Source organism: Lampetra planeri, chromosome 36 (assembly GCF_965212315.1).
Source record: "Lampetra planeri chromosome 36, kcLamPlan1.2.h2, whole genome shotgun sequence".
NCBI lineage: Eukaryota > Metazoa > Chordata > Hyperoartia > Petromyzontiformes > Petromyzontidae > Lampetra > Lampetra planeri.
Window position 1 is genome coordinate 10,086,823 of NC_136142.1, and position 71,635 is coordinate 10,158,457.

At 49.1% G+C, this 71,635-nt stretch overlaps 4 protein-coding genes across 4 annotated transcripts in view; 2 read left to right on the plus strand and 2 right to left on the minus strand.

Moving 5' to 3' along the window:
- The window catches only part of LOC144730793 (chymotrypsin-like elastase family member 2A), a 7,458-nt gene extending 5,950 nt beyond the window's left edge, over positions 1–1,508 (plus strand). The window contains exons 7-8 of the mRNA XM_078611545.1: positions 1–151; positions 1,306–1,508. The exon at positions 1–151 is cut by the window's left edge and continues 2 nt beyond it. Of these exons, the coding sequence (XP_078467671.1) occupies positions 1–151; positions 1,306–1,362 (208 nt within the window). The 3' untranslated portion in view covers positions 1,363–1,508. The remainder of the gene's footprint in view (positions 152–1,305) is intronic.
- A 19,911-nt stretch (positions 1,509–21,419) lies between these two features.
- Positions 21,420–30,598, plus strand: LOC144730796 (chymotrypsin-like elastase family member 2A). The gene is made up of 8 exons (XM_078611547.1): positions 21,420–21,528; positions 23,040–23,134; positions 24,497–24,594; positions 25,045–25,170; positions 26,018–26,154; positions 28,498–28,643; positions 29,117–29,269; positions 30,332–30,598. Exons 1-8 carry the CDS (start codon positions 21,489–21,491, stop codon positions 30,353–30,355), a joined length of 819 nt encoding a protein of 272 aa, XP_078467673.1. The 5' UTR covers positions 21,420–21,488; the 3' UTR covers positions 30,356–30,598.
- A 1,892-nt stretch (positions 30,599–32,490) lies between these two features.
- Positions 32,491–56,769, minus strand: LOC144730794 (protein RCC2 homolog). The gene is made up of 12 exons (XM_078611546.1): positions 56,254–56,769; positions 50,828–50,921; positions 48,830–48,973; positions 46,832–46,963; positions 45,720–45,808; positions 40,895–41,009; positions 38,684–38,850; positions 37,533–37,713; positions 37,045–37,150; positions 36,598–36,670; positions 35,615–35,692; positions 32,491–34,113 (listed from the first exon to the last, which is right to left on the minus strand). Exons 1-12 carry the CDS (start codon positions 56,620–56,622, stop codon positions 34,009–34,011), a joined length of 1,653 nt encoding a protein of 550 aa, XP_078467672.1. The 5' UTR covers positions 56,623–56,769; the 3' UTR covers positions 32,491–34,008.
- A 12,586-nt stretch (positions 56,770–69,355) lies between these two features.
- Positions 69,356–71,635, minus strand: part of IGSF21 (immunoglobin superfamily member 21) — a 107,920-nt gene continuing 105,640 nt past the window's right edge. The window contains exons 12-13 of the mRNA XM_078611274.1: positions 69,760–69,813; positions 69,356–69,615 (exon numbers count right to left, since the gene is read on the minus strand). Coding sequence (XP_078467400.1) covers positions 69,542–69,615; positions 69,760–69,813 — 128 coding nt within the window. The 3' untranslated portion in view covers positions 69,356–69,541. The remainder of the gene's footprint in view (positions 69,616–69,759; positions 69,814–71,635) is intronic.

Genomic DNA, 71,635 nt, shown 5'->3' on the forward strand with positions numbered 1-71,635 from the left:
CGACTCTGGCGGCCCCCTGAACTGCATCAACTCTGCCGGCATATGGGAGGTGCACGGCATCACTAGCTTCGGGTCTTCTATGGGCTGCAACTACATCCGCAAGCCCAGTGTGTTCACCCGCGTGTCGGCGTTCAACGACTGGATCGCCAACGTGAGTTCAATGGGAGGGTACTGGGAGGACCTGGGCGCCCCCCCCCCCCCATCGCCGACCCCCCCCCCCCACCCAAGTACAGCAGTCGCTCTTAAGATTCGTCGTAAATCCAGCCGCTGTGGTCGTAGTGCGATTAAAAACGAGAAGACGGATCGCGAGTCAAAAGTAAATGGGGGAGTCGTGGTGAGGTCGTGCAACTTCTCATGTTAAGGGTGTTGCTAAAGGGAAACATCATCACTCTCACGGTGTGAACGTTTCTATGAATGTCGATGACTGTGGTGATGTTTGTAATGTTGACATGAGCGTCATTAATGTTATTATCCACCTTGTTGTTGGTCATTGTTACTTTATTATGGGCGCCACGGTGGCGAGATGTTAACTACCTCGCCTGGTATACAGGTCGTGGGTTCGATCCCAACTCTGACCCGTATATTTGGAGTTTGTATGTTCTCCCACTGGTCACGTGAATTCTTCTCCGAATCCACCAGTTTTTCCCTCCACATTTATAAACACGCGTTTAGAGTATTTGGTTGCTATAAATATCTACTTGACGAAAAGCCACTTCGTTGAGCTATAAATTGTGGCCAGGTCGCCTGACCTAATCAAGTTTAAAAAATATATTATTCTTAGTTATTATCGGTTATTGTCGACTTGCGAGTGGTCTTGACCGCTCGTAATATTTTCTCAAAACATTTCAAATACTGTAACTCTTTATTTACTTGGCGTCAAAACTATTGCCGTAAACCAGACTTATGACATTGCAGCGGTGTTGTAATATGTTTCATACAGACCTATAACAATGTTTTGTCATCATCATCCAAATAATCACCACTCATGTTAGCCATCACCAATAATCTTACAGCACAGTGCGCAGTAAAGTCCAGGAGGTCTCAAGACATGTCACGTTGTTTTTCCACTGCAGAAACCGAACCGTGCCGCTGATGTCACATGCAGTGAACTGAGTCAAGATGCGTGTAGATGCAACCGAGCTAAATTCACGTCTTGCCAGGATAGAGTTTAATGGTCTGGTTCTGGCTCAGATCGGCAAACAGTGGAAAACCACGCATACTGTGACGACCCTGCACTGTACACCTGTACTTACCTGATACCCACGCCTCTCTCTCTCTCTCCTCCCGCTCCTCCCCCTCAACTAGGTCATGGAAGTCTATGGTGCCCGTGATGGTCCCGATGCGATGGTCACTTACTACTAAGCAGATCTAATGGATAGACGGAGCACCTTTGTATGCTGGTGCGGAACAAACTGAAGACTCCATTGCTAAACTGTGATTGTTTGATGATGATAATTATCATGAGTGAGATGGAATCGTGGTTCAATAAAGGATTTGTTTTATTGTGATCCGGAGTGATGGGCATTTTTTTTACGAATGAGATTAAAGATTGCTTTTGATTTATCATAATCATATTAATAGTTTCAGCAAATACTCGCTCAGAGATCGAGCCAGTATTTGCTCGATCTCTGAGATAAAGAGGACAACTCAGAGGCGCGAGGAGGAATTATAGACAAGCGGGAAGGGCAGCAGCCATGATCCGGCACCAAATTCCCTCCCCAAGTTCTGCAATCCTCTGCGTATGAAAGTGTTATTGGTCAATTTTTGAGCGTTTACGCGTGGGGCATGATTGGAGCACCTGGATAAACTTCATGCGTGCGAGGGGGCAACATTGTTCACGCTGGCTTGTACCGCCTTCTCCTGGTGAGCCAGGGCAGGGGCACTGCCTTCGACGCCCACAGGAAGGGAGTTTCGCAACATATATGCCATCCACCAACCCTCATTGCCTCCACCAGTGCTGGATTACGGGCCATGTGCATAGCCGCCGTTTGCTGCACCACCACCATATATCCTGGCCACCAGCCCACTCATTGCTACTTTTCAATGATGGAGTCCCCCCCCCACCGTCCCCTCCTCGTACATGTGGATTTTCTCCCGCTCATTAATGTAGGTCAAATATCCCAATATAGGACCACAGAACTTTGGCAATAATTTCCGCCGGTTCTGGATGCCTTCCTGCCTTTGCCATTTCCTACGACTCTGTGCAAAAGCTGCCTGCGTTACAAATTTTACAGCCCTTGCCGTCACAGTGTTGGGTTTACGACAGCGATGGAGAACCTGCAGCTTTACGTATTACGGCTCAGGGTCACAACCGGCCTACACCACAGATTAAAACCGCGAACCCCTACAACAAGCGGCGAACACGCTACAGCTAGGCCACGCAAATGGGTTGTTTTGCCAAATGCGCACGCCAATTGTCAACGATCTATTTCCTTTATTCAGAACAGCCTCAGGCTTGCATCCTCCCAGCACCCTAGATAATAAACAGCTGACTATTGCGGGTTTCCTAGAGACAAAAAAAACATTCCACACGTTTGTCAATCACACTGTGTGTGTGTGTGGCCTTAAAAGGAAAAAAAATATATGAAAGGCAATGTTTGGGGCAATGACCCATTTGCATAGCACACAAAGAGGTCAGTAGAGCGATATCGCGGATAGATTAAGAGTTGGAGTTTTCACTTGTTTACACCATGGCTATACGTCTCCACTGTCTGGCCTCTATCCCTGTGTAATAATACTCTGGAGACGGCTTGTGGAATCGGTCCTTTTATTTACTTTTCTCAGTTCACAAGCACTCCCCGTTGCTGGCAGGCAAAGGGAAGTGGGCAGACAGATCGCAAGAGACGCACCGCCACGTGGCACTCGGAGCCCCGCTCGCGCGTGGCCCCTCTCTGTCTTCGTTCCTTGTCTGACCACGTGTCCCCCGGCTCTTCCCTTATTTAATGCCTGGGTCACGTGGTACGCTCCAGCCAATCCTTAATAGCCTGCGCTGAATGTTCCAGATTCCTCCATCAACTCCCGGGACCAGGCCCCTGACTTGTCTTCCCATTGGCTGAGGCCAAGAGCAGCAGAACCAATCATCCTAACTGATATCCCTCGATCACGCCAGGGCCATGCTCCCAGGTTCTCCCCCCATTGGCTGTAGAGCAGGACCGGCAGAGCCAATCACCACGTGAGCTGGACATAGGCTCTCATCACATCACCCCCCCCCCCCCCGGTGAAAAAGTCAGCCGTCTCGGCTGGGAAAAGGGTGACAAGCCGATCCCATAAAGTTGCTTATTAGGGCGTCTAAGACGCATTCACAAGGAAAAGGGTGAAACAGGCGTCTATGCGCCGAAACAAAATCACCCATGAACAACAGACATACATTAGGGCGCCCCTGCAGCGCAGTAACAACAGGGAAGGGACTGCAAGGCAATCAATGCTATTGAAACGGAAGAGATTTCGACCGCGTACGCGCCGCTGGACCCTCTCTGCTTCCTGCGCATGGTCGCCTTGCCGCCGGATCTGCAGGAAGTGGTTGACGTGAAGAAGAAGGAGAATGTTCGGTTTCAGTCGTATCCGGGGTAGGTCCCGTTGGAGGAGGGACGGCGGGGGTCTCATCAGCCCTCAAAACCTGTTCATCTGCGGGTGGCACAACACAGTCCCGCTGGGGATCAACGGGCGAGGCAAGCGGCATATTCGGCACAGCAGACCCCGGCAGGTCAACAAGTGGAGATGAGGGGTCGGCACGCGGGTCAACGTAGGGTTTGAGTCGCGACGAATGGACGTACCACCGACGTTTTCCGTATTGGACGCGAACACTTTGTGGGTTCCGAATGTCCACCAACGTCACAGGCCCCCGCCAAGGCCTGTGCAGTTTAGGGGATGTGCCCGCTGGCACCTGAGGACAGTGGAGCCATGCCAGATCGCCCACCGACCAGGGCATGTGAGTACGCGATCGACGCACACACCTCTCGTTCCTTGCCTGCGTACGGGCCGTCGCACATCTGGCGGCCTCTCCCGCCTCTGCAACCAGTGCAAGCGAGTCCCGTACGTGATCAGGCAAGGAAAGGGACGGCTGTTTACTCGGCGTACCCAGTTGCACATCAATGGGGGGTGCATTCTCACGACCATACATCAGGAAAAATGGCGAATATCCCGTGGACGCGTGCGGAACCATGCGGTAGGCCGCTAGAACGCCCGGTATGTGCAAGTCCCAATCGGTCTGTTTTTCACTCACCGTGTGACAAAGCATAGCCAAAAGGGTGCGGTTAAATCGTTCCACCATGCCACCCGTTTGCGGATGGTAAGGGGAAGTGCGGATTTTTTTGGTGCCCAGCGCATCACAAACCTCCTTGAGCAATTTGGAGGAGAAGTTACGTCCCTGATCTGTGAGCAGCCTCTCTCTCTCTTTGTTCCTTGTCTGACCACGTGTCCCACGGCTCTTCCCTTATTTAATGCCTGGGTAACGTGGTACGCTCCAACCAATCCTTAATAGCCTGCGCTGAATGTTCCAGATTCCTCCATCAACTCCCGGGACCACGCCCCTGACTTGTCTTCCCATTGGCTGAGGCCAAGAGCAGCAGAACCAATCATCCTAACTGATATCCCTCGATCACGCCAGGGCCATGCTCCCAGGTTCTCCCCCCATTGGCTGTAGAGCAGGACCGGCAGAGCCAATCACCACGTGAGCTGGACATAGGCTCTCATCACATCACCCCCCACCCCCCCCCCCCCCCCCCCCGGTGAAAAAGTCAGCCGTCTCGGCTGGGAAAAGGGTGACAAGTCGATCCCATAAAGTTGCTTATTAGGGCGTCTAAGACGCATTCACAAGGAAAAGGGTGAAACAGGCGTCTATGCGCCGAAACAAAAACAAAATCACCCATGAACAACAGACATACATTAGGGCGCCCCTGCAGCGCAGTAACAACAGGGAAGGGACTGCAAGGCAATCAATGCTATTGAAACGGAAGAGATTTCGACCGCGTACGCGCCGCTGGACCCTCTCTGCTTCCTGCGCATGGTCGCCTTGCCGCCGGATCTGCAGGAAGTGGTTGACGTGAAGAAGAAGGAGAATGTTCGGTTTCAGTCATATCCGGGGTAGGTCCCGTTGGAGGAGGGACGGCGGGGGTCTCATCAGCCCTCAAAACCTGTTCATCTGCGGGTGGCACAACACAGTCCCGCTGGGGATCAACGGGCGAGGCAAGCGGCATATTCGGCACAGCAGACCCCGGCAGGTCAACAAGTGGAGATGAGGGGTCGGCACGCGGGTCAACGTAGGGTTTGAGTCGCGACGAATGGACGTACCACCGACGTTTTCCGTATTGGACGCGAACACTTTGTGGGTTCCGAATGTCCACCAACGTCACAGGCCCCCGCCAAGGCCTGTGCAGTTTAGGGGATGTGCCCGCTGGCACCTGAGGACAGTGGAGCCATGCCAGATCGCCCACCGACCAGGGCATGTGAGTACGCGATCGACGCACACACCTCTCGTTCCTTGCCTGCGTACGGGCCGTCGCACATCTGGCGGCCTCTCCCGCCTCTGCAACCAGTGCAAGCGAGTCCCATACGTGATCAGGCAAGGAAAGGGACGGCTGTTTACTCGGCGTACCCAGTTGCACATCAATGGGGGGTGCATTCTCACGACCATACATCAGGAAAAATGGCGAATATCCCGTGGACGCGTGCGGAACCATGCGGTAGGCCGCTAGAACGCCCGGTATGTGCAAGTCCCAATCGGTCTGTTTTTCACTCACCGTGTGACAAAGCATAGCCAAAAGGGTGCGGTTAAATCGTTCCACCATGCCACCCGTTTGCGGATGGTAAAGGGAAGTGCGGATTTTTTTGGTGCCCAGCGCATCACAAACCTCCTTGAGCAATTTGGAGGAGAAGTTACGTCCCTGATCTGTGAGCAGCCTCTCTCTCTCTTCGTTCCTTGTCTGATCACGTGTTCCTCGGCTCTTCCCTTATTTAATGCCTGGGTCACGTGGTACGCTCCAGCCAATCCTTAATAGCCTGCGCTGAATGTTCCAGATTCCTCCATCAACTCCCGGGACCACGCCCCTGACTTGTCTTCCCATTGGCTGAGGCCAAGAGCAGCAGAACCAATCATCCTAACTGACATCCCTCGATCACGCCAGGGCCATGCTCCCAGGCTCTCCCTCCATTGGCTGTAGAGCAGGACCGGCAGAGCCAATCACCACTTGAGCCGGACATAGGCTCTCATTACACCTGTACTATGAGGAAAGGCCATTGCTCGTAGCATTGCCTGTGATATTTTTTTCCCTTCGAGGTCACAGCTTTGACGATCGCTTTGAGTGTGTTTTGTGAGTTGTGCTTTGTGAACCACAGCCGACGCAGCATCACCGAGGCCGTTTGCCATTATGACTGCAGGTATTGTGGTCTATGTAAACATGACTCCTTGTAAAAAAAGGTGTCAGTTTTGTTGCCAGATAGAAGGGTAAAAAACCAATTATCATATTTTTTACTGGCAAATGAGGTTCCAATGGTGTAAATGCTTACCCCGAGCTCTCATACTCTGATGATGCATTGTCTTTGAGTTGTGCGCCTTTGGCGTCATCTGGTCCAAACCATGTGAGACTAGGCTCTAAGGAAAGCTGTCTCGGGTGTGGACTATCTCGGCCTCGCCATGCGCTGCGTTGCACCGCTAGTCGAGTAGATAACCATGTGTTCAATAAACCCTCGGAGCCAGGATGACCGTCCAACTCCGATCGTCATTTATTGATTGTAACAGGTAAAACTGGTGAGAAAACACAGATACAGCATCTGTTATAATTCGGAAACACCCACACAATGAACACCACAGCATCAGAACATTGTCTCAGATAACAATAGATCCTGGAAGGACCAGGCCCCCACATTACCCCTGAACAACTAGACAAAGGCACAAGCTGGTGTGTTGCATACAGGCACATAGTGTATTCATCCCACTGCACCCCAAATGTACAGCATTACACTTAACACTAAACTGTGGATGAGATACTTCGTCATCACTCTCAGGATCGCAACATAGGCACAAGTCTGACTCGACCTACTAAATCACAAGTAACATCCACAATAAGGAAAGTCACAGGCTTCGTTACTAACTAGGCCTCGTATTTACTACAACAACTTAACGGCACCATAAAGGTATTTACATTGCTATAACGGTCATTCCAACATTACAACAGCATTTCCAATATTATAGGAATATAAACAACTTACAGATAATGCTTCTTAAGCTCCCACAATGGACAAGTGCGGCTGTGGTCTCACTGAGATGCGATGCGTGCCGCCATCTTGACTTATCTCTGTAATGGCCGACGCCCGCGTGGTACAGTGGAAATCTAACATCGTCACTTCCTGGTCACGTGACCAACATTAGCATAAAAAAACAGGAACTTCCTGTGAACACACGCTCCACATCTGCCGTGAGGCAAGACACTCCCCATCTGGTATCTAGGAGATACCACCATTTATTTCCTATCTCATAAACAAGTGTATAACAACTTCAACGGGTCGACTTATTTGTCCATATCTTTGCGAGAGAGAAGTAGTACTATCTCGACTATGGGCCTGATGAAAGTTCTTGCGACACCTTGCTTCGCAATCATAACCTCGACCTTTCGAACTTTTCCATCGGCACTTGGAATCGACTTGAGGATGCGGCCCATTGACCACTCATTCCGTTTGGCTTGGTTGTCCTTCAGTAGGACGAGGTCGCCTTCTTGGATGTCTGGTCTATTAGACTGCCACTTGTTGCGCACTTGGAGTGTCGTAAGGTACTCGTTTTTCCAGCGACGCCAGAACGTGTTCGCGAAGCTCTGCACTTGTCTCCATTGACGTCTGTAGAGGTCTGCAGTGCTGGCCTCCTCGGTAGGTGCTGTGAGCACATCTGTCTTCTGGGTAAAAAGTGTAGCAGGAGTCAAGATGAATGGTGACTCCGGGTCGGTTGAGACGGGGATCAGGGGTCTTGAGTTAATTATGGCTGAGACCTCGGCCATGAGAGTGGTCAAGACCTCGTGAGAGAGCCGTGTGGACCCGACATCACATAGCATGGAGTCGAGAATGCGTCGAGCAATCCCGATCATGCGTTCCCAGGCTCCACCCATGTGTGAAGAGTGGGGAGGATTGAAGATCCATGTGCAGCCTTGGTCACCAAGGTATTTCCTGACAGAATAATCTTCGACATTCTCCGTATTGATCTTAAGCTCTTTACATGCTCCTATGAAATTGGTTCCACAATCAGAACGGAGTTGCTTGGCTGGCCCTCTGATGGCGAAGAATCTCCGGAGTGCATTTATAAAGCTCGAAGAGTCCATGGACTCGATGACTTCGATGTGCACTGCTCGTGTACTCATACAGGTGAACAGCACTGCCCAACGTTTGCTGTTCGCGAGCCCTCCTCTGGTGCGGCGGGAGATGACTGTCCACGGTCCGAACACGTCAATCCCTACAGAGGTGAAGGGAGGTTCCACACTGAGTCGATCGGCTGGGAGGTCTGCCATTTTCTGTTCTTCCTGTTTTCCACGTAGCTTGCGACACCGGATACACTTGTGGATTGTGCTGGCGATGCACCTCTTTGCTCCAACGATCCACAGCCCTGCAGATCGGATTGCTCCTTCTGTGAAGTGCCGACCTTGGTGCTTGACCTTCTCGTGGTAGTGGCGCACGAGTAAGATTGCGATGTGGCTCTTGCTTGGGATTATGAGGGGGTTTCGTTCCTTCTCATCTAATTTTGCATTCCCTAGCTGACCACCGATCCTGAGCAAGTCGTCTTTGTCCATCCCGGGGTTTAGCTTCCTGAGGGTGCTGACCCTAGGAAGGTCTTCTCCCTTGTTGATGGCCTTGATCTCACTTGTATAAGCTGCCTGTTGCGCACAGCGGAAGATTGATTTCCTTTTTCTGGAAAGCTCGTCTTCAGTGCGTGGCACTGTGCAGTAATGCCATCCATTGCAGCTACCAGTGGTGCCTCTCATCGGGCGATGGAAGCAGTCTGCGATATGCGTTAAATGTGCTATCGCTCGCACGAGCGTCGTCCATTTCGAGAAATGTTCAAAATGGTGTGGACTCAGTGGACTTCTTGGTCGCACATTTGTTACGAAAATTGTCACTAGAGGACGAATCTCCTTGTCGGACTCGGGCTCTAAGAGTCCAAAGGTCTCCTTGGTAGTACATGGGCCAACGTCACGTCGTAACAGGAACGCTGGACCCGTCAGCCAGATGGTTTGATTCAGCAGAGATGCAGGGACGGACCTAGTTGCGAGATCTGCTGGATTCTGGTCAGTTGGAACGTAATTCCATTGCTCCGGCTGCGTCGATCTCCTGATGCGCTCCACCCGGTTGCTGATGTAGGTGTAGAACCTTCTGGTTTGGTTGTTTATGTAGCCTAGTACGACCTTACTGTCCGTGTAGAACTTGACCGCGTCCAGTTTGACGTCAAATTCGTCTAAGATCAGTTCCACCACCTCTGTAGCAACAATGGCTCCACACAGCTCGAGCCTTGAGATGGTATGTTCCGGTTGTGGGGCCTTGCCGTGGAACTCTTTTCAGAATTCCCACTCGGACGATAGCTCCGAGTCGAGGAACGGAGAGGCCACGGTCACAGCGACCACCGCCACGACCACCAGCAGAGCGACGAGCAGCGGCTTCACCTTAGTCTTCTTCCCGTCAGTCAGGACTGGCTTGGAGAAACGTGGAGGAACAAACTCCAACGAAGACGGTGGATGCACAAGCGAAGTCATGGTGGTTTCTTCGTAAGTCTGCACGGTACAGCCTTGACTTCTCTCACCGAGTTCCTCTTTCAGCATGAAGTGGTTGGGGCACGGTTTGAAGAGCGACGTGCGTCCATTCGTGAGCACACTCGTTCTGAATGTGCTAATGTGGTCTGGTTTGTGTATTCCCTTCAGACAAACGTCACCTACGATGACCCATCCTAGGTCGAGTCTCTGGGCATAGGGAGCGTCGTGAGGTCCATTGCGTTGGTTACGAACCTTGTGGACTCTCAGCATGTCCCTGCCGAGCAGAAGTAAAATCTGTGCCGCGTGATCCAATGGCGGGATGAACTCTGCTATGGGTTTCAGGTGTGGGTGGTGACGTGCAACTTCGGGCGTGGGAATCTCACTCCTGTCGTCCGGTATCTCGTTGCACTCTGTCACCGTAGGAAGGGCTAGCTTCATGGTGCTATCTATGGTTTCCACCATGAGGCCGCTCGCTCTTCTTCCCGCTGTCTCTATCAGTCCTGAGCATGTTCTGAGCGTGTATGGAAAGGAATTCCCACCTACACTTAGCTGATCAAAGAACTCTGACCTTGCCAAAGACCTGTTGCTCTGGTCGTCCATTATGGCGTACATTCTTACTGCCCTTTCAGGATGTCCTTTGGGATAGACTCGGACGAGGCATATCTTTGAGCAAGATCTTCCTTTGAAGCCTTCTCCACAGACTTCTGTGCATTTGGTTGTGATTGACGAAGTGAGTGCGGCGGTCTCGCCTTGCTCCCCGCCGTGCTCTGCTTCGGGATCGGAAGCCTTAGTGCTACTGGGTTTCGAGTAAAATGTGTGCAGAGCAGTTGCGTGTTTGTCGCTGCCACATTCCTCGCACTTGATATCTGCCTTGCAATTCCTTGCAAGGAGGTTAGTAGAAGCACAGCATTTGAAGCACACTCCAAATTCTTTCAGCATGTTCGTCCGCTCTTCCAATGGCTTCCTCCTGAACTCACGGCATTTCTGGAGGGAGTGAGGTTTATCATGCAATGGGCATTGCTTCTCTGGATCCTCTATCTTTTTCTTTGTGGTGGTTGCCTGGACGGAGTTTGCGAATGTCGCAGGAGAGACCTCAGTCTTGTGTACGGAAATTGGCACTCTCGCTGTTCCTCGTTTCGCCGTTGTCCTTTCCATTTTTGGGAGATCTGGACTGGACATCCCCGTGGTGCCAAACATGAAACTCGGGTCATTTCTAGTCTTAGCCAGGTTGCGGATAAACTTTGAGAAAAAAGAGAATGGGGGGAATGCAACCTGATGCTCTGACTTGTATCTTGAACCCGCTGTTCTCCATTTTTCCTGCACGTCAAATGGCAATTTCTCTACGATGGGTTCACGCCATGGTAGGTATTCAAGAAAATGGGACCTGGTAAGTAGGGATCAGCCTGGGCTGATTCAAGCTCCATCAAAAGATCTCCAAGCTCCCGTAACCTTTTATTGTCTCGACCAGAGATTTTTGGAAAGTTCTGCAACTTCTTTAAGAGAGCCTTCTCAATGGTTTCTGGGCTACCATAGCACTCCTCGAGCCTCTCCCACACCGCATGCAGGCTTGAGGCAGGGTCGTCAATGTTTGCTGACCGGATCCTCTTTGCGTACTCTGCAGATTCATTTCCTAACCATTTCACCAACAGGTCGAGTTCTTCACTTGCAGAGATGTCTGCATTTCGGATTGCATTCCTGAAGGTAGATCTCCAGGCTCGATAGTTCTCAGAGTGGTCATCAAACTTAACGAGTCCTGTGTTGATTAGTTCGCGGTGAGCCAGGTACCTAGCAAAGTCTCCTAGTCCTGCTGATCCAGGGTGTGTCCATACTGGCGCTTGTGAGGCGGCATTATTGGCTGTATTGCCTAGCATGCCGTCACTTGCGATGGCGTTGAACTGTGGGCCCAAAGGGTTTCGATCACTTTGGTTGGATCCCCTTATGTGACTGTCTGGAATGTGGGTCTGACTTGGTGCATCCACGTCTGACCCCACGTGCGCGACGCTGAGTTGGCGACTAACTGCCAGAGCGGGATATGCATTTCCACCATTCCTGCAGACAGCATTCATGTTCATTCGGTGTGGAGATGGCGAAGCCTGAATGTCCACCATTTGTTCAGTAAGGTTTGGTGGAGGAGCATTGATGCATTGTTCAGACCAGTCCAAAATATTTTTTCTGGTGAGTTGATCACGGTCCTTGACAGGTATCTGCGTGCCAAACTCACTCCAATTCTCTTCCTTATCCAAGTTGGCTGCTGCTTCGAGCACCTCTGCCTGGGCCCTTGCAGCAGCTGCTTTCCTTTTGAGTTGTAGGGTGCTTAACTTAGCATCCAGCTCAATTTTCTTCCGTGTGGCAGTAGCCACTAATATACGCTCTTGCTCTTCAAGCTCTGCTTTCTTCCGTGCGGCAGTAGCTGCTAATGTACTCTCTTGCTCTTCAAGCTCTGCTTTCTTCCGTGCGGCGGTAGCTGCTAATGTACTCTCTTCTTCTTGTATGCGAGCCTTTTCAATTAGCATGGCTTCCTCTTCAGCCATGTAGGCAATACGGGCGTTTGCTGCTTCTGCTGCTGCGCGTGCCTGAGCTGCTGCCATACTAGTAGATGATGTCTTTGAGTGTGCTGAGGCTTTAGATCTTGTGGTGGACCTGGATGAGATGGAGTGCTGAGATCCTGTCTCTCTTAAGCCATCCACACGGTCCATTGCATCTTGTATCACTGCCTGCACATTATCATCGATCAGTTCGAGGAAGTGCTCTTGCATGCGCACTCCCTCAATGCCCTCATCTGTTTTCATCTTCGTCAGGAGGGATATGTATTTATTTGCCAGGAGCTTGTAGCTTGAGCTGCTCACCTTCACTCGCTGGATGGCCCGCTGAATTGAGACCACTGTGTCTTAGGCGTTTGAAGCTTCAGATAAATCTGCTTCGACCCGGTCCCATGCCCGTTGTATCCTGGCATCCAGGTCCTGTTTCTCAGCCTCATAGCTTTCCAAGGCCCGTTGCGTCAACCTGACCTACCTCTGGGGCCTTGAACTCCCTTGGTCCTCTTGAGGCAGGATGGGAGATCCTGGATTGCTTGGTTCACCTTCTTCAGCATCTCTCCCTGCTGAACTGTGGCTTTCCATGCTGCGATGTTTGCAGCACGATTTTAATGTAGACTCGTTGCAGAGCTCCTTGCTTGTTGCAGGCTGACTTCAGGGCTGGCTGCAGAGCTGGCTGCAGAGTTGACTGCAGAGCTGGCTGCAGAGTTGACTGCAGGGCTGGCTGCAGAGCTGGCTGCAGGGCTGGCTGCAGAGCTGGCTGCAGGGCTGGCTGCAGAGCTGGCTGCAGAGCTGACTGCAGAGCTGGTTGCAGGGCTGGCTGCAGAGCTGGCTGCAGGGCTGGCTGCAGAGCTGACTGCAGGGCTGGCTGCAGAGCTGGCTGCAGAGCTGGCTGCAGGGCTGGCTGCAGAGCTGGCTGCAGGACTTCTTGGGAGCTTTAAGAAGAGTATCTTTTTACTTGGCTGCAGAGAGCTGGCTGCAGCACTGGTTGGGAGCTTCAGGAAGAATATATTTTTACTATCTCGGCCTCGCCGTGCGCTGCGTTGCACCGCTAGTCGAGTAGATAACCATGTGTTCAATAAACCCTCGGAGCCAGGATGACCGTCCAACTCCGATCGTCATTTATTGATTGTAACAGGTAAAACTGGTGAGAAAACACAGATACAGCATCTGTTATAATTCGGAAACACCCACACAATGAACACCACAGCATCAGAACATTGTCTCAGATAACAATAGATCTTGGAAGGACCAGGCCCCCACATTACCCCTGAACAACTAGACAAAGGCACAAGCTGGTGTGTTGCATACAGGCACATAGTGTATTCATCCCACTGCACCCCAAATGTACAGCATTACACTTAACACTAAACTGTGGATGAGATACTTCGTCATCACTCTCAGGATCGCAACATAGGCACAAGTCTGACTCGACCTACTAAATCACAAGTAACATCCACAATAAGGAAAGTCACAGGCTTCGTTACTAACTAGGCCTCGTATTTACTACAACAACTTAACGGCACCATAAAGGCATTTACATTGCTATAACGGTCATTCCAACATTACAACAGCATTTCCAATATTATAGGAATATAAACAACTTACAGATAATGCTTCTTAAGCTCCCACAATGGACAAGTGCGGCTGTGGTCTCACTGAGATGCGATGCGTGCCGCCATCTTGACTTATCTCTGTAATGGCCGACGCCCGCGTGGTACAGTGGAAATCTAACATCGTCACTTCCTGGTCACGTGACCAACATTAGCATAAAAAAACAGGAACTTCCTGTGAACACACGCTCCACATCTGCCGTGAGGCAAGACATGGACCAATCAACTTCAAGGACAGTGCACATTATCAGAGTTATGTTTTTTGTTTGCATTATGACTGCAGGTATTGTGGTCTATGTAAACATGACTCCTTGTAAAAAAAGGTGTCAGTTTTGTTGCCAGATAGAAGGTTAAAAAAACAATTATCATATGTTTTACTGGAAAATGAGGTTCCAATGGTGTAAATGCTTACCCCGAGCTCTCATACTCTGATGGTGCATTGTCTTTGAGTTGTGCGCCTTTTGGCATCATCTGGTCCAGCCCATGTGAGACTAGGCTCTAAGGAAAGCTGTCTCGGGTGTGGACCAATCAACTTCAAGGACAGTGCACATTATCGTGGTCTATGTAAACATGACTCCTTGTAAAAAAAGTGTCAGTTTTGTGGCCAGATAGAAGGGTGGCAAATGAGGTTCCAATGGTGAGAAACGGGAGTTGTTTGGTGCCTGGGACAAGAGACAGATAGAGGAAGAGACGGAGCAGCAGACAAGAGAGTATAGTATACCGTAGCAGTGGACAATAGAGTATAGTATAGGGTAGCAGTGGACAGAGAGTGATAGTGTACGGTAGCAGTGGACAAAGAGAAGACATAGTAGGGTAGCAGCGGAGTAATGGACCTTGGTGGAGAAGCTACGACGGAGTGAGACGGCAGAGAGAACAAAGAGCGACCGAGATGGAGAGAGAGAGAGAGAGCAGAGAGGGAGGTCGCTGGAGGACAGGAGCAGAGGGAGAGCGAGCGAAGCCAGCGGAGCGAGCGAACGGAGGGACATTGAGTGATGTTGATGGGGAGTTTTTGCGTTGAAGAGAATGGAGGGACATTGTGTGATGCCGACGGAAAAGATGTGAACTATACGTGTTAATAAAGAACCGAGAAAGACAAAGAAGCTGTCGCGTCAGTACGAGTCCTACATAAACGCTCAACAACAATCACCATTCGCCACTAAGTGGCGGTGACGCTTGTGCCAAGCTATGTGCTCTTTTAGGCAACGTGAAGTGTCGAATGTTCGCTGGTAGACCCAGGTGCCAAGGGTTGACTGACCGAGATAACTGCCAGATGCACCACCTGTACCCCCTATTGTGCCAACTTCCTATGTTTTAGCCGCCCGGCACTCAGCTCGTTCTTCTGTGCGTCGCTTCTCTGCCCACTCCCAAACTCGGAAACCGTACTCTCAAAACAAAGATGCTCCGTAGAGCCCAAATAGACTTTTGGGGCAAGTGCTGTTTGAGAGCACCTATGAAGGCCGGCACGGCACACGAGAGGGTCGGTAACCAGCACCATGACCTGCAGGCCACCTTGGTCTCTCTCATGGCGATGTTTACACACCAGACCAAATACTAATTTGAGGCTCAGCCAACCTAGGAAAGGCCCAACACTGTTTCAAATAAACGTTACTGGTGTTGGCCGTGAGCGGGAATTGAACTTGTGTCGCCGGGTTTATCGCGCATTATGCTTATCCACTGTGTCACTGGCTCCCCATGAGCGGTTGCGGTGTACTCTCACACAGCAGAACAGGTGGGGAACGTACACACTGACTCACTCGTACAACAACAGCCACCATTCGCCAGAGGTCACCACCGCTCGGTGGTGATGTCACCACGGCACTTGTGCCAGGCTAAGTACACTTTGAGGCCACGTGAAGTGTCGAAGGATGCTGCTATCAGGAGGTCATGAAACAGACCCAGGTGTTATGAGTGGACTGGCTGAGATGACCGACAGATTAATGCCCTGTGGTCCCTGCTGTGCCATCTTGCTGTGTTAAAGCCGCTCGGCATTCCACTCGTTTTTGTGAGCTTTGCTCCTCTATCCTTCGCTGTTGTTGGAGGGCGACTTCCTAAAACAGTCCAGTAGCGTCCTTCATGTGCCTCCTCCACTGAGGCCAATCTTGACACCGCTGGTACCAGTCTTTGGCAAGTCCACTCAGCTTAATTTCCTCCTGTACTTCATCAGTCCATCTCTTCTGTAGCCTGTGCTGCACCCGTTTATCATCCTCTATCCGGCCAAACAACAGCTGTTTAGGCTTGCGGTGACTGGGCATGTGGGCTACCTGTTGATGGACTGTATCCAGATATTTCAGGGATTTGTGAGTTTCTCACACAATCCAGCCTGGTTAAACTCAGGATGGATCGTTGGCAGGAAAGGCTGGACGTTTCCAACCTGCGCAGATGTTCCATTAGGGAAAATAAGTTCACCATAAACACATGGAGAAGGGAACACATTACTGTGGCCAAGAAGACCCAAAGCTTCGTGTGAAGTGACAGGTAGCTTCCACACAGCAGCGTTACGCAGTCGATGAAAAGATAATGGCGCCCGACTGATTCGAAGTGAGACCTCTGCTGTCAAACCAGAGCTGGTCATAAGTACACTGTCCAGGAATTATTAACTTCTCCCCTTTCTCCGTAACTGCCCCAACAACAATGGCGTATTGAGGGGGTGGAGTGTTTGATGACACAAAATACCCAGGCAGGTGCTTGGCAAGGTGATGTTAAACAATCCTTGCCAGAACATTTCCTGGCACACAGAGGAGGAAGGTGCCCCTGTAGTTGTTACAACCTGTGCGGTCCCCCTTCTCAAAGAGGGTGACCATTAAGTCATCCTTTCAAACCTGCGGAACCGATCCACTGGTCTAGACTGTTGTAATGATGTCATATAGGGCAGCCTGCGCACAAACGCCACCCTCTCTCAGCAGTTCACTTGGGACATCAATTCTGGCCAGCGTTTTTCCAGGTCTACGACTCTAGATCTATACATCCTCAACAGATGGCACCTCAACCAGCCACTGACAGGGTTTGACTACTTCCAATATTTGAGGCACCGCAGCTCCAGAAGGATCATCCTGACCTTGCCTCAGTGTTATCTGAGTGGAGGGATTTCACCTCACCCAAGACCTCAAAGCAACAGTCAGCGAAACTGCAAACTTGTTGCTGGGGTTCAGAGATCGGATCACCTTTCTTTTCCCTACGGATGGTAATCGGTGTGGCACTGCAAGTACATTTTTTGATGGCATTAAAATTATTAATGATAGTCGACTTGATAATTGGTTCTTTACCCTTCTATCTGGCAACAAAACTGACACCTTTTTACAAGGAGTCATGTTTGCATAGACCGCAATACCTGCAGTCATAATACAAACAAAGAACATAACTCTGATAATGTGCACTGTCCTTAAAGTTGATTGATCCACACCCGAGACAGCTTTCCTTAGAGCCTAGTCTCATATGGGTTGGACCAGATGACGCCAAAAGGCGCACAACTCAAAGACAATGCACCATCAGAGTATGAGAGCTCGGGGCAAGCATCTACACTATGGGAACCTCATTTGCCAGTAAAAATATGATAATTGGTTCTTTACCCTTCTATCTGGCAACAAAACTGACACCTTTTTACAAGGAGTCATGTTTGCATAGACCGCAATACCTGCAGTCATAATACAAACAAAGAACATAACTCTGATAATGTGCACTGTCCTTAAAGTTGATTGATCCACACCCGAGACAGCTTTCCTTAGAGCCTAGTCTCATATGGGTTGGACCAGATGACGCCAAAAGGCGCACAACTCAAAGACAATGCACCATCAGAGTATGAGAGCTCGGGGCAAGCATCTACACTATGGGAACCTCATTTGCCAGTAAAAATATGATAATTGGTTCTTTACCCTTCTATCTGGCAACAAAACTGACACCTTTTTACAAGGAGTCATGTTTGCATAGACCGCAATACCTGCAGTCATAATACAAACAAAGAACATAACTCTGATAATGTGCACTGTCCTTAAAGTTGATTGTATTATGACTGCAGGTATTGCGGTCTATGCAAACATGACTCCTTGTAAAAAGGTGTCAGTTTTGTTGCCAGATAGAAGGGTAAAGGACCAATTATCATATTTTTACTGGCAAATGAGGTTCCCATAGTGTAGATGCTTGCCCCGAGCTCTCATACTCTGATGGTGCATTGTCTTTGAGTTGTGCGCCTTTTGGCGTCATCTGGTCCAACCCATATGAGACTAGGCTCTAAGGAAAGCTGTCTCGGGTGTGGATCAATCAACTTTAAGGACAGTGCACATTATCAGAGTTATGTTCTTTGTTTGTATTATGACTGCAGGTATTGCGGTCTATGCAAACATGACTCCTTGTAAAAAGGTGTCAGTTTTGTTGCCATATAGAAGGGTAAAGAACCAATTATCATATTTTTACTGGCAAATGAGGTTCCCATAGGATAGTCGACTTACTGAGGCAGATTCAATCTCCTCAGCAACCCGCATCCACCAATCATCCTTGCAGCGCCACCCAGTTCTTCAGACCTCAGACTGAAGGCTGTGGTAGGCCTCCTCATTCTCTGATATGCCATACGGTTGGCATTCAGAGTGGGCCTGTCGCTTTTTCTCAGTTAGCCGGAATACCCCCTCTGCCAGCCAGCGTCTAGACCACGTACCTAATCCAGCCATTGCACCTGCATGAGCCACAGCCCTGAACCTCACCCATTTCCCCTCGGAATCAGGACGATGCCAACCCCAGTTGCAAACAATGATGAAATTCTCGCTTGCAACTGTCATCAGCTTGCTGATAATATTATCAGACTACTGTGGGTTTGATTGGGATCATAATTAGACACCCACCATCGCAGTGGAAGAATGGTAGGCACATTTTACAGATAACAAGCCGATGGTCAGTGGGCAGATCAGCTCCATGGTAGGTCCTGGTGTCAAGGACATGGGCCTGCATCCATTGGTCCATTACGAACTAGTCCAGCAGATGTTCTTGCTTGGACCAGGGGTGCAAGTAAGATACACTGGAGCAAACTTCTCCACATTAAACAGTCACATTCGCTCATTCGTTTCCACTCAATGAATACTCACTTATTGTTCCATAACTCAACCCACGATCCATTAATCTCCCCCTCATAACCACCACGATTCATGTACCCTCTTTACATTCTCATTTTACGGCTCTCACTCATTCCCCATTCATTGAATCCACTCATCATTGTTTAGGGTCTTCAATTTCGCTTTCAACGAATTCACGCATCATCACCGATTCGCCCCCATTGCTTCCCCTCATCTATTTCATTCACCTCATCTCCACCACTACATTCATACGTTGTGCTATTCTTAATTCTCTGGAAAGCGCCTTGGTTAAAGTGCTATTTAAATCACATTAGTATACAATGTTGTGTGGATGCGCCGATGCTGGAACAGCGCGTTGGCAATTACAAGCCCATTGATTGCACATAAGTCTAGCAGCATCCTGCCGTTGTTATTGAGCTGATCTGGCTCACAGCTCCCGTAACACACACAAACGGAGATATGCACACTTTAGTTAAGGTCGATACACATTGCTTACAAAAATGTGACATTTTTTCCCAGTATCAAAGTATGAAAAAATAACAATAGGTTTTACCCTTTCTGGAAATAAAGCACCAAATATAAACTTTTTGATTCCTGGAAAAAGATTTGTGTTTTGTGTTTGAACATCTGTTTTATTGCCATAAAGGGTACAACCTATTCTTATTTTTTCATACAGATTGCTTTATCACTCATCTCGTTATTGATTGGCACACCTGTGCATGGTACAGGTGTGTGCGGAGGGCACAAAGAGGGAGACCTAAACCCTATTTCTGCCTCCGTTATCATCTCATCCATGGAGAGGTCACGGAACACTCATGGGAACGTGAACAGCAGACGCAAGACGGACGCGAGGGTCAAATGAGGTAGGGGTTCGAGGCTGGCGATGGGATTAGTCAGGGCTATGGTTAGGATAATAGTTGGGGTTGGGGTTAATGAAAAATGCAGAGTTTGAGTTGCTAGGGTTTGAGGGTTAGGGTTTAGGATATGGTGAAGACTAGAATAAGTTGTGGTTAGTGTTAGGGTTACACAAAGGGTTTTAGTAAAGGTTATAGTAATGTATAAGGTGTCAAAGTTTGTGTGAACATTAAGAGCTGGGAATTAGAAATGGGGTCAGAGTTTGTGACGCAGTGTGCTAACCACTACACAACCGCTCCCTATGCATATGCATAAAGACAAAGATCCCCCGTGCAGCCTTAACAAACTGTTTGGGAAAGTACTGTGTGCGAGCACCGATGAACACCATCACGGTACACGAGGCGGTGGGTGGCCTGCACCACATCCGGCCCGCCTTTGTCTCACCAGTGCTCATGTTTTCACACCGCACCAGGTATTCATTTTTTCCTGTCACCTCCGATTAGCGTGGTCAGCTATGTACGGTGCGAAAGAAGTTCAACGTACATACACATATACATTTTAAGCCCGAGTCGGCCAAGGAGAGGCCCACGACTAGTTCAAATATTTGCTGGGTTGGTCGCGCAGTTGCGCAAAACACCATATGTATACAGGCAGTGCTCGATTTACGAACAACCGCACTTACGAACCAGCTTCCATGAAACATATACAGGGTGCTTCATAAAATGTTAACACTTCTGAGAATTTGCAACGATACCAGGAGAAATGTGCCTCCGGGCTCTGGAAGCCACCTGGAGAATATTCCAGGCGTGTGTTGACAATGATGGCGAACAAGTGGAGACTCTTTGCCTTTTTACGCTATTAACATTACATTTTATCATGTTACAGTGTATTATATGTTCTTTTTTCATTAAAAACAATAGTCCCATATTGGTGTTAAATTTTTTTAAGCATTATGTATTTATTTAACATTGACTTGAAACACGCACTTGCACTTGCAAACTGAACCGCAGAACTATTTTGTTCAGTGCAGCGAACCTCAGTGAGATGTAATGAGTCAGAGAGTGTTTGAGCATATGTGCGCACACGCGCGCGCGCGTTGTGTGTATGGAGAGCGGTAGTTCAGCGGTTAGTGCACTGCTCCATGAACCCGGCGGCCCAAGTTCGATTCCCGCTCATGGCCAACACCGGTGACGATTATCTGAACCGGTCAGGGGCCTTCCTTAGGTCGACTCAGCCTCAAATGAGTACATGATGTGGTGTATAAATATAATCACTGAGGAGACAAAGGTGGCCAGGCATGGTGTTAGCCACCCACCCCCTCGTGTGCCGTCATAGGTTCTCGCTAACAGTACTTGCCCTAACAGTCTGTTAAAAGCGATACGGGCAGGCTCTTTTGACTTTTTATACATACACACACATAACCCATTAGGACCATATGGACAACATTTTGGAGGCAGACAGCACCATCTCGTGAACCAAACCGATCCCCGCCGCCAGCCAATCAATGTCATCCTGGCCTTAATCGATAATTTCATGGTCGCCCTTATCGATGATCTCGCGTGATAGTGGGGATCAAGGGGGTTTGGGAGGGGATATTGATGATGCCCTCCCTCCTCTCCCAACGCCCCCCCCCCCCCCACCCCGGGGTTCTATAAGAAGGCCCTGGATGAGGAGGAACTCACCGACTTGAGACGAGACTTGGACAAGATGTTCGCCCTCATTGCCTCCGTGTTCCTCCTGGTGCAGGGTGAGTGTCACCATCATCGTCATCATCGACATGATCATCTGTCTGGACAATGAGAAACATCTCGCCTGCATCACCATTCTCATCATCACCAATAAACATATTGTTCATCATTATTCTTCAAACATTAGCGATAATTATCTGTCTTCTTGGTTCTTTCAGTAAAGTCACGTAGAAGGGAAATAATAAAATAATAAAAATAAAACATAATAAAATACAATTCTCACGACGTTTCGGCCACAACGCAAGCAGCCGTCCTCAGGTGAAGAACAGGTCTGTCGGAAAGCGTCTGTCTTTCCTTTCTACGTGACTTTACAGAAAGAACCAAGAAGATGATTCCCTGCAGTCACGAAAGCTTTAAATCGAAAATAATTATCTGCATCTGTATAATCCGAAACATCACCATCTACAGAAGCAACATAATTATTTTCGTAATTCTCAACGTTCCTAAATCATCATTATCATCATCATCATTCCCGTGTCTCACTCTCGTTGTGTCCTCTGTCTCATGTCTGCCCGCATCCTGCAGGATTCCCTCCCCTTGTCTCCCCATGTGTACTCTCGTTTCTTCTCACGTCTCCCGTCTCCTTATGGTCCGTGTTGCTTGTTGCAGCGTGTCTCCTCATGCCTCCACATGCATTCCTATTTCCCCTCATGTCTTTCCATTCGTCCCCATGTCTCTCCACGTCTCTCCCTGTGTTTCGTGTTCTTCTTTGTCTGCGCACGCCTCTCCATGGCCCTCAATTTTATTCACATATCTCCATGCCGCATGCTCCAATGCTTTCTCATCTATTCCCCATGTCCTGCCACATCGTTCCACGTGTCCACGTGTCTCAACGACCCATGTTCCCTCGGTATCTCTTGCGAACATCCACGTGTTCCATGGTCCATCGCAACTTCCCGCGTCTCCCCCATGTTGCCCCACGACTCCTCGTGTCTCGCCGCGCGTCTCCCCGCGTGTCGTCTCTCCATGTCTAACCACCTCCCAGTGTCTCCCCCATGTTGCCCCACGACTCCTCGTGTCTCCCCATGCGTATCTCCATGTCTAACCGCGTCCCCCGCGTGTCTCCCCCATGTTGCCCCACGACTCCTCGTGTCTCCCCATGCGTCTCTCCATGTCTAACCGCGTCCCCCGCGTGTCTCCCCCATGTTGCCCCACGACTCCTCGTGTCTCCCCATGCGTCTCTTCATGTCTAACCACGTCCCGGTGTCTCCCCCATGTTGCCCCACGACTCTTCGTGTCTCCCCATGCGTCTCTCCATGTCTAACCGCGTCCCCCGCGTGTCTCCCCCATGTTGCCCCACGACTCCTCGTGTCTCCCCATGCGTCTCTTCATGTATAACCACGTCCCGGTGTCTCCCCCATGTTGCCCCACGACTCCTCGTGTCTCCCCATGCGTCTCTCCATGTCTAACCGCGTCCCCCGCGTGTCTCCCCCATGTTGCCCCACGACTCCGCGTGTCTCCCCATGCGTCTCTCCATGTCTAACCGCGTCCCCTGCGTGTCTCTGCACAGCGACCGCCCAGGGCTGCGGGGTGCCCAGTTACCCCCCCATCGAGAGCCGCGTGGTCAACGGGGTGGAGGCGAAGCCCAACAGCTGGCCTTGGCAGGTGCGTGTCTCGTGCCATGGCTCCGCGAGCCCCCACTGTTCGTTCCGATTCGCGTTTCGCAGTTTAAACGAAGAGGCCATCCCAAAAAAAAATCTCGTCGTTGTTTTACCTTGTTCAGAAGTACCAAGGCTGCGTGTCCTATCCTGTTGTCACGGTGAGATGTGGGGACACACGGAGAGATAGGGCAGGACATCGGAATAGACGGGGAAGTATGGGGAGACATTTTAGAACATGGGACAAGCTCTAAGCATTGTGAATGAGAATATTTTAAAAAGTGCTAAAAGGGACTACAGTATTTGCAAATATGAGAACATGGTTTGGGCCCCACAGCTACCACCTATCACTGGCTTCCGCGCTCGCTAATCAACACCTCCAGGAAAATGTATAATGATATAATGTATAATTAAACACCTCCAGGGATAATTAACGCACGTTGGAACGTGTTCCGTGATCCACCATGCAGTGCGGGCCATTTATCCCCAAGACTAGTTTCCTCGCGTCAGACAACGTGGGACGCAGCACAAGCCATCGCTAAAGTCCAACACGATGGAGGCTTTCGTGACCAATATCACCCATAATACAGGTTTATTTGGGTTAGATCGCGTAAATATATAAATGTGTCGTTAAACCCATCACCACCCGGCACAGCCACTTAGTAAGGTTTGTTACGTAAACAGAACGTGCCAATTCGTTACTAGTACAGCACACAGGTGTGTTGGAGAGCAAAGCCACACCATTTACAATCTGAGTACGACGTTTCGCTAGCTTCAAGCCTGCTGTTGTGGCTTGGCTCTCCAACACACCGTTGTGATGTACTAGTGACGAATTGGCATGTTCTGTTCACGTGACAAACCCCTTACTAATTGGCTGTGTCGGGTGGTGGCGGGATGAATTAAACATTGATATATTTACGCGATCTAACCCAAACAAACACATGTATTATGCAAGCCAAAGCTGTGTGGCCACAAGGGAGTTGCCATCTTCCTTAAACTTTGAGGTGTCAGGACACGGAGCTTGCAAGCAGGGCAGGGCAGTGCTTTAACGTCCGACACAGAGACAAGTTGTCTTAGCCAAGGGGAGCGGACCATTACGCATCTCTGGGTCAAGGTCACCAACGGTGAGAGGCAAATGCTCGTTTGAGAAACGAGACGCACAGACCAGAGCCTACCACGGAAATATGTGCTGTGCCAGCAGAGATCTGTCATGTGTGTGTGATAGTGTCGTTGTAGATGAAGTGGTTGTGGTTGATTTTGTGGTGTGTTTTGTTGGTGTCCTTTGATGAGATTACGGTTGTGTTGGTTGATGTGGTTGTTGTGGTTGCTGTGGTTGATGTGGTGGTTGTGGCTGTTGTGGCTGCTGTAGATCTCCCTGCAGTACCTGTCTAGCGGGTCCTGGTACCACACGTGCGGCGGGACCCTGATCGACCCCCAGTGGGTGCTCACGGCGGCCCACTGCATCTCGTGAGTTCCACCACTACCTCATTACAACCTATCATCACCACCACCTCATCATCACCAGAATCAACATCTCACCACCTCATCATCATTTCGTCACCATCTCATGATCATCACCTGCATCAACATCTCATCATCACTGCTTCTCTTGAGTTCCACACCACCTCATCACCACCACCTCCTCCTCATTATCACCACTACCATCATTTCAACACCACCACCCCCACCATTTTATAATTTCACCATCATCGAATCATCACCACTGGTATGTAGCAGATATCACCACCATCTCAACACGCCCATAATTGTCCATGTGTCCTTGTATACACACGTCACTTAATTAATATCACCATCATCATCATCCCATTACCACGACCACCATCTAAACAGATATAACCCCCATCTGCACGTGTCCATAAGTGTCCGCGTGTATCCGTCTGTGTTTGTCGGTGCCAGCTCACGTACGTACCGCGTGGCTGTGGGAGAGCACCTCCTGTCGGTGGAGGAGGGCGGAGATGAGTTCCACAGCGTGGACCAGATCACCGTTCACCCCGGTTGGAACAACAACAACGTGGCTGGCGGGTGAGTCCCTCGACCTGTCAGTCACTCGACCAGTTTTGATAGTAACAAGGCAGTCACTCAGCCGGTTAATCAATCGGTCATGGGCTATATCAGGTTCTCAGCTACTCGGTTTATGAGCCAGGTTTGTGTCACTTAATTGGGCGGTGACACTACTGAGTGGTAGGATCGCGGTTCAAAGATCAGCGGGATGCCCCAGTTAATAACACCGGGGCGTATCCATCGGGCAAACGCCACGTTCAAGATCCTCGTTACGTTATTTTAAAAAGTAGGCCAGGCGTGTGCTGTTCTCCTCCTGTAAAGTACTGCATAGCGCAACAATAAACACAAACATCCCAGTGCTGAAAAATTACCATAAAATTACTCAATTGGGGTTACAAATGGCAGCAAAATCACCCCCCTCCCCCTTACTGCATAACCAAAAACAAACTTGGCAGGACCGTACTGAAAAGGAGTCTTGAGATTCGTATTTTTAGTCTTTGCTAAATAAGCATAACAATATATATTAATTTATATATAATCATAACCTCTGACCCGCGTCACTCGCCACGTCTATCCACAAGATCTTACCATAAACCTTAGATCGAAATGTACCTCATCTCACTGTAACCCCTTGAACGTGACCTCTCACCGTGACTTCTCACCGTGACCCTCTTACCGTGACCCTCCCAACGTGACCTCTCACTGTGACCTCTCACCATGACCTCTCACCGTGACATTATCACCATGACCCTCTTACCGTGACCCTCCCAACGTGACCTCTCACTGTGACCTCTCACCGTGACCTTCTGACCGTGACCTTCTCACCGTAACTTCTCACCGTGACCTCCGACTGTGACCTTCTCACCAGGAATGACATCGCTCTGATCCGCCTGGCACAGCCCGTGGTCCTGAGCAACAAGGTGCAGCCGTCCTGCCTGCCCCCCGCGGGCGTGGTGCTGTCCCACAACTACCCCTGCTACATCACGGGCTGGGGCCGTCTCTCCAGTACGTGCGTGTCTCTTGCGAGCACCTATTAAGGGCCGAGCGGTTTACAGAGGTATCGCGGTTCGACCACGGCGGCGGGCCGTGTTGGCTATTACTGCGGTGTTGCATATTGACTGTTAAAGTAATACCACTCCGCGCCGTCTGCTGCACTCACAGCGGACCTTTAAAAGAGCCGTCATTTGAAAAGAGTGGACGACTGCGCGCCGGGTGGCGTCACAGTTCTGCATTTACCAAAATTTGAAAAATGACAACGGAAGTCACTCAATAGGGGTCTCACACACAGCAGAAACATCGTTCCCTCCCTGCAAACTCCTGCGGACTGTGTGACACACAGCGGCGCCTTCCTCTGTGCGATGATCGTCCTTGTGCCACACACAGGGACAGCTGCCACTGGGGGTACCCTAGGCTAGACCACAGCAGCAGCATCGTCCCCTGCAGTCAAACTAGCGCAGATTGTGTCCGTGACACGCAGCGGCGCCTTGCTTGGTTGACGATCGCCCTCGCACGATTAGAACGAATAGTGCCGATACCACGTGCACAATACTCAATGATGATTACTCACAAGGCGTTCACTGTTCGATCTCCAGGCGCGGCAGTTAAGCAAGATTTGTGAGGTGAATTCCACATTCCCATGGCAGGTGATGAATACATGTAAAATATGATTTTGCCTTTGTAAGTAAACAAAAACTGTTTTGTTTAATTAAGTTCTAATTGTTGAAAAGATAGCTAGAGTCTTAAAGCACAGCATAAGTCGATGTTTAGTTTATATACTGTATGTTTATTAAGGTACAGCCGTATTTGTCAATCCACTGCTGGATGAGGGAGGGGGGGGGGCTTCTATTTGACCATACTTCACCACGCTGGTCAAAGCGAGTTGGTTAAGGAGTGCGAGGGAGCAATCCGACGTGGAACCATAGAAAGTACAGTACAGTTACAATACAACTTCATCTTTCTGCACTCCCGTCGCAACGTTGAGGTAAATGTGCCGGTAGAGTTGTTACTGGTCAGCACACACACACACAAGGCTTACACTTCAGCTGTCGACAGTTCGATCTCCGGGGCGCGGCAGTTGCAGCAATGGGGGGAAGCTGCTCGATTCAGCTCGTCTCAGTCCACACATCGGTGGCGACAAATATAAACTACCGGGAGTTCTTTGAACTAAACTAGTTTATGTTACCGGATAAGGCTCTACTGACCCGGCTATCACAAATGATAGCCCCCAAGGTGTTAAGTGGCTTCCCATCGCGTGGAAATTCACACGGCAACCAAATTTGTCTCGAATAACGCAGCAGATGAATTCCTTAAAGTGCAAAATACGCGTCAAGCAACGACAATTTCATCATAAGTAACCTAGCAACGTAACGTAGCAACAATAACCTAGCAACGTAACATAGCAACGATAACGTAGCAACGGTAACCTAGCAACGTAATATAGCAACGATAATGTCGCAACGATAACGTAGCAACGTAAAGTACCAACGATAATGTAGCAATATAACGTAGCAACGATAATGTCGCAACGATAACATATCAACATAACGTAGCAACGATAACCTAGCAACGTAACATAGCAACGATAATGTAGCCGCAATATCCCAGCAACGTAACATAGCAACGATAATGTAGCAACGGTAACCTAGCAACGTAACATAGCAACGATAATGTAGCAACAATAACCTAGCAACGTAACATAGCAACGATAATGCAGCAACGGTAACCTAGCAACGTAACATAGCAACGATAATGTAGCAATGATAACGTAGCAACGATAACGTAGCAACGATAATGTAGCAGCGTAACATATTAACGTAACGTAGCAACGTAACGGAGCTCACCACTAACGTGTTGACGGACTTGCCTTAAGGGGTGGTGAGATGTTGACTACCTCGTCTGGTGTGCAGGATGTTGTGGGTTCGATCCCGACCCTGACGCCTGCTGCTGCTGTAAATTTGAAGTTTGCGTGTTTCTATCTTTATCTCTCTCTACCCGTGGTCGCGTGCATTTTCTTCCGGGTAATCTGGTTTTCCCCTCCACATTTCCAATCAACGTGTTCAGAGTATTTCGCTGATATAAATTCCCACATGATGAGCCATTTCGTTGAGCTATCATTTGTGGCCAGGTCGTTGCTGAAAAATTGCTTATATAGCTTAGTGCGCCTTACCTGGTAAAATAAAAAAAAGTTTAGTTTAGTATTGTATTCCCTTTCTGATGGCGATTAGAGTGGCAGATTTGTGCCAGAAAGGCGCCACATTCATAAACAAAATGAAAATTGACTTCACTTTCCCCTCCCCTGCCCTCTTTGTATCCCCCCTCTATCCTTCCCACCTCTGCTGTGACCCAAAGCTGGAGGCGCCCTGCCTGATGCCCTGCAGCAGGCCAACCTTCCCGTGGTGGACCACGCCACCTGCAGCCAGTCTAACTGGTGGTCGACCAACGCCAAGACTACCATGGTCTGCGCCGGAGGAGACGGATACGACTCTGGGTGCAACGTAAGGAGAAGAGGCGGGGGGCACCTTGAATTACCCTTCGCACAGTCGGTGGTCGGTGATGGAGAGAATCGTGAGAAAAACCAAGCAAAAGCTTAGGGTCCCCAAGTAGCTAAAGCCCCCCACCCCCCCCCCCCCCCGGATTGAATACATATTAAGAACAAAATACGGGTGCATCAATAATCAGTACGAATTCATATGCGAATGAATAAAAGCCAATTGACATCGAGTTAATCTCTCTCACACGCAGGCTGCTCATGCAAATGAGACCATATTCGGGCCACTTGAGTTTACCATCTGTTTAAACAAACTAAACCCATGGCTGCATTAACGTACGATCAACATCGCTACCTTTTTCTCATCGCCAACAACATCACTCCACCATTCGCTACGATCAATCGCCACGTCAACTGGCCGCCGGGACAATTCTCATTCTCTCACCCGTTCCGTTTCTCTTGCCTTCGGGCCAACTTCAGGGCGACTCTGGCGGCCCCCTGAACTGCATCAACTCTGCCGGCAAGTGGGAGGTGCACGGCATCACCAGCTACGTGTCTTCTATGGGCTGCAACTACATCCGCAAGCCCACCGTGTTCACCCGCGTGTCGGCGTTCAACGACTGGATCAACAGCGTGAGTTCAACGGGAGGGTACTGGGAGAACTTGGGCACAAACCCGCCCACCCGCTCCCCCATCCCCACCCGGCAGTCGCCTTTAAGATTTGTCGCAACTCCGGTGGGGCTGCGGTCGTCTTGCGATCGTAAATGCCGCCGCAGGAGAAAACGGATCGTGAGTCAAACGTAATTGCTGGTGCGAGTGCCGGAGGGATGCGACAATTGATATAACGTAGGGATTGGTTGGGACGGCAGGGGGCCTCTGGCATTAACACCTGAGCCCCAGGAACAACACAGGCGCCCCTGATCTACCTCTAGAAGCCTGTCTGGCACTGAAGATTAATCCGAGCAGCATTCAATATGCCCTAGTCTGGCGTCTCAGCCTCAGGAATTAACACTGAGCCCAGTGATCCAACTGTTACCTTGGTCCCGTTCTGCCAAGGGGGAAACCCCTAAATCCAGTCTTGGTGGTGAGACGGAAAGAGCAGCCCTCGAAGGACATGGATATTGGGCGGCAAAAATGACAAGCAGCAAGCAGTGCGATTTGTCGTGTCAGAGAGGGCAGTGTGGTGCACAATGGTTAACGCTCGTATCTCATAGTAAGAAGGGCTTGGGTTCGATTCCCAAACTGAGCGCCTTTCCATCTGGAGTTTGCGAGTTCTCCCCTTGTTTCGCATCGCTTTCCTTGGGGTTCTCCTGTTTCCTCCCATCGCTATAAAGATGACATGCGACCTGTAAATTACTCAATGGGGCGACACACAGTAGCAGCAGCATATTCCCCCGAATGCTAAAATAAGTCAGGACCCCACTGAAAATTAATCTTGAGGCTTGGTGAATCTTCCCTGGGTAAACAAGCGTAATACATAATAATGTGGACTGCATAACAAGAGGGGACGACCCAAAAACCAGACTGTGGTGATGGTTGGTCCATCAGACCCTTGAGGTCGGGCGTTGACTTGGCGACACTACGATTGAGATTTACATGTGCGTGACAATCGGTCGGTTGCCGGCGATCACCCCTGCCAAACGCTTGAAGGATCTCACTTTTGCCCTCGTGACCCTCTCCCCAACCCTCTTCCAGATCATGGGTATCAACCGTGTCTAAGCAGACGCCAGTGGCGGGTGAAGGCGTTGGAGATGGGGGAAACAGAAGGGGGTGGGGGGGGCTCCCACGAACCCCTCCCCTGTCCTCCCCACCGAAGTCCACTCATCCCCACTCCCTCTTCATCATCGCCGGGCGTGCTTTCGTTATGACCTCTCATTAACATCTCATTAGCGGAGGTGAAGCGAAAGCCGGTGATTATTCTTTCTGAATTTACTCATTAAAAATGAATCTCTGAAAATGTAATTGCATGTGTGGCTGCTTTATTACAACCAGTTGTTTACGGGAGCGGTTAAAGTGACAGCGTACACTTGCGTACACACACAGGGCTCCATTGGACATTTTTTCCAAATTCGAAAATGACACCTTAAATGATTCAATTGGGATTACACAGTAGCAGCAATCATCTTCCCCCTACTGGCACACTCATGGGCCCCCGGTCACTCTGGCAAATGAAACTTCCCATCCTGGTCTCTGAGTTCTCACCTGGAACAAACTTAAAAGCAGTGTTGACTTCTTCTTTATTATGGATTAATAGCAGCAGATTAAATGCCATTTTAGATTTGTTATTCACTCAATTGTGTTTTCAGAAGCAGAGTGGATCTCGTCCATTCCTCCTTTAAAGGAGAATTGTCTGTTGACTTCCGACAAGGCAGTGCCACTCTTGTCAACCCGAGTGACGAGGTCACCAAGTCGCCTCGCGGTTTACTTGCAGGCACCGTAGCTTTGGATTTTGACTTGACACTGCGACTACACCCACCGAGGGTCGCCCCCCCCCTTGCAAAAGGGGGGGAACGGTGCATCTCTTAACGGTTCTCTTGCTTGGGTGAAGGCCATCGATGAACTCAAATCAAACTGTGGGGATACGGCCGAAGACTTTCAAAACAAAAATGGCAAAAGCACAGCGGCATCGATGTATTATTGACCGCAGCAATCCCTACGGTTCAGCTTCCCTCAGCCGTGTGGCGGGGAGGGGCGTTTTCACGCTTGCACCCTGCACGGCGCGATGTCCGACGTTCCGTTCCACACGCCAGGCAGGTGAACTTCTTCCTCGTGCCGAACAACGCACGGTGCGGCACCGGGAAAAGGCGTCGGGAGAGTTTTCTCCGGCTCAACCGCCAAAGGTCCACGTGGCAGTAACCCTCTTGAATTTGCGTCAGCAATTGATGTACAGGGGTAGCCCAAAAGTCAGGAAACAGGGTTGTTTAATTTATTTCAACACTGGCATTAAAACGCCTTCTTTGTTTATCGTTTAAGTTAACGTTTTTAGCTATCATCATTAATATTTATTTGTATGCTTCCTGTGGGGGACACCTCATACACGTTGCGTACAAAACTCGATCAAGAACCCTGAATGAATTGAGACGAAAACACCATTGATGAATGTTCAAAGATTACACCAGCATTTACATTTCGATTTAAAGCTTTCGTGACTGCAGGGATTCATCTTCTTGGTTCTTTCGGTAAAGTCACGTAGAAGGGAAGTAATAAAATAATAAAACTTAAACATAATAAAATAATGCTCACGACGTTTCGGCTACAACGCAAGCAGCCGTCTTCAGGTGAAGAATGAGACACTGCCAAGCTTGGAGCTTATATATAAGCTGGGTTGGAGGTGGAAGAAGAGCGCCTTGTTAATGCTACCCGCTACTCTCTCCCTTTGATGCTGCTAATCCTGCATAATGCATGGGCATAATGACTTTGAAACCCCCCCGCCCACCTCCTACGCATTTCCCATGAATATGCTAAATTCCTCTTGATATGCACATTGTTTTGTCAAGGCGCTCTTCTTCCACCTCCAACCCAGCTTATATATAAGCTCCAAGCTTGGCAGTGTCTTATTCACCTGAAGACGGCTGCTTGCGTTGTAGCCGAAACGTCGTGAGAATTGTTTTATTATGTTTTATTTTATTACTTCCCTTCTACGTGACTTTACCGAAAGAACCAAGAAGATTACACCAGCAGTCTTTGAACAAGTCCGAGATTAATTTCAAAAGACAATTCATGTACGCATTCATGTTAATATAAGTCCGTTTAAACATTTGATAAAAGAGTTAAATAACCCTATGTGATTTGTTGACCAATACATTAAATAACCCCATGTGTCCTGGTCATTAAAGCACAGCACAAATTAGATATTTTTGTTTGTTAACATGTTTGTTTATTGTGAATGTACAGCCGCTTTTGTCAATCCACTGTGCTAACAGTGTTAACTTTTTTTAACATGTCATTTTGGTCATAGTTTTGGACTAGTCAAAGGTAGCCTTTTGGAGTTTTAGAGAAAGTCTTAAGATTGTGAGTTACCTGTCATTCTTTGGGTCTAGTCAACTCAAAACATTCAGTCAAACACTCTTAGTTCTTCAATATGGGGGTAAGGGGCGAGCAATTCCAGCCCTCCCATTAAAATCATCAGTTCAGCCAATCGATTAACTCGGTGAACGTTCGTCTATACCATACGGTCATAGAGAGTTTGGTCTCCTCAGTGCACGGAGTCTCTCATCTAGGGCGACGCTACTCAACCATCTCGGCCCGCTTACACGTTCATTCGGACTCCGCGAGTCCCGTCCCGTCTCGTCACGACGCTCGGTCGCGCTTTGGCCTCGCTGCCGTCGTCACGCACAATGATTCTCGTCTGCTCATCGGCGGTCATCGTCGACTACAATCGTTAAAAAAAAATCACCGTCGCTCCATCGACGAATATATTTTGTTGCATCACTTATACCGGGCCATGAAAGAATCAACATCGCGTGAAAGCCCACTTAGGCCCTGACGAAATTTGACTCCTCCTCCCCCCACCTGCTTTATCCCAACGCTCATCAAAGCCGAAAGACACAGCGCCCCACCTACCGGCGTAAATGTCCTGGGGGGGGGGGGGGTCCAGCAGTGGAGCGACAAATGGGCTGTACACGAGACTGTAACAGCGGCCCTCAAAGGACACATCGACGTCGTGACGGGTGGGAGACAAAGCCGGGTGGTGGTACTATAGAGGCAGACCTTCCAGATGGTGTATCACCTGTGCAGCAGATGTGGGAACTGTGAAAAGGAAGTGACAGCTCTGTGTGATGGTATAGGTGGGCCACTGCCTGTGACAGCTTCTTGACCTCGAAGCGGCAAACAGTGAGATCACTTTCTTTTTAGGGGAAAATCTTCCCCGATTTTATCCCCGGTTGCGCTATCCGCATCGCGTCAATGAGACGCAGAGCAGTGCGTCCATTCGTGTTTAAAAACAGCCCACGGAAGCAGATATCACCGAGCTTCCTCTGAGATCCCTTCAGTGGCCTCTGGTCCACACAGTAGATGGGATAGCAATTTCCCACTCACTCTGCCTTTGAGGCCAATGTTTGTCACAAGAGAGCCAAACCGATATTTTCATTCTCAGAGCCGTAATTAAGCTAAATGGAGTGTCAAAGCTCATTTTCATGGCGATGTTGTTTTGTGTGCGTGTGTGCACTCGTTGGTGACCGGAACTGAGACCACCAAACTCACTGCACCTGAGAACCCGGCTAAATCACAGGCGGCTGTCACCTGGATTCTGTACCCAGAGGATTGTCAGCGGTTCCAGCTCAGCGCTCTGCACCGCTGAGCCACCCAGCCACCTCAACAGTCGGGACATCTTTTCCCCGACAGTAACACCGGCGTGCTAGTGGCAGACTTCATCAAAGGGCACGGGGGCAGTACTCTGGGATCTGATGGACAAGAGCTTTGTCTTCCTCCGATTCGTCCCGCGCCAAGAGCAGGGAGTGCGCAAATCCCATCGCCACCTGCACCGCACAAAACGAGGACCGGGGGGGGGGGAGGAAATCCTGTAACATTTCACGGCTTCCGCGGCTGGCCTCTCTCTCTCCAAATGCGTTTTTCCCATCCTTGGGGCATCGTTTAATCAGCGGCCGGTGACGTCGCACCATCATACCTGTTGACCCCTTATTAGTGCCATACATTATTACAGACCAATTCAGACCTCATTGGTCACCCCGTGCCCTTAGAAATCTCAACGTTCATCCTACAAAGTCCCATCAAAAGGGAGAAACACAAACCGACAACAACAATTTTTTTTTCCCGTATTGAAACGTCTGTATGAAACGGATGTACACTCAATTTCCCTGTACAAGAATCCAGGTAAACCGTATGGGTTGACAGCTGTGCAACAAACCGGGCGAGGTCGCGCGACGTTCACGGAAAACTCCTTCGCGAGAGTAATGACGTCATTGGGAGGGGAGGGCGGCAGGGTCGAGCAGGAGGGCAGCAGAGGCGACAAAACTGGGGCGCCGACGCTGTTTTTAGGTCAACCGTTAGATTAATCTGGCCCAGTTTTCTATAGGGTAGCACCCTAAAAGGCAACACAACGTTATGCTAGAGCGGTGTTCTTCACTAATGTTCAGAGGCGGGGAGGGGGCCACTTTCGCCAATAAGACATCATCAGTGTGAGGTCCGCTACACACATTATTTGAAACCATTGAGGGTTTGACAGCAGCACGATGATGATGGGGGGGGGTTGTTTTCACTATTTGTGTATTTGTCAGAAGGGCCACACTAAAGGCCGCCAGTGGCCCGCAGGCCTTGCAATGAAAAACACTGTCCTGGAGTTTCAATTATATTGGACCATCTTTACCAGAGTTATTATGGACAGAGCTAATGCATGAATGCTCTCAATTTTAGTTGGAAAGTATACATTAACAATTGCCTGAATGTGCATCTCCAATCATATTCCAATTTACCTGAAATGCTATGGTTGTCAGATCTTCGAAGCTAAGCAGGTTTTGCGCCTGGATAGCGCTTGGATGGGTGACCACTGTGCACAACAGGTTGCTATAGCCTACGCGACTACAGCAGAAGGCAGTACAGATAAAAATCATCGTTGTACTGTACTTCTATGCTCACGCAGCTTTGCTCCACGCCTTTACCAACCCCGCACTGACCAGCGTGGTAAAGTGTGGTCAGATCCCCCCCCACGACCCCTTCACGACGACATGGGGAGGCCCCCATCCAGCAACGGATTGTCAAAAAGGCCTAGCGGTGGATGTGTCGTGTCGTGTTCCAGGGGCGGGGCGGCAGCGCAGCGGCAACGCTCGCAGCAAAGAAGAGCATGGGTTCGATTCACTGTTATATTGGCCCATCTGTACCAGGACCATGGAATTATAGCGGAGGGGCAGCAAAGAATGGAGGGCAGAGGAAGAGAGTGGGTGATAAGAGAGAAGAGGTAAGCGGTATTGTTGTCATCGCATGCCTGCCAGTGTTGTAGCCATGAGCTGTGAGGGGAGTCACCTCGTGAATGTGGATGCCACTCAGCTTCTTGAGCTCCTGGGGCACGGAGGAGGAGCGTTGCTTTCCCTCGCCGTAGCCCTGCGCACAACACAACAGAAACCAACAAGCGGGGTAACGAGGGAGCGAAACGCAGACGCTGTGGCCGCTACGGGAGCAAGCGTGCTCCTGCGCCAGCCCGCAGGAGCAGGAAATGCCGCCCTTAGATTCACTCGCTTACGGTGGGCAGCCTAGCGTAGTGGTGGCGCGGTTCGCCGCTTGGCGCGGAGCTTCGCGATTCGAATCCGGCTGGCCACCCCCGGCTATTACCTGCAAACGCGCGTAGAAACCGTAAAAATAACGCGCGCCGTCTGCCACGCAGGTGGATGCTAAGGAACCCGGGTCGTCGTCCGAAGAGAGTTGCGCCGTTTCCTAGCAACTGCAGTCGCAGGCCTTGGGCTGTGGTCATGCTTGGGCTCAATAGGGCCGTGCCCGGCTCAAATAAGAGCTTGGGTCCGAGTCTCCACGTCTTTTGGATGCGCTCACACGGACGACCACAAAAAAACAAACAGCGTGCCACAGGTGGCTTGCTGAACTATGTTGGTGGGCAGCTGAGAGCGGTACTGTACTTACATGCTTCCGGCCCCACGCTCCCCACGTCCACCAACCCACACTGAATTGTGATAAAGTAACCCTCCGCGATCCACAGGGACAAGGGAAGGCGCTCATCCAGGAGTGGACTGACTAAAAGGGCCGTACGTAGTGATGAGATGCTGGAGCATCTCAGAACGCTTCACATGCAACGAGTGACTTCACCGTCTCAACGCATTTCAAAAGGGTGGCACCCCCCTAGTGGCAGCTGCCCCTTTGTGGGCTTTAGGTGACTCGGCACCGGGGCTGCAAATTGGTATTGGTCTGGCAATGATTATCGCGCGTAATCTCAATGGAGCAATTTGTGTATACGTGCGTGTGTGTGTGCACATTTTACATGGTGGGAAGGGCCTCACCAATTCTCCGTACGTTGGCCATGGGCCCCAGCTCATGGTGCTGTCATCTGATGTGATGAGGATGCTGCTTTTACTGATGCACAGACACACGGACAGAGGCAAGCACGCACAGGCAAGCACGCACAGGTATGCACGCACAGGCAAGCATGTACAGGTGTTCATGTGTGTGTGCACACGCTGTTTGAGCGAGCGAGCGAAAGATTGCGCGTGAGGTTTTTGGACGGAGCGAACGTTTCAGCGAGTGAATCAGCGAGCACGCCATTTAGTGACGATGCGTGCGATCCATTTTCTGCGGGTGATTGGGTAACGGGGGCCGGGGGAGTAGGCAATTGAGTGATGTTGTTTAGTGAGTGAGCAAACGAGGGAGTAGTTGAGCAAGTTGGTTGCTCGAGCGAGCGAGTGTGTGGAACAAGCGATCGAGCGAGCAGACGGGCGAGTGAGCCTCACCCGCATGCGAGGCTGCGCACGTGGGTGCCACACAGGTCGTGGACGGCCTTGGGGTACATGGTCGGGTCACGCGACGTGTTGGTGGAGCCCCAGAAGTAAAGCGTTCCTGCAGGCAGTGTTCACAAGCGTGAGACGGTTTAACAACCATCGCAGTTCACCACCGCCGCTATTCAAAATCATTCACCGGAATCATCATTAAGGGTAACGGGAGTACAGAAGTGCTTTTCTTCAGATCCGTCATTCAGAATTGTTCAGGACTGCACAGTACGACCTTTGTTCAGAATGATCATCGTTTAACACGGTAGTTCAGAACCATTATTTAAATGCTCAGAATAGTCGCCGTAAAACCACCGGTGTCCTGGACCGTCAACCGTCATCACTCAAGGACGACCGGCGAGCGCGAAGACACTCAGCCGGCGGGATGGCGCATGGGAAACCACTGCGACCGCCGTTACTGCCGCCGCGGCCGTCAAACCGCCAGCGCTCACCGACGACGTTGATGGCGAAGGTGCAGGAGTAGCCGGCGCGCACCGAGTTGACCGCGGGCGCCGGCCGGTCGAGCAGTTTGACGAGACGTGGGAGCAGCTCGTCCTTCTGCTCGGCGTGGCCCAGGCGGCCGTAGCCTCCGAAACCCCACGTGAACACACGGCCCCGCGTGTCCAGCGCGATCTGCGCGTACGCGTGCGCGTGCATGCATTAGGGTCGACCTCTATTGGTCTCAGTACAACAAGTGTGTATGCTATGTTAGCAGATCGCAACCTCCATCCTCTTTCGTTGCTAGAGGGAGAATGCCTCCAACTGCCTCGTGACATATTTCGTGAGCCTCCTCCACGGTGGCCACTCTGAACACCACTGGTGCCGGTCATCGGCAAGTGCAATCAGCTCCAAAATGTCCCATACCGCATCAGCCCAGCTCTCTTGCCCATGCCAAAACCGTTTTGCCATCTCTATCCAGCAAAACAGAAGCTGCTTAGGAAATGCTGTGACTGGGCATGCGGGCTACATGACCAAGCCAATGTGTCCTCGCTTGCTGGAGGAGCTCACTGATGAGACAGTGTCAAGACCTTTCAAGGATCTGTGAGCTCCTCACACAATCCATCCTGGTTACACCCTGGTTACACCCAGGATGGATCGTAGGCAAGCCTGCCCTGAATGTTTCAAACCGGCACAGATGTTTCTGTAAAGGGGTCTGCGTCTCGCAAGCATAGAGAAGGGAGGGCATGACTGTGGCCGAGAAGACCCGAAGCTTCGTGTCGAGCGACAAGCCAGGCAGCAGCTGCCACACAGCGTTAGACAACCGATGAATAGACACTGCTGCTCGAATTATTTGATGTGACACCTCCACTGCCAAATCTGAGCTGGCCATGAACTGGTAAATCATGCACATAAAGATTCCCTGTATAGCCTTAACAGAATGTTGGGGGAAAGTGCTGTAGCGAGCACCTTTGAAGGCCGGCACGGTACACGAGGTGGTGGTTGGCCAGCACCACGCCCAACCGCCTTTGTCTGCCCAGTGACGAAGTTTACACACCGCACCATGTACTCATTTGAGGCTGAGTCGTCCTAGGGAAGGCCCAGGACCAATTCAAATAATCGTTACCAGTGTTGGCCGTGAGCGGGCACGCACACACACACGTACCGTATGGTTGGCCCCACATGCCACGTCTCGTACCACCACCCCCCGCACAGTGAGCACCTGCCCATCGCGCGTTTTCTCGATGAATCTCGCCAGTCGACGCGGAGCGAGCTCGCACACAAACTCTATCCTCTGCGCCCGCACGATGTAGCGCCCATCTGTGTTGTGGCCTGAACACAGAGACGAAGATCCCTCTTGAAACCACGAGCACCGCTGTAGGGCCGAGTTATATTTATCGAGTACCTAAGAAATATGGAATGGTGTGGCCAGGTTCATGATGAGGCTGAGTTGATCTAAAACAATTAAACTATGTTTCATATTTCCAGGCTAGGTCCCCCGAGCAATATCGCTCTTTTTCACCTGACCACAAATGATAGCTCAACGAAGTGGCTTATCATCACGTGGAAATTTCTAGTAGCCAAAAATACTAAAAACAATTGTTTCTAAAAGTGGAGGGAAAAAACGGAGGACCCGGAGAAAAATCTACATGACCATGGGGAGAACATGCAAACAACAAATATACAGATGTCAGGGTCGGGAACGAACCCACGACCTCCTGCATACCGGGTGAGGGAGTCATCATCTCACCACCGCGTTGGGGAGGCCCAAGACAAGTTGAGATGTCATTGGCCACTGATATTAGCCGTGGTCAGGAATCGAACTCAGGAAAAAGTGCAGTGCACTAACCACTGCACCACCGCTCCAACCATCGGTAACAAAGACAAAGATTCCCCATTTAGCCTTAACAGGCTGTTGGGGCAAGTGCTGTTTGCGAGCACCTATAGAGGCCAAAACGGCACACGAGGGGTTAGGTGGCCAGCACCACGCTCGGCCGCCTTTGTCTAACTAGTGGAAATGTTTTACACATCGCACCAGGTACTCATTTGAGGCTGAGTCGACCTAGGGGAGGCCCAGGACCGGTTCAGATAATCATCACTGGTGTTGGCCGTGAGCGGGATTGGACTCGGGTTGCCGGGTTCGTAGTGCAGCACGCTAACTGCTACACTACCGCTCCAACCATCGGTAACACACACGCACAGTATGAAGACATTGATATATTCAGGCACTTAATTACTTTGAGTGACATTTTGGCACTGTACCATGTGTACATTTACACTCACAGTGCTTTATAAAGCCACTGCTGGATGAGGGCCACACGTGACGTGGGAACAATTTGACCATACTTCACTGCGCTGGTCAGTGCAGGTAGGTGAAGTCAACATAGACGTGATAGCGTAGAAGTATAATGCAACAACAGATTTTACGCCCCCTGGGAAGAAAAAAAATCCACCAGTTGCGTTCATTGTAATCGCTCATCCAAGCCCTATCCAGGCTCAAGCCGGCTTAGCTTCTGAGAATCTGACGAGATTGACTGCATCCCGAGTGATACGGTCATAGGCTGACCTCCACGTACACATATAAAGGTGGAGCACTGCTGTTAGTAGGGGCCTCCACACTAAGAAGCAACTATAAACAGCCACTCGAGAGGGTGTTTTGGCCTACTCTTCCACGCTGGCCACGCGTCTTGTAAGAGGCTGGGAGTGCCCCACGCTTTACCCCACTACCGCCACCGCCTAAAGGTGGTGGGCCCATTGCAGGTGGATAGAGGCGTTGGGGGATTGAGGGGTTGAGGATTTGCATAAACTTTGCGGCATCGTTTACACCTGAACCGGTGATCTCTGGATCGTAAGTCCGGCGTGATAACCGTTACAACCGCAGCGTCTCGGTTGGCATGTTGGTAGGATTCTTTGGTTCTTTTCGGTTAAGTCACGTCTAAAAATAAAATAATAAATCAAAATAAAACAACACATTACGACGTTTCGATTGCAACACAAGCAATCATCATCAGGCATAAAAGAAATAGCAACAAAAAACTAACTAGAAAACTATAGACCGGCATACAAGCAGACAGACATCACCGAAAAGAACCAAAGAATAATTCCTGCAGTCACGAAAGCTCCCAAATTAAGAATGTTGGTAGGATGCTACGTTACGTGATTTTTTGCCATTTTTTTCTCACGTATTTGTTTTTATTGCCATTTTCCTTGCGACCATTATCTTATGCGTGGCAGGGAACCGATTTTTGCTGATGATACCCGATTCAACGAGAGCTTCTTAGTTCACAGGGTACTTCAAAATAAACTGAAGTGAACTGAGCTGCCTGTAAGAGCCCAGGGAGTGCCGCAATGATCCCCACTTGTGGCGTGGCCGTACCGAGCTGTCCGTACTCTGGGCAGCCGAAGGAGAAGAGATTCCCGTCGCAGTCGATGAAGACGCTAAACTCCGCACCGCAAGCCACCTTCACAACCTGCCTCCCGCTGTAGACTATCTGCACGCGGCGGGGGCCAGGGGGGGGGTGGGTAGGGGGGGCGGGGAGACGCAGGGGGATGAGTGGCAGGGGAAAGGAAGTTAACCGTCCGCACCCATTGTCTAACAATCATTTTCCTGTATTGTTCACGGATGGGACCTTGTCACACGCACTTTAACAGCTTCTTAATGTATAGAAAAATAACAACAACCCAACTTAGAAATTATACACGACGTTTAAGGGCGCCACGGTGGCATAGATGGTATACAGGAAGTTGTGGGTTCAATTCTAACCCTGACGCCTGTATATTTCAGAATCAACATACTCTAAAGCAGTGGTTCTTAACCTTGTTGGAGGTACTGAACCCCACCAGTTTCATATGCGCATTCACCGAACCCTTCTTAATTGGAAAAATAAAATATGATTTTTTAAAATTCAAAACATAGGTATATGTTTTACTGGTGCATAAAATGAACCGTGCATCAACATCACTGTGTTCAAAGAACAAAACCAGCAAAACATGATTTTCACACAAAAACAAAATAATGAATACTTACTGCAAATCAGTGTGACTTCTGCTGTTGCCTTTCAGTTCAGAAATGCACGGCTTCACCTTGGAAAGTGCCACTCTCATGTCATTTTCGCAAAAAAGTCTGTTCCTTTTCTTCGTTTTTATGTCCAGCATCCTCGAAAAGTATTGTTCGCAAAGATATGTTGTAACAAACGGTATGAAAATCTCCAGGGCTTTCTTAGTAATAACAGGGTACGTTACCATTTGTTGGCACCAAAACGTTGAGAGCGTTGTTGTTCTGAAGAGTTGCTGTTGAACCTGGCTCTGCTGAATTTCAATGATTTCGTCGAGGTATTCATCATTGACATCTGCTGTCTCAACACTAAACGTGAACGGCTGTCTCACCCATGCTGGATATGACTCTCTTGTAGGGAAGTATCCGTCGAGAGACTTTGCAAGCTCATCTAAGTGCGTGGCAATTGCTTGCTTCAGTTCCGCGGGTACAGAAATGTCTCCGATTTCAGATACATCTTCAATCTTACTTACATAGTCGTCCAGCAGGGGAAAGTTTGCGAAGTCATCGTTCTCTGTTCGTCGTTTCCATAACGGTAGCTTTTTTTGAAAAGCCTTCAGGTTTTCTTCCGCTTCAATGATGTTGACTCCACCGCCCTGCATCTGCTGATTGAGATGATTGAGAGCTGCGAAGATATCAGCCATGTACGCTAAAATGAGAATGAACTCAGAATTTTGGAAGCAATCTGCATGACAATGTTGGTGCTCTTGCAAAAACAGGGCTAATTCCACATGCATGGCAAAAACACGATTCAGCACCTGTCCCCGGGATAACCATTGAACGTTAGAATGGTACAGAAGTACCTCGAATTCAGAGCCCATTTATTTACACAGCTCACTGAAGATGCGGTGCCTCAGAGCACTATTTCGCACATAGTTCACGCATTCCACTACAATTTTTAATACAATGCGTAACAATGATGTGTGGTGCATCGGCTTTCAATAGCGCACCAAAACCAGACTTTCTTCCCAGCATGACTGGAGCTCCGTCCGAACAAACTGCAGAAACCATATCCCACGAAAGATTGTTGTCTTTGAAGAAGTCATCCACAAGTTTCTTCACATCGGCTGCCTTAGTTGTTGTTGTAAGAGGCTTACAAAATAAAAAATCTTTATCACGTCGTCTTTCACATAGCGCACGAATACAGCAAGCTGGCTTAGATTGGAAACGTCTGTGGTCTCATCGAGTTGCAGGCTGAATTTTGCCAGGCTTGAAATCAGATCTGCAACTACTTGAGCCAAGATGTCTTTGCTCATGTCCTCTATTCTGTCGCTGATGGTGTAATTTGAAAGAGGAATTTGGGATAACTTAACTTTAGCCGCTTTTCCCAGCATGATATTCGCCATCTTCAACACAGCTGGTTTTATGAGTGTTTCACCAATGGTGTGTGGTTTGCCCTGCTTTGCGATCAGGTAAGCAACTTTGTACGATGCTGTGAGGATCGGTTTGTTGATGGGTACAAAGCCGAGAACAGGCAGAGTAGCCTTTTCATCGAATCTGGCTCTCTTTACCTTGAATTCAGCGAGCGTTGTGTTCTTGTATTCCCCACCTCCATGCAGCTTAAGGAAGTGTTCCCTTAGTTTTGCCGGTGCTAGACTAGAATTGCTCAACTTGGCATTGCCAATCATGCAGTTAAGACGCTGACTCCCATCACGTTCCGTTATATATGTGAATCCATATTGTACATATTCGTTCGACCACTTTCTTTTTTTTGCTCGACATAGTTAGTATGAAGGGATTAAAATATTAAGAAACATCACACGACGTACCATCACGACAGTCACAAGTCGACTACCGAGCGCACCAAATTCCCTGCAGCACAGATAGGCCAAGCGATGTAGCGTGATCACTTGCAGCCAATGATGGCCAAGCCGGACGTGTCATCACGAATCATATGAGTCGGGTGTGTGTCTTAACCTCCGCCGAACCCCTGAGACTGACTCACCGAACCCCTGGGGTTCGATCGAACCCAGGTTAAGAACCACTGCTCTAAAGGCATATCGATTCTAAATGTGGGAGGAAAAACCAGAGGACCTGGAGAAAAATCCAAGTGACCACAGGGAGAAAGAGAAACAGGGTGGGGATCGTCAGGGTCGGGATCGAACCCACTGCATCTCTCTACTCATATTATCAATACAGGGCGCCACAGTGGCTAGATGTTAATTACCTCGCCTGGTATACAGGAGGTCGTGGGTTTGATCCCGACCCTGATGCCCGCTATATATTTGGAGTTTGCATGTTCTCCCTATGGTGATGTGGATTTTTCTTTAGGCGTTCTGATTTTCCCCTCCACATTTAAAATCAACGTGCGTTTCAAGAAATGTAGCTGCTATAAGTTTCTACATTATATGCCACTTCGTTGAGCTATCTTTTGTGACCAGGTCACTTCTGAAAAAGAGCTATACTGCGCAGTGGGCTTTACATGGTAATATACTCAATAGTACTGGTAGGAACCTCTGGTTACACCAGCCCACAGGGGATTATGTGTCCGTCCGTCGTGCAGGGAGGGGCTGGGTGGGGAGGGGAGGGTGGGGAGGGGCTGGGTGGGGAGGGTGGGGCTGGGTGAGGAGGGGAGGGTGGGGAGGGGCTGGGTGGGGAGGGTGGGGAGGAGCTGGGTGGGGAGGGTGGGGAGGAGCTGGGTGGGGAGGGTGGGGCTGGGAGGGGTGGGGCTGGGTGGGGAGGGGAGGGTGGGGAGGGGCTGGGTGGGGAGGGTGGGGAGGAGCTGGGTGGGGAGGGTGGGGAGGAGCTGGGTGGGGAGGGTGGGGCTGGGTGGGGGGTGGGAGGGGTGGGGCTGGGTGGGGAGGGGCTGGTCACCCCGTGGTGCCCTTATAAAACTCAACGTTTAACCTACTCACGCTGGCTTGTGCCCGCCCTCACAGTCGGCCATATTTGCGGAATACACCACGCCGCCGTTGACCCTGGCCATTGACCGAGCAACCCAACGTTCCTACCTGCTCCCTCCGCAGGAATGTGTTTAAATAGTAGTACATTGTAAAGATCAAGTACATCAAGCCTCACTGTGACAGGGCCTGGGAAGTCAGAATAAGTCAAGAGTGGAAAACATGAAACAATGTGCAGTTTTAGAATATATTTTTGCACTAGGCCATATTTGTGTCTTGCCATATTTGTGTCATTAAGAACACTCCACCACCCAGAATCCAGGAAGTCAGAAGCCAGGAAGTCACAATACAATCCTGGATCTTGTCCTAATTATGACCAGTGCAGTTTTAAATGACACCTCATACCCGATTACTACATTTGCCTGTGAGAATGTTATTAAACTTGCCGGTGATCTGAAACGATAATAATTGGCATACTAAACATTTGTACACTCGACAATTACATTTTCTTGGCCGCGTAGGGTGGTGGAGGGTCTTTACTACACAATTTAGTCAGATTATTGCGTGGCATCAGCCAAAAATCTATTATTAATAATAATAATATACAACACCATTTCCCACCAAGTGGCGGTGATTTCACCACGGCGCTTGTGCCAGGCTACATGCACTTCAAGGCCACGTCTAGCGTGGAAGGCTTCCTGGCAGGAGACAGATCCAGGAGGTCACGGGACAGATCCCGGTGTTATGGATTTACTGAGATGGCACAACGGATGCACCAACTGTACTCCCCACTGTGCCAACAACAGCCACCATTCGCCTCTAAGTGGCGGTGACGTTACCACGGCACCTGTATCAAGCCAGGTGCACTTTGAAGCCATGTGAAGTGTCCAAGGCTCGCTAACAGGAGGTCACGGAACAGACCCAGGTGCCGTGGGTTGACTGACTGAGATGACAGGCAGATGCACCAGCTGTGCCCCCTACTGTGCCAACTTGCTGCGTTTTAGCCACCCGAAATTCCTCTCGTTGTTGTGAGCATCACTTCTCTGCCCTCCGTTATTGTTAGAGGGCGACTGCCTCCAACTGCCCAGCAGCGTCCTTTACGAGCCTCCTCCATCGAGGCCGATCTTGACAGCAAGTCCACTCAGCTCCACATCCTCCCATACCGCATCAGTCCATCTCTTCTCTAGCCCGTGTCGTGCCCGTTTAGCTCCCTCTATCTGGTCAAACAGAAGCTCCTTAGGCATGTGGTGGTTGGGCATGTGCCAAAACACGCACGCAAGCACACACTTGTAAAGTGCTGACGTTACCTGCGTTGGGCTTGGCACGGCATCCGTTTGGTTTCCCAGACCCAGCTGCCCAAGACGGTTTTCTCCAAACGCATACACGGTCCCCGTGTCTGAGGTCACGCCAACGGATCATTATCATCACCATCATCATCGTTGTCGTCATCACCAGCATTAGCATCACCATTTACTATAAATACAGTGCCTCCCATGCAGAACATCTCAAGGGTTTTTTCGTGTGATAATTACTCAGGAAAGAGGAGATGCTGCCACAGTGAAGAAATGGTCAGAAAGCTGGACTTGCAATTAATCGATATGTAGCCAGTGTGGTTTAATCTCTCGGCACGGCAGTTGACCAATGGGGCAAGTTTCTATTTTTTTTTTGTCTTTCTTTGTCCACCCGGCAGCGTAAAAATCATAGTATGCACTTTATCGGGCGTCTTTCACAATGTGTCAAGTTGCCGTGCGTGAAAAGGACGAAGATAATAACGAATTTGGTGGGAATAGAAATTGGGCCAGAGAGGTGCAATGCCAAATATAAGGAATCTTTTTTATTTCTTTAAAATTTGTTTTTAGTTGGGACTTAGGAGCATACCTGACAACCCCTTTTTACAGACCAACTCAGACCTTATTGGTTACCCCGTGCCCTTATAAATGTCAACATTCGTCCTACAAAGTCCCATGACAAGGGAGAAACACAAAAAATTTACTTTTAAGATCGATTTTTCTTTGCCCGTATTGAAACAGCTGTATGCAGAATGGACCTGAAAACTCAATTTCCCTGTACAAAAATAAGGGGTAAACCGTATGGGTTGACGGTAGGGAGTTCCACAGCTGGGGGGGTGAGGGGGCAGAGAGGGGGGGGGCACCAGTGAGGAATTCCATAGCTGGGGGGGCAGAGAGAGGGGGGCAGAGGGGGGAGCACCAGTGGGGAGTTTCACAACCAGGGGCGGGGTCGGAGGGGAGGGTGGGCGTGTAACAATTCAATGGTTGTTACCGCAAGAGATACCAGCAATGTTACCAGCGGGTGACCTGCCGCACGACAGGGACACGTGACTAACCTGACAGGGATCCGTTGGCTTTTAACTGCACTCACAGATGAGGGGGTGAGGATGTGAAAGCACAGGTGAGCTCACCTGTGAGACACAGCGTGTGACTCCTCCCACAAGCCCCGTCTACGATCACGCACTCCTTGAGCGTGTCGATGATTCGAGGGACGTCCACACGACATGTGTCTCCGTGACCCAGCTGCCCTTTCTCTCCCCGCCCTGCAAAGGTAAATACAGAGATCCCCCGTATAGCTTTAACAGGCTGTTGGGGACAAGTGCTGTTAGCGAGCACCTATGAAGGCTGGCATGGTGCACAAGGGGGTTGGTGGCTAGTACCGTGCCCGACTGCCTTTGTCTCCCCAGTGCTCATGTTTACCTACCGTACCAGATACTTATTTTAGGCTGAGGTGACCTAGGGGAGGCCCTGAACCAGTTAAAATATTCTGCACTGGTATTGGTCTTGAACGGGAACAGAACTCAGGTTACCAGATGCATAGTGCAGTGTGTTAATCGCTACACTACCGCTCCCCCATGGGGCACACAAGATCCCCCCTAAAACCTTTAACATACTGTTGGGGTGAGTGCTGTTAGTGAGCACTTAGATGCGTGCGCACACACACACAAAATAGACAAAGGTCCTTCTCTAAAGACACACAGGCTGTTGGAGTGGCTAAAATAACATACAATGTAACCCATTGCTGACGAAACATCCCAATATTGAACAAAATACCGGAAAATTACTCAATTAGGATTACACAGCAAACATCATTATCCCCATCTGCGTAAAACTTGGCAGGACCCTCTTGAACAAGTATTCAGACTGAGTGAGGCTTTCCTGGCTAAATAAGTGTAATCATAATAAGATTTGAAGTATTTCACTATTATTACTAGGAATTTGCTCCTGATTTTTTTTTTATATAAAGTAGACTCTCGATTATCCGCATGCGGTTTATCCGATTTGCTGATTAACCGCGCACCTGAAATTTTGACATAAATGAATAACTCGTGGATTTTCCCTTAAGCCCAAATTAATAATCTAAAAAGTTATACATTGTTATTCTAGGAAACGTGTATTACAAGTCAAGTGCTTCAACTGACCAAATATGTTGCTCCGGTTAATCCGAAATCTACGTGATCCTGATTGGCATGGTTCTGCTGCTGTCATCCACTTAATGGGCCGAGTCTTCTGTGCGGGAGCAGGAAAGTGTTATTACTGTGCACGCGCATTGATCGGTCCATCGATCGTTCGTATTTGTTATAAATAGAAAGAGTATTTTATTAACTTTACCTATGTTAGTGTTTTTTTGGCATAGAAATCCACGGAAAATTTATATTTTTGATTATCCACGATGTTGAATTATCTGTATCCATCCTCTCCGACATTAGCATTGATAATCGAGAGACTACTGTGAATATAAACAAAATTCAAAATAAGGCCTAGATATAAAATTTTACATCGATTCAGATTGATCTGAGAAACCTGAAGTGACGTCACTAATATTCCGCCACTTTTGTGCTTTTTTTTAGTAAAGGTGATGTCACTGTTGTTAGTACAAAGACATTTTACATGAATGCAAAATGATGTTATGAAAAATATCTTTAATTGTCTCGTAATTGCGAAATTAGAAATGTTTTCATCCAAGACTCATCCCAACAATGCATGTGCGCCTGCATGCATGCAGTGCATTATGTTTTATAAGTCTGTGCGTAAAAGTGCCTTTGTATCCGTGTGCATTTGTGAATATCTATAACTGTACAAGTGTGTGTGTGTAGTGGTTAGCGTACTGCACTACGAACACAGTGACCCGAATTTGATTCCTGCTCATGGCCAACACCAGTGATGATTATCTGAACCAGTACTGGGTCTCCTATAGGTCGACTCAGCCTCAATTGAGTACCTGGTGCGGTGTGTAAACATCGCCACTCGGGAGACAAAGGCCTTCGTGCATGTTGCTAGCAACCCACCCCCCTCGGTTGCTGTGCCGGCCATTATAGGTGCTCGCTAACAGCACTTGCCCCAACAGTCTGTGAAGGCTATACGGGAGGGATCTTTGTCTTTGTGTATGTCACACGTGTGCTCGTCACCCCAACTGTACACGAGCCCTCGTGTGGAGATGAGGAGGCTGTGAGCTGCACACGGGCCCGTGATGACACGGCTCACAGCAATGTCACGGAGACTTCCGTAGCGGTGAGGGGCCCACAGGTTCTGGCCCAAATTCCGGAATGCAGCTGCAAAGACCAAGATGTAAACAGAGAGACAATACAGCTATATACTCGCAGACACAGAGGAAAACATGCTGAAGCACGCACAGACACTCGTATAATACACATAGATACAGACACAAACATTCGTATACATAACAAAGTAAAAAATCCTCTGTGTCACCTTTAACGGGCTGTTGGGGCGAGAGCTGTTAGCGGCAAACACCTCTGAAGGCTGGCACGGCACTTGAGGGGATGGTGTGACCAACACCATGCCGGACCACCTTTGTCTCCCCAGTGCTGATGCTTACACACCACACCAGTTATTCATTTAAGGCTGAGTCGACCCAGGGAAGGCCCAGCACCGGTTCAAATATTCGCCGCTGTTGGCCATGAGCCACTACACAGTCCAGTAGTTTTTTCTTGGTGTGATCCAACATACATCCAATTACACAATATGTTAGCCCTTACAAGCCCATGGACTGCACAGAAATCTATCAGCCTGCTAACATTATCGTTGAACTGATCTGACCCATGCCTTGCAATCAATCTCACCCCTAGTGCTCGTGTCATGACCCGGTCGAGCATTAAAGTCACCTAATAAGATGACTGTATTCCGAAGGGCCACTTTAGCCAACACCTGGGACAAGAGGTCATAGAAGGCATCTGATTCATCCCTCTTCAAATATTCATCTAGTGCCCCTGGACCGTTCCATTTCTGCTGTAATGTGCACCGATGCCTACTTTATTGAGGGCGATATTGGCACGTAATAATAAAGATTTATTGACCACCATTGCTCACCTCCTGTTGATGGGGAAGGAAGTCTGCATTGGCTCAGGACTCACAGCCTCCCATATCCCAACACCAAACTCTGTTATCCTCATTATTTTATTCAGAAGAGCTACTCACTGTTGCTGCATTGCATTTTGCCCTGTGTAGAGGACTATTCACCTCTTGTGTTATTCTATTAGTCAGAACCAATCCACCAGACCTCCTTGCCTCCCACAGAAGTCTAGGCAGTAACAATCTAGCTCCCAACAGAGGAAGAACACGACCTCTCCTCACCAGCGAGCAATCTGAAATTCCATGTGGCCTGCTCTAGCAATTGCCTATTGCTTCTGGTGGCTCCCCGAGAATGTGGTGTCAGTCTCCTGCTCCACCGATTGGGGTTGGGCCGGGGAATACGATGGAAGCTCGTCGCCTCGGGGTATCAGGTGCATGCTTATTTTGAATTAAGATTTTCTCTCCCTAGTCCGTTGGTCACTGAATTTAACGTGGCAGGGTTACCAGCTCCTCGCACCAACACCAATATACCAACACACGCCATTCGCCACTTAGTGACGGTAATGTCACCACGGTGCCTGTGCCAGGCCACGTGCACTGTGAGGCCACGTGACAGGGGGTCACGGGACAGACCCAGCAGGTGCCATGGGTTGACTGAGATGACTGGCAGATGCACCAGCTCCTCGCCAGCACACACAGACACACACTTAAATGTGTCTATTTAACAACACACAGAGGTGTGCAACATTCAATGTGCAAAGGCTCTAGAGCCTAGACCACCGGCTCAAAATAACTGAATGTGTGACCATTTTGTGGTTTTACATCACCGACCAAATGAGTTGAAAAAATGTGTCCATTCCAGTCAGCAGCAGTGAAACAAAGACAACTGTAGACTGGTTTCGCTCTCGTTAGGACTCACAAGTACAGTTGGCACAGCTGCCTTCCCGCGGTTTTTGATACATTTAAGGAAGAGGGATTTTTCCAGTCCCTTGCAGTGAACAAGAGCCCCCCATTAGTGGAAATGGAGAAGCACATGTGAAAGTGTGGTTGGTTTTGGGGGGGAGGGGTGAAGGTGAGGGGGGGAGCATCTGGGAGACCTTGTTGCTTAGGCACTTCCCGCCGCCCAACCAGATCCCAGTTGGTGGCTCCGCATATCAGCAGCTGCCCCCTGAACTTTGCACCTTCGAGACTCTGCAGGATCAAAGGAGACAATGCACACAACGATGGGGCCGATTCGTGAAGTAGCACGAGCAAAGGTGGAAAAAAGCATGAACTTTTCCAAATATTGCCTGAAAACATCTTGATAAAAAGAGCACTGCAGAACTTGGGCAGTTGTTGATAGCGCCAGGTTACCGCCTGGCTGCTGCCTTACAGCTTGCCTGCGGTTCCCCAGCAACTGCGAGATGCAATTTGCACGGAATGGACGACAACGCTATATAAATCACCACATCATTATTGTTACTCTCTGGTTCTTTCGGTAAAGTCACGTAGATAGAAGAAAAAATAATAAAAGAACACGACGTTTCGGTCGCAACACAAGCGTCCGTCATCAGGTGAGAAATAATGATCTGCTGTTGTGGCTTTATATAGGCACGGGAGGGGGGGGTTGTGGCGTGCAGGGACGGGTGGGGGCTGGATAAATTAGCATGTCAATGAGCTTGAATTAGTAAACGAAAACAGCACGGGTGGGTGAGTGAAAATCCCAGCAGTTAAAACTTGACGTGGTTTATCACGTCCTTCCAATGATTGAGCTTGTTGGCACCAAAACGTCGTGTTCTTTTTATTTTTTCTATCTACGTGACTTTACCGAAAGAACCAGAGAGTATGAATTCCTGCAGTCATTAAAGCTTCAAATCAAGATCATTATTGTTATGAAGATTACAAAGAGTTAACATGACAATGCCCGCTTTATGTTATTTAAACAACCCAAATGTATTTTTGGCTTTATGGGTTGGATATATTTATTTTGAAGCTGTCTTTGAGGTCGAGCATACTGCTTAATAATGACCAGGTCAGAGACACTTAGCAGCAATACTAACCTCGTGGCTTTATTAGCCCTAGGTCTGGGTGTCTATCCCCTGTCTCTCTCCCCGGTCACCCATTAATGGTCAGGTCAGAGACTGGGAATTGTTTACGTTTGTGGGCCCGTTGTCAATCCACTGCTGGATTCATTCCTCCCCCACACCGTGCCACTCGTGGAGGCTGTTTGGACATACTTCACCCACGCCTGCTGTCACAGAGGTTTTAACTGATGAAAAATTATTTAAAATGCACCTACTCGGGCGCCCAAAATGCACAAACCTTTGCTGAAAACGAGCCGTGAGCCTCAGCGAGGAGCTTCACAATGAAATGCGTTGGAGTACACACACTACCTGTAGACTTGACATCCCTATGACAATCCACTGCTGGATGCGAGCCTACAGACGCGTCGGTGTATAAAGACGTACAGTACAACAAGTAAAGCAGTGGACTTTCATTCACTGCCCTCCGTTGCCAACACGTAGCGTTGGCAGTGCTGCACAAGGCCTATTTCCCAAAACGTCGCATCTTATATATATATTTTTAATATTAAGGTAGCCTATAAGAATGTGCGTGCATGGGACACCCAGCGTGGTGAAGTATGGCAATGGTACACCAGCATCACAGTAGAACACATTCCTCCTGCGGAGGGAGCTGGTAGGAACGTCGGGTTGCTCGGTCAATGGCCAGGGTCAACGGCGGCGTGGTGTATTCCGCAAATATGCCCGACTGTGAGGGCGAGCACAAGCCGGCGTGAGTAGGTTAAACGTTGAGTTTTATAAGGGCACCACGGGGTGACCAGCCCCTCCCCACCCAGCCCCCCCACCCAGCCCCACCCTCCCACCCAGCCCCTCCCTCCCCACCCAGCCCCTCCCTGCACGACGGACGGACACAATAATCCCCTGTGGGCTGGTGGAACCAGTGGGTTCCTACTTAAAAGTAATGGGAACGCTTAGAAGCGTCCCGCAAAATACGAGACGGGTGGCAATGCCCACATACAGTGGCAAGATGGCACGCGAACACGGTCGTGGCGGTGTCGTCTTTGCACCACGGGGAAATCAAACGAAACACATTAAAATAGACAAACTTGCAGAGAAGACAAACACAATAGCAACCGCGAGGTTATAAACTTAGCAGCTTGCTAAGTTTATAACCTGCAAAGGCCAAAACCCCCCGCGGCAACGCTGGCCCCATGCACCACCACTGTACTCAACACTGCGCGCTCGGCACTGCGTACAGTTGTAATTTTGTGTGAGAAAAATGTTAATTTAGATATCTTTAAAGAAAATAGACGTTAATTTAGTGTAAGTGTGCGTGGTCCGTGTCGCTATTGTCCCGAACAAATGCATATCGAGGCTGTACAGTGTACTGTACCGTCACCATAGCAACGCGCGGTATTTATTCATATAACTTTATACAATTTAAACGCACTACGAATCAAATATCAAACATTAACGAATCGTAAGCGATCGTTTTGTAAAAAATACAACATTTACGTGTCATTACTGTCTTTTGGCGGTGGTTAACTTATAGACTGTATTGTACAGTTATATATATATAGACTGTACTGTTATATAGACTGTATTGTTATATAGACTGTATTGTACACTGTATATAGACTGTATTGTTATATAGACTGCATTGTACACTGTTATATATATAGACTGTACTGTTATATAGACTGTATTGTACAGTTATATGTATATAGACTGTACTGTTATATAGACTGTATTGTTATATAGACTGTATTGTACACTGTATATAGACTGTATTGTTATATAGACTGTATTGTATGCTGTATATAGACTGTATTGTACACTGTTATATAGACTCCATTGTACACTGTTTTATATATATAGACTGTATTGTACACTGTATATAGACTGTATTGTAGACTGTGAATCATCAGACATGATCAATCAACTGCTGGATGAAGGCCGCCCACGCCCATCGTCGTGGTTGTATGCGTGGTGGTGGTGGTGGTGGTATTATGTGACCATACTTCACCGATATGTGCACTTACACGGCGCTGCCCTCCGCTGCGCACAAGCTTTGCAAAGTCTCCGGTCCGAGTGAATCAGTAAAGCAACGCAGATGAGAGACTTTAGAAACCTGTTCACAGTGTCTACTGACGTCTGCGTCGTTCGGATGTCGGGAAAAAGTGCTCGGGGTGGCGGTGCTGGGCACAAAGCGAAGAGAACAAAAATAAGTCACGAAAGTCGCTGCAAAAGGGGCCCCAGGATTCGCGAATAAAGAGAGAGAGGAGTGGGATGAACACATTCCTCCTGCGGAGGGAGCTGGTAGGAACGTTGGGTTGCTCGGTCAATGGCCAGGGTCAACGGCGGCGTGGTGTATTCCGCAAATATGGCCGACTGTGAGGGCGGGCACAAACCGGCGTGAGTAGGTTAAACGTTGAGTTTTATAAGGGCACCACGGGGTGACCAGCCCCTCCCCACCCAGCCCCATCCCTCCCACCCCCCACCCAGCCCCTCCCCACCCTCCCTCCCCACCCAGCCCCCCCCCCACCCTTCCCTCTCCACCCAGCCCCACCCCTCACATTTTTTGATGCACGACGGACGGACACAATAATCCCCTGTGGGCTGGTGTAACCAGGAGGTTCCTACCAGTATAATGTAATACAATCTCACAAACAAATTCAAATAGGCATAACGAGACAGCGATATCCGTAACAAAGTTTGTTTTGGGGGGGGTGTTAGATCGCGTAACTAAAAATGTGTCGTTAAATCCGCCGCCACCCGACACAAACAATGAGTTAGGGTTGTCACATTAACAAAGCTCTCCAACACACAACCGGCGTTGCTGTGCGAGTAACGAATTGGCACGTTCTGTTTACGTGACAAATCTTTCTAATTGGCTGTGTCGGGTGGTGGCGGGTTTAACGACACATTTACATATTTACGCGAAATCTAACCCCAAATAAACCTGTATTAGGCACACACGACGCCAACAATTGTTCTTCCACACCGCGCTATCTCTCTCATTTCACTGCACTTAGGTCTTATCTAAACTACTACACTATTTGTATTTTTTACCAGCCAAGGAGCGACCTGGCTCTCAAAGGAGCGCATTATCATCCTGTGGACATTCCTGTGGACATTCATTTACATCAGCCAAATACTCAAAAACGCGTGATGTTGATTACTAAATGTGCAGGGAAAACTCCCTCGCCGGGTATACAGGGGGTCGTGGGTTTGATCCCAACCCTGACGATGCCTGTTGTATATTTGGAGTTTGCGTGTCTCTCTCTCATCATCATCATCATCACGGTGGCTATGAGATGTTGACTACCTCGCCTGGTATGTAGGAGGTCGTGGGTTTCGATCCCAACCCTGACGCCTGCTGTATATTTGGAGTTTTCAGTGTCTCTTCCCCTGGTCGTGTGGATTTATCTCCCGGTCCTCCGGATTTTCCCTCCACATTCAGTAATCAACAACACGCGCTTAGAGTATTTGACTGCTATAACTGTCCACATGACGACAATCCCACTTTGTTGGGGGCTATCATTTGCGATAGCCAGCTCGCATCTTAAAAATAGGGCCACCACGCAACTGATTTGGGGCCTTACCTGGTCAAATGAACAAAACGTAGTTTTACATCTCTCTTGCCTCTCCGCTAGCTTCCCTCACTCCACAAACCTCGTGTGTGTGTACACAACTCTTCTGTCAGCTCCTCACTCGGACTTTACATTGAAGGGGGGGGGGGAGTGGTGGTGGTGGGGAGGGGGTGGTGGGGGGGGGAGTAGTGGTGGGGGGGTGGTGGTGGGGGGGTTTGTGGGGGGGGGTGTGGTGGGGGGGTTTGGTGGGGGGGGGGGTGGGGGGGTTTGGTGGGGGGGGGTGTGGGGGGGGGTTGTGGGGGTGGTGGGATGGGGGGGGAGTGGTGGTGGGGGGGGGAGTGGTGGTGGGGGGGGGGAGTGGTGGTGGGGGGGAGTGGTGGTGGGGGGGGGGAGTGGTGGTGGGGGGGGGGAGTGGTGGTGGGGGGGGGGAGTGGTGGTGGGGGGGGAGTGGTGGGGGGGGGCGCAGAGGTTAGCGCGCTGCGCCCACGACGACACCCGCTGGGCAGCGGTTCCCGAGTTCGATTCCCGCTCACGGCCACCGACAACCCCAAGCGAACCCGTCCTGGGCCACCCCCCACTAGGTCGGCTTAGCCTCAAAATTAGTAGCCTGGTGCGGCGGTGTGTAAGCATCGCCGCCGGGAAGACAAAGGCGGCCGGGCGTAGTTGCTGAACCACCCTCCCTGCCGCACAGCGCTTGCCCCAACAGTCTGTTATTGGGGGGGGGAGAGATCTTTGTCTCTGACCTGGGGGGGTAGGTGGGGGGTGGTAGGGGGGGTAAAGGGTATTCATCCAGCAGTGGATTACACAAAGGGGGTCGCCAAGTCGTCCTTTGTCTTTGCCGGTCCCTTTGTCCCCCCCCCCCCCCCGGGGCTCCCATCATCATCGTCCCCTCCTGCGTCTGTGTCAAGTTGGAGGCGTCTCGCTACTCACGCTGCTGCTGCTGCCGACGACGACGTTGGCTGCCGTCCGCTCCGCCACCGCCGCCGCTGCTGCTGCTGATGATGATGTCGATGGTGATGATGATGAGGACGACGATGGTGGTGCGGGTGGTGATGATGGTGGCTGTGGTGTCGGTGACGATGATGACGAGGTGACGATGATGACGCCGCCGCTGCCGCTCGCTCGCCCGTCGTCTCGCCGGGCTCGCTTCACGCCCCGGCGGATGATCGAATCGTCATCGTCACCATCAACGTCGTCGTCCTCCTCGCCATCACCAACATCATCATCATCCTCTTCTTCCAAAGCATCATCATCTTCATCGTCGTCGTCATCCTTTGCTGATGATTTTCGTCTCGGCATGTCGGTTGCAGCCGCTGCTGCTGCTGATGATGATGCTGATGATGATACAATGCCCGATCGTAGTGAAGTATTATCCGCCGTGGAACACTTTATCACTCTAGGGGGGGTTGTGTGTCCGTGTCTGCTGCAGTGAGTGAGAGAGGAAGGTTTGTCTCTCTATGTTTATTAATATTTTTATTTTAAGGGTTTTTCCCCCCCTCTGTAAAGAGTTATTTTATTATTTACTCTCTCTCTCTCCCCTCCCTTCTCCCAAGGCCCAGCGTGGCCACTCGCAGTGTCACGCAGCGGCGGCAGCGGCATCATCTTAACACCGCTGATGAGACACGCGGAGGTCGAAACCGGTGCAGACTTTGCCGCCTTAAACAAATGCAGCTAAATAGACAACATTGACTAAAAACAAATGTCCTCATACCGTTAACGTGTTTTTTGTTTGCTTTAATGTTTTCAAAAAAAATCAGACTTGCCATTAAACCGAACACACTTCGTTATCGTATTGTATACATTATAATAATAATGCTGTTTGAGTAGTTGAACAGCAGTAACATGGATGACACCTAACTATACCTATCTATGAACAAACTATATCTCGTCAGAAGCTCTGTTAAAGCTCAGCTAGGAATTGAGACCGGATAAAAACCAATACTGCATGCACATTGTTGTACCGTACTGCTATGCTCTACGCCCTCGCCGAATCCACATTGACCTGCGGGGTCATGGTCAAATATAACCCTCACGACAAGCAGTGGTTTGAACCAACAGAGCTACACAATGAGTGAAGATCCTGAAGGGAGAGAGAGAGAGCTTCAACTGAGTCCAAGAATGATGTTTTAAGGAGGCTTTTGCCTGATAATGCTTGGCCAGCAAACTTACACAAGTCACGGTGGCTCTGAGACGTTAACTACCTCGCCTGGCACCCAGGATGTCGTGGGTTCGATCCCGACCCTGACGCCTGCTGCTTTATATTTGGAGTTTGCGTGTCTCTTTCTCATCATCATCACGGTGGGTAGGAGATGTTAACTACCTCGCCTGGTACACAGGATGTCGTGGGGTCGATCCCGACCCTGACGCCTACTGCTGTATATTTGGAGTTTGCGTGTCTCTCTCTCATCATCATCACGGTGGCTATGAGATGTTAACTACCTCGCCTGGCACCCAGGATGTCATGGGCTCGATCCCGACCCTGACGCCTGCTGTTGTATATTTGGAGTTTTCGTGTTTCTCTCATCTTCACGGTGGCTAGGAGATGTTAACTACCTCGCCAGGTACCCAGGATGTCGTCGGTTCGATCCCGACCCTTATGCCTGCTGCTGTATATTTGGAGTTTGCTTGTCTCTCTCATCATCACGGTGGCTAGGAGATGTTAACTACCTCACCTGGTATACAGAATGTCGTGGGTTCGATCCCGACCCTGACGCCTGCTGCTGTATATTTGGAGTTTGCGTCTCTCTCCTCTCTCATCATCAACACGGTGGCTATGATATGTTAACTACCTCGCCTGGTACACAGGAGGACGTGGGTTCGATCCCGACCCTGACGCCTGCTGCTGCATATTTGGGGTTTGCGTGGTCTCTTATCATCATCACGGTGGCTATGAGATGTTAACTACCTCGCCTGGTATGCAGGAGGACGTGGGTTCGATACCGACCCTGATGCCTGCTGCTGTATATTTGGAGTTTGCGTGTCTCTTTCATCATCACGGTGGCTAGGAGATGTTAACTACCTTACGTGGTATACAGGAGGTCGTGGGTTCCATCCCGACCCTGACGCCTGCTGTTGTATATTTGGAGTTTGCAAGTTCTCCCCGTGGTCGCGTGGATTTTCTCCGGGTCCTCCAGTTTCCCCCTCCACATTTAGTAATCAACATCACGCGTTTAGAGTGTTTGGCTGCTGTACATTTCCACGTGACGATAAGCCACTTCGTTGAGCTATCATTTGTAGCCAAATTGCTTCTAAAAAGATATCCATAGCTTAGTGCGGCCTTACCTGTATCTGCTACAACACACATACACACAATTGAACATCAGCAGAGTCAGATTTGCTGAAACGAATGCCTGTGACACTGCCATATGTTCATAGGGGAGGACGGTTACTAGTTCAACCCTAAACCAAATCTAGTGTCCAATCATCGTGCAGCCTGACTGCCCATGAGACGCTGAAAGTCGAAACTGGAGTCCAGTCTTTGTTTTTTTCGGTAAAGTCACGTAGGTAGAAATAAAATAAAGCATTCTTTTATTTTATTTCTACCTACATGACTTTACCGAAATAACCAAAGAGTATGGATTCCTGCAGTCACGAAAGCTCCAAATCTATATTAGAGTCCAGAGTTTACCTGGACTGTATTAACAAGCCAATGCTGCCAAAAATGAAAAATCATACAGAGAGGGCGGTGTGGCTGACAGGATGAGTAAAAAGAAAACTCCTTTATATTTACTGTGTGGGTGGAAACAAACGGAGACACGCGTCTCGTTATTTAACATATTCACCGTTTTAGTTTGTGATCTCAGCGGTTGGGGGTTTGTTTTGTATCATCTGCGTAATGGACCGGCTAATTGATGCTGCAGAGCGCTGTGAGATGCAATTGCACGAATGACGCTTGAAACAATTATTATTATTAATGATGTAACTTTTAGATGCGTAACTCCATCCACCAAGCCACGAGTGGTCCCGACTCCAGTCGTTCTGTGGCATGCCAGCGTTATAACAGCAGGGGGCACTCTTTGTCCAACAATGCCGCGTGTTGGTCTAACACGTAGCGGTACCGTAAGCAGGCTTTATCGACCAATATCCATAGTAAAGGTATTTTTGTTGCGTATGAGATCGCGTAAATATGTGTCGTAAACCCGCCGCCACCCGATACAGCTGGCCAGCCAAACGTCACACTACTGGAATTGTCAATTTTGCGGGTTTACTCTCCAACACACCAGTGTGCCGAGCTAGTTACATAACACTGGTCGACAATTATTTTAGACGTCGTCTGCTTCAGAGATGAAATCTGTTGTTTGTTATGGATTTTGATGTGCTGAATTCAAATATGACAATTAAAACAACTGAATGGCTACTGTTCCCAAGATATTAACGTTTACATTTTACGTCTATGTATATTGTGTAGATAGAGTTTCTAATAAATTGTAAACCTAGGTCATTTCATGTGTTTATGATTGCTTTACATGATAACAGGTCTCCTGTTCATGTAATACTTAAAAAAATCAGCAAAAGAGTGATATAAATACAATGTATTATTAAACAAAATGCAAACAACTATTATATAGTTTAGTCCTTATTCAGTGTTTACTCGCCCCTTCTTGGCTTGTCTCTTGTATTCATTAAATGGAGCATCTCTTGTCACAGTCCAGCAATAGTCTGCAAGCATTGATGGGCTCCATTTCCACAGATAGCTTTTTTCCATTGTTACAATGTCCTGGTGACATCGCTCGCCATGCTCGTTGCTCACTGTTCTGCAGTTCGGTGGGAAAAAATCTAGATGAGAGTGCAAAAAATGTATCTTTAGTGACATATTGCAACCGAGGCTTTTGTATGCCTTGAGGAGGTTTTCCACCAACTCCCTGTAGTTGTCTGTTTTGTTGTTTCCGAGAAAATGTGTTGCCACTAACTGGAAGGCTTTCCATGCCGTCTTTTCCTTGCCACACAGTGCGCTGTCAAATGCATAATCTCGAAAAGGTTCACAAATCTGAGGACCAACAAAGACACCTTCCTTTATCTTAGCTTCACTTAAACTTGGAAATTTTCCACGGAGGTACTTGGAAGCTGCTTGTGTTTTGTCCATGGCTTTGACAGAGTTCTTCATCAGACCCAGCTTGATGTGTAAGGGTGGTAACAAAATCTTCCTTGATTCAACAAGTGGTGGATGCTGAACACTTTTCCTCCCAGGCTCCAATGACTGTCGGAGTGGCCATTCTATATTGATGTAGTGGGAATCTCTCGCATGACTATCCCATTCGCAGATAAAACAGCAGTACTTTGTGTATCCAGTCTGCAGACCAAGCAAGAGAGCAACGACCTTCAAATCGCCACAAAGCTGCCACTGATGTTGGTCATAGTTTATGTCCCTCAAAAGTTGTTTCATGTCATAGGTTTCTTTCATATGGACTGCATGACCAACTGGTATTGATGGCAAAACATTGCCATTATGTGGCAAAACATCAATGAACAGCCTCCACTCATCTGGATCATGATGGATGTTGAGGGCTGCCATCACACAATCGATGTTGTTGCAGGCTACAAGATTACCCTCCATGAAGAAGAATGGAACAAGATCCTTTTGATGATCACGGAACATGGAAACCCTAACACCTGCCAGTAGATTCCACTGCTGTAGTCTGGAGCCCAACAGCTCTGCCTTACTCTTGGGTAGTTCCAAATCCCTGACAAGGTCTTTCAGTTCACCTTGTGTTATGTGGTGGGGTTCAGAGGAGGAGGATGGGAGAAATTCTGGGTCATGTGACCTTGATGGTTCAGCACTAGGAGTTTCATCATTTTCCTCTTCTGGCTCAAGTGATAATGATTCTGGTGCATCAGGAACCGCCAGTCCTTCTCCGTGGGGTACTGGGCTTATAGCTGATGGAATGTTTGGATAATACACATTCCACTTTTTCTTCTTGACACACCTTTCCCAACTGGAGGCACCATACAGAGGTAACAATTGCTAATATGATCTGTTGGCTCTCTCCATATTATTGGCACTGCAAAAGGCATAGATTTCCTTTTCAACCACTGGCGAAGATTTGTTGCACAAGTGTTGCAGCATATGTGTGGGGCCCACATCTTGTCCTGATCTCCAATTTTGCAGCCAAAATAAAGGTGATAGGATTTCTTAACCATAGTGGTTCTACTACGCTTTTATGATGCAAAAGTCACTTCACCACAAACATAGCAGAAGTTACCTGCTTTGTTTACACAAGTACGAGGCATCTCTGCTCACTTTGGCTAAACATAAATGTGTCCCTTTGCAAAATCAAACACTTACAAATAAGAGAGCACGACACTGTATGATTTCTAGAGCTGATATAGGGTAATTTGTTCAGCAGAGGGATGTAAAAGCCGAGTTATGATTGCATCATCCATGACTTTTCGGAATAACATGATGCAATTCATTTCATGTATGATGCAATATCAGGTTCAGATTGCATCATTCATTGTTTTGCTCAAAAAGCAAGTACTGTACTGTCCAAACCTAGTCATAGATGTATTCATAGATCCAGTCAAACATGTATTTTAGTATTCTTGGTTCTTTCGGTAAAGTCACGTAGAAGGGAACGCAATCAGCCACCCGTCCTCAGGTGAAGAACAGAGCTGTCGGAAAGACAGCGTCTTTGTTCTGCCTCACGGCAGGAGTTTTGCCTCACGGCAGATGGGGGGGGGCGTATGTACACAGGAATTTCCTGTTTTTGATGCAAATTTTGGTCACGTGACCAGGAAGTTACGATTTTAGATTTCCACTGAACCACGCGGGCGTCGGCCATTACACAGATAAGTCAAGATGTCGGCAAACATCGCGTCTCAGTGAAGCCAGACGCAGTTGTCCATCGTGGGACTTTGAGAAGCATTGTTTGTAAGTTTGTTTATATTCTTATAATATTGGCAATGCTGTTGTAATGTTGGAATGACCGTTATAGTGATGTAAATGCCTTTATGGTACCGTTAAGTTGTTGTGGTAAATACGAGGCCTAGTTAGCAACGAAGCCTGCAACTTTCCTTATTGTGGATGTTACTTGTGATTTAGTAGGTCGAGTCAGACTTGTGCCCAGGTGGCTATGTTGCGATCCTGAGAGCAAAGATGACGAAGTATCTCATCCACAGTTTAGCGTTATGTGTAATGCTGTACATTTGGGGTGCAGTGGGATGAATACACGATGTGTCCTTATGCAACGCACCGGCTTGTGCTCTTGTGTAGTTGTTCAGTGGTAATTTAGCGGCGTGGTCCGTCCAGGATCTATTATTATCTAAGACAATGTTCTGATGCTGTGGTGTTCATTGTGTTGGTGTTTCCGGGTTATAACAGATGCTGTATCTGTGTTTTCTCACCAGTTTTACCTTGTTAAAATCAATAAATGACGATTGGAGTCGGACGTTCATCCTGGCTCTGAGGGTTTATTGAACGCAAGGTTATCTACTCGACTAGCGGTGCAACGCAGCACACAGCGAGGCCGAGATAGTCTTAATGAACACTGCAGTCATCAACATGCTAAATTCCTCTGTTGATATGTAAACTCCTTTGTCAAGGCTCTCTGCTCCTCCCACCCAGTTTAAAATACTCTGCGAAGCTTAGCAGTGTTCATTAAGACACTGTCTTTCCGACAGCTCTGTTCTTCACCTGAGGACAGCTGCTTGTGTTGTGGCCGAAACGTCGTGAGAATTTTATTGTTTTATTTTTATTATTTCCCTTCTACGTGGCTTTACCGAAAGAACCAAGAATATGAATCCCTGCAGTCACGAAAGCTTTAAATCGACATGTATTTTAGTTATTTCTCATTTAAATTGAGATCCCTTCCCTTTAAAACTCACTTATCATCCGCCATTTCCAAGTCAAGGGTCATATATACTGACCCAGTAGCATATCTTGCAAACTAGAGCCAATGAACAATTTTAAGCATCATTTTCATTCTCAGTGACCCAGAATTAGTAAAGTTGGACTACATTTATTTCGGAAGCATTTCGGCTGTAGACCAGTGTAATTGGCACGTTTTGTTTACGTGACAAGCCTTACCGATCGGCTGTGTCGGGTGCTGACGGGTTTAACGACACATTTACGCGATCTAACCCAAAAAAAAACCTGTATTATGGATAACGCAACGTGTGCCAAGGGATTAGAGGCACAGCAGTACAATTGCTCGTTTACGCCACTGCTGGCCGAAGGGGGCCTCCATCAACTCGAGGGGGTGGTAGTTGGGAGGGAGGCTTTAAGACGGGAAGCTTCTGCAGCGTTTATTTCGGTCTACACACTTCATCCCAACCATACGCGACCCACCTGCTCACCTACCAATCGTCTTGACTCTTCTCCAGGTGAGCAACCACGCAGAAGCACGGGAAATGTAGAGAGCCGTGCTGCAGCTCAGCTTGTGGTGGGGGTGGGGGAAGGGAGGCTGTGATCGGAGGGCAGAGAAGCGACGCTCACAACAACGAGCGGAGCGCCGGGCAGCTAAAACGCAGCAAGGTGGCACAGTTGGGGAACGCAGCTTGTGCAACTGCCGGTCATCGAGGTCAATCAACCCGTGTCACCTGCTGGGTCTGTCCTATGACCTCTTTCCAGCAGCGAGAGCTTTCTATACACTACGGGGTGGTCTCAGTGCGCACCTAGCCTAGAATAATAATTCATGATGGAGTGACAGCCGTGAGAAAATAAAGTCCACCGTTGAGATGGAGCGAGGAACTCGGCTCATTACATCGCAGGATCATAAGGGATGGAGTCGGCTGGAGAAACCCGTGGCTGGTGGTAACTACGATGACAGTGGCTCCCAATTGCACGTAAAGTAAGTTGAATAAACAATTTCTTATATCTATTTCGTAATTTCCCGCAAAAATGTTATTCAGTGTTGCTATCGGTGTCACGAGGCAAATAATCTATTGGGAAATCTCACAGCAGAGCAGCCTTTTGTGCGTGTCGGCTATAGAACGGCCCACGGAAGCGGATATCACAGAGATACCTCAGAGATCCCTTCTTCAAGTGACACTCTTGTCCACACTCAGTAGAGGGGCAGCACTTTCACGCCCGCTCTGCCATGAGAGTAAAGTTAACTGCATGACGATCGAACGAAATATTATTATAATTATAATCAGATTTGGCACTTCAAATTAAGTGCAGATGGTTTTTGTTGTTGTTGTTGTGTGCTCACTGGTGACCGGGCTGAGACCATTAACTCATCGCTACATTTGAGAACCCGGTCTATAATCAGGGCCGGCTGTAACCTGGATTGGAACCCAAGGATATACAGTATAATAATCGCAGCAGTGCCGGCCTCAGCACTCTTCAGCCCCTTGATGCCATTGCTGGCCCTGAGCGGGGAGTTCAACAGGGGCCGACAGCCCACGAATTAGCAGCCAGGTGCGCCGACTAAAAGCGTCGGCAATAATGACTTGCCCGCATAAAAAGTTAATATCGCGTGTCTCGTAAAAAAAAGTGAAAGTGAGTTCCCGATCAAATGGGCAAATGATGATGCCATGTGCTCGTCTCCCGTTAACGGCTGTGAGTCAGTGGGGGGGGGGGGGCAATTCCACATTCTTTATGGCGGGGACGAGTCTATTCATAGGACAACCGCCGTTGAATCCCCCGCAAAGTGGTACGGATTTTCTCGACCCCGGAAAGGAATGACGGGCTGGGTCATAACTCTCAACCGCTGAGCCACTTAGGGTGCTATAGGCTGTGGAGCTATGTGCGGCAGAATCCACTGTTGTACTGTATTATGCGTCCGCATCCATGCTCCACAACCGCCCTCACCCACCCGCCTTCAGCAACCAGCATTGACCAAGTGAGTGGTTGGGGGGACCGCCAGGCCAAGCAGTTGAGTGACAGCAGCTGGTTTGTGGATCATGAACAACACCAGTAATGGACTGAGACGGATGTGGTCAGGGTCGGGTGGTTCCAACGCCCAACACAAAAGGCGTGTGGGGCCACTTTTAATGGGTGCTCGCATACAGCACTCGTTCAGGCTGAAAGGTGCGTTAACACGTGTGTAGTTGTACAGGGACTCTATTTACTAACGAGTTAGGTTCCAGAGGACTGTTCGTAAGTCGATTTGTTGATTCCCAAACACGTTGTAAGGCATGTACACTAAACACGGGGAATGGCTTTTAAAAAGTTGTACAATCTCCTGTAGACGTAGATGCCACTGGTTCTTCGCGTTCTGCAGATGCCACCACCATCATCTATAGCGCGGCAGTTGAACTTACGACTCTCGGTCCGAACAGGCAACTGGACATAATGACAGGTGTGTTCGTATCTCTGAAATTTCGTAAGTAGAATGTTCGTATGTAGAGGAGTCCCTGTGTGTGCATACCCGTGCGTCTTTTTGTCGTGTTTCGTGTGCGTTTAAATGTCCGCACGCGCGCATGTGTGAGGTCATAACCCTATTTCTGGGAGGTCTCAACCGGGGCACGTGGGGCCCGAGCTGCCAACCCCACTCCTCCGCTCCGTGAAACCCCGCCCCACTTTTACATCGCTACGCTCACTCGGCCACTAGCTCCCCCCCCCCGCACTATGACGCCACTTCCGGACACTGGGCCCCGCCTCCCGTTCACATGCCCCAGGAGGTGGCCACTCCCACTGCTCAGGTAACCCCACCACCCCACCCCCTCCTGGCTGTCACCTGAGCTCGTTGTAATTACTGGCGAAAACGTCAGTACTCGAATTGTGGATGTTGTCGTGGGTTTACTCTCCAACACACAACTGGTGTTGCTGTACTCGTAACGAATTGGCACGTGTTTTTGTGACAAACCTTGCTAATCGGCCATGTCGGGTGATGGCGGGTTTAACGACATATTTATATTTACAAAAATGCTCTATTAATCCTATGGGCAGCCCCGCTCACTATTCAGAAAGTCCCTCCCACTCCCAGGTCATTTTGACGTTGCGCACGAGGGCCAGAACATTTGAAAACGAAATCTGCACAACACCCGAATTGGTTTCCATGCAGTCACTAGCGGGGAGGTTTGGGGGGGGGGGCAGTCCAAAAGTGTAAAGGAGCATTTCTGCAAGTTCTCGCTCGCGGCCACTGCTGGTGGAAGGGGGACACTTTCTACGAGAGCGAAATCTTTTAAGAGGATGTTTGGTCTACTCTCCCGCGTGGGCGGCGGCACGGCCGCCTGCAGTTTGCGCGCCCGTCGCTTGCTGTGCAAAAGATCCACGGGGGTTCGAATCGAGCGGGCCGCCCCTGGTCCGGCACTGCGGCGCATGTCAACGGCACGAGAAACGCGGTGCTGTCTGCGCCACAGCGGATGTTCGCGACACGCCGATTGTCAAGCAACTCAAACTTTGCCAAATTAGAAAAATGCCCCGCACAATTGAGATTGTACACAGACGGCAGCAGCAGTAGCAATCATCGTCCCGGACTGGCAGCACTCATGCCTCCCCTGGTCGCTCTTGTGAACGAGAACTCTCGACCTGGTCTCTTCACAGTTCTCACCTCGTTACACTAAATGCAGTATACACACGTTACAACACAATGCCCCCGACGTGTTATGTCGTGTGTACGCGCGTATTTGTGTTCATCCTTGGGTTGTACACGCATAGCTACACACACACACCTTCCTGAGTGTGCATACACCTGGACAAATACCTATGGTGTGCACAGTGTGTACCTGTGTGTGTACCTGCCATGAGTATTGTATGTACCTACATGCACATGTACAGTGTTGCCAAAGTCAGGACACATAGGGTTATTATATTTATTGTAACACATCATATGGGGTTATTTAATGTGCAGGGACTCATCTACTTACGAACGAGTTTGGTTCCTGGGGTCTGTTTGTTAGACCAACTTTACTCCTGTCGATTCCAAACATTTTGTACGGCATGTACACTAAACACGGGGAATGGCTTTAAAAGTTGTATAATCTCCTGTAGATGTCACTGGTTCTTCATGTTTTGCAGACGTAGATGCGTCTGGTTTTTCATATTCTGCAGATGTAGGTGCCACTGGTTCTTCACGTTCTGCAGATGTAGATGCGACTGCTTCTTCACGTTCAGCAGATGTAGATGTCACTGGTTCTTCATGTTCTGCAGATGTAGATGCCACTGGTTCTTCATGTTCTGCAGATGTAGATACCACTGGTTCTTCACGTTATGCAGATGTAGATGTCACTGGTTCTTTACGTTCTGCAGATTTAGATGCCACTGGTTCTTCACGTTCTGCAGATGTAGATGCCACTTGTTTTTCATATTCTGCAGATGCCACTACCGCCATCTATTGCACGGCGGTTGAACTTATGATTCTCGGTCCGAACGGGCAACTGGACATACGGACAGGTTTGTTCGTATCTCTGAAAGGTCAGAAGTCGAATGTTAGTAAGTAGATGAGTCTCTATATTTTAACAAATGTTCAAGCTGACTTCAATGAACGCAAATGCATGCACGAACTATTTTTCCAAATGAATTTCGGACTTTTTTTGTTCAAAGATTAAAGGTATCATCTTTGAACATTCAATTCATGTTCCGTCTCAATACATTCAGGATTCTTGTGGCGTCGAGGTTTTGTTAACGGATTCGAGGCGAACCTACCAGCATAACAACATTTAAATATGAATAACAGTTGAAATGTTATCTTAAATAAAATAAGCAATTGCAGCGTTTTAATGCGAGTGTTACAATAAATGAAATAACCCTGTGTGTTCGTTCTTTGGGCCACCCTGTGTACACCTGTGTGTACCTGCGGATGGGGGAGCGGTGGTCCAGCGGTTAGGGTGGTGTGCTACGAACCCGGCCACCCGAGCTCGATTCCCGCTCACAGCCAACACTGGTGACGATTACCTGAACCGGTCATGGGCCTCCTCTATGTCGACTCAGCCGCAAATGAGTACCTGGTGTGGGGTGTAAACATCGCCACTAGGGAGACAAAGTCGGCCGTAGGCTATACGGGTGATCTTTGTCTTTGTTTGTTGCGGTGTGTACCTCGTTGTATACGTACCAGTCAGCACTTGTGTAACGATTGTCGATACGTGCACCTGTATTAAGGTTTACCTGTGTACGTGTGTGAGTATGCACAACCTTTTTGACAATCCACTCCTGGATGAGGGTTGTGATGTACACACCTGCGTATACGTACCTATGTGTGTACCTGGGTTTAGATACACCTGTGTATGCACGTGTATTCACGTATATCTACCTATGTGTATGTACCTCTGCGTATATGTGTGTGTGCCTTTGTGTGATAATGCACCTGTACCTGTGTACCTATATATGTGTCCTTGTGTGTATCCATGAGTGTTTACTGGACTGTATGTGGGTACTTGTGCGCGCATTCCTCTGTGTATACGTTTATCTGTGTGTGTGTACCGATGGATGTACCTGTCGACGTACATGTTCGCTTTACCTGTGTGTGTACCAGTAGGGGTGGGGTGCGGTAGAGTAGCGGTTAGCGCGCTGCGCTACGAACCTGGCGATCCGGGTTAGATTCCCGTTCTTGGCCAACGCCAGTGACGATTATCTGAACCGGTCCTGGGCCTCCCCTAGGTCGACTCGGCCTCAAAGGCGTCCAGGTGTGGTGTTGGCCATCCACCCCCTCGTGTGCCGTGCTGGCCTTCATAGGTGCTCGCTAACAGCACTTGTCCCAACAATCTGTGAAGGCTATACGGGGGATCTGTGTCTTTGGGTAACGGTAGTGTAGCGGCTAGCACTGCCCTACCAACGCAGCGACCCAAGTTCGATTCCTGCTCACGGCCCAACACCAGTGATAATTATATGAACCAGTCTTGGGCCTCCCCTAAATCGACTCAGTCTTAAGTGAGTATCGAGTGCAATGTGTAAACATCACTACTGAGGAGACAAAGGCGGCCGGGCGTGGTGTTGGACACCCACCCTTTCATGTGCCGTGTCGGTCTACTTCGGGGCTTGCTAACAGCACTTGCCCCAACAGTCTGTTCACGCTATACTGGGCACCATTGCCTTTGTCTGTGTAGCTGTCTTTGTATACGGTATTTCAGTAGCCCTGTGTGTATCTGTATGAGTACCCTGGGTATAGAGATGTGTGTGTGTGTGTGCACCTGCTTGCATTTAAGAAATTGCTTAATTTAACATTTATTTTTCCATACCTTAAAACACAATAAAAATATCTTCCATCTCCTAATGAATATATAGAGCAATATATTATTATTATCATTATTAGAATTATTTTGTAAATTCAATTCTTTTTTTCAAAAAGGGGTAGAAAGAGGGGGATGGTGGGTAGAGTTGAGAGGTCAGAGGTCGATGTCACGTGCCAAGGGCCAAGGTCATGGCTGCCATCAGCAAGCACCGCTGCAAAGGATTCTGGGTCCTCGTGGTACCTGTCCAAAGGTGAGAGGTGACGCAGGTGAGCAGTGGCACAGGTAAGCGGTGACGCCGGTGAGTGGTGAGGGGTGACACAGGTGACGCAAGTGACGCAGGTGATGCAGGTGAGCGGCGACGCATGGAGTTCCCCCCCATCTCACCTCCGGTTGCCACCGCCGGCGGCCTCTGGCGTCCGCTGGCGGCGGCCGGGTTCTCTATGTGGGCCACACACAGACGCAGCGGACGAGACAAAGCCGTGCACGCGTTACCACCGTGCGCGTACCACGGACAACGCTAACCCCGCGCCCGCGGAGGGTAAACACCTCCGACCAGTTGCGCACCGCAACTTGCGGATAAAACGACATCGCTTGAAGGATGATTGCGGCGTCAGAGAAATAAGTGGATCGGTGCCAGCGACGCGGTTCTGACGCTTTGTTTGCAGGAGGGTTCACGGTTCCAATCTGGCAGGTCGACCCCCCCTCCCCTAGTTAATGCTGTGGAAAGTTGTGCGCTAACGGTGTAGAGTAGAACCCCTCTTGACGACCACCCCAGTTCAGGACTAATCGCTTAACGACGGGCCTCCATAGAGCCCAATTTGTAGTGTATAGTAGTGTAGTGTATAGTAGTGTAGTGTATAGTAATGTATAGTAGTGTATAGTAAATTTTGCCTTAACTTTCGTGACTGCAGGAATTCATATTCTATGGTTCTTTCGGTAAAGTCACGTATAGAGAAAAAATTATAACAATAAAATAATAAAAATAAAGTGAATACAAATATCACGACGTTTCGATCGCAACACAAGCGGTCGTCCTCAGGAACAGGGAGGTTAGCCTCTGAGGGAAAGCTGTTCATAAAGGTTTAGAGATGGGCGGGGCAGCTAATGTTAATGTAGGAGAAGGCTCCGACACGAGCAGTAGGTCTACACCAATCAAAGAGCGGTTTATAAAGGTGTAGAGATTGGCGGGGCAGCTAATGTTAATGTAGGAGAAAGCTCCGACACCGGCAGTAGGTCTACACCAATCAAAGCATTGCACCTCACTCCACACACCCACACTGCTGACGGTGGAGGTTGACAAGAAAACACAAATCAAGTCATGACCCAAAGTGGTTGATGACATCTTTCCAATGATTGCTGAGTCTATAACCTTCATCTCGGTTGAAATTGTCTCTGTGTGTAGATATGGATGGCTTCATGAACAAATCTTTGTTGATAGCCAGTAGGCTTGCAAAGTACCATCGTCTTAAAGAAATACATTTCGTGTGAGCCAGCCGCATTAAAATAATGATCAGCCACGGCAGAAGTATTGATCCTACCGTGTTTCAAATCTGCCTTATGTTCACGAACACGGTCCGAGACATGTCGCTTAGTTTCCCCAATGTAGCTGCTGCCGCAGATACAGCTTAGTTTGTAGATGCCGGGATATTGCATGTCAGGAATCTTGTCTTTCGCAGGTGGGATCAGATCACAACTTTTATGTACTATGTTAAATCGGACCTGGATCTTGTGTTTGTTCATGATTTTGGAAATATTTTTGGTTACCCCTGCTATGTATGGCAGAGTGATGGTTTTGATTGGATCCTCAGATGGCTCCTTCCTCACGTTCAGGGTGATGGCTTTGCGGATTGTGTAGTCAGAATATCCATTCGCCTTGAGAGCTTGGTGTAGGTGTTTGCGTTTACTGGTTAGGTGTTCATGGTCGGAGATACATTGAGCTCTATGGTGTAGCGTTTTGATGAAGGAATTCTTCTGGGATGGATGGTGGTGGGAATCATGTTTTAGGTAGGCGTCAGTATGGGTTACTTTCCTGTAGACAGAATGGCTGATTGAGCCATCTGGTCTCTTTTGTATTAGGACATCCAAGAAAGGTAGCATGCCATCCTTTTCTACCTCCATGGTGAATTTGATGGCTGGGTGTATGGAATTACTGTGGTTGAGGAATTGGTTTAGAGCCAGTCGGCTATGTGGCCAGATGACAAATGTGTGTGGAAGAGGTACGTAGATGACAAACGTATCATCTACGTACCTCTTCCACAGC

Bases quoted from the DNA above. Each gene is read 5' to 3' on its own strand.
- LOC144730796 (XM_078611547.1), top strand. From the start codon at position 21,489: ATGTTCGCCCTCATTGCCTCCGTGTTCCTCCTGGTGCAGG. The intron at 24,595-25,044 runs GTGAGTTCCACC...TGTCGGTGCCAG, and splicing joins ACGGCGGCCCACTGCATCTC to CTCACGTACGTACCGCGTGG. The intron at 25,171-26,017 runs GTGAGTCCCTCG...CCTTCTCACCAG, and splicing joins AACAACAACGTGGCTGGCGG to GAATGACATCGCTCTGATCC.
- LOC144730794 (XM_078611546.1), bottom strand. From the start codon at position 56,622: ATGCCGAGACGAAAATCATCAGCAAAGGATGACGACGACGATGAAGAT. The intron at 37,151-37,532 runs GTGAGCGCTGGC...CACTGCCTGCAG, and splicing joins CTTCGCCATCAACGTCGTCG to GAACGCTTTACTTCTGGGGC. The intron at 34,114-35,614 runs GTGACTCCCCTC...TGTGCGGTGCAG, and splicing joins GTGGCATCCACATTCACGAG to GTGGCGATGGGATTTGCGCA.